Source organism: Sarcophilus harrisii, chromosome 5, assembly GCF_902635505.1.
Source record: "Sarcophilus harrisii chromosome 5, mSarHar1.11, whole genome shotgun sequence".
Taxonomy (NCBI): Eukaryota; Metazoa; Chordata; class Mammalia; order Dasyuromorphia; family Dasyuridae; genus Sarcophilus; species Sarcophilus harrisii.
In genome coordinates, this window is record NC_045430.1 from 13592142 (window position 1) to 13664230 (window position 72089).

The 72089-nt window shown below is 42.0% G+C and overlaps 2 protein-coding genes across 2 annotated transcripts; both read right to left on the minus strand.

The window, feature by feature from the left end:
* Positions 1–31235: 31235 nt before the first annotated feature.
* LOC105750776 (galectin-1-like) lies at positions 31236–33533 on the minus strand. The gene is made up of 4 exons (XM_031938604.1): positions 33371–33533; positions 32515–32594; positions 31937–32108; positions 31236–31453 (listed from the first exon to the last, which is right to left on the minus strand). The coding sequence occupies exons 2-4, from the start codon at positions 32574–32576 to the stop codon at positions 31307–31309; spliced, it is 381 nt and encodes a 126-aa protein (XP_031794464.1). The 5' UTR covers positions 32577–32594; positions 33371–33533; the 3' UTR covers positions 31236–31306.
* Positions 33534–40975: 7442 nt separating this feature from the next.
* Positions 40976–56483, minus strand: LOC105750777 (galectin-8-like). The gene is made up of 9 exons (XM_012551584.2): positions 56475–56483; positions 54913–54992; positions 54434–54605; positions 44551–44561; positions 43808–43993; positions 43500–43599; positions 42154–42233; positions 41596–41755; positions 40976–41122 (listed from the first exon to the last, which is right to left on the minus strand). Exons 1-9 carry the CDS (start codon positions 56481–56483, stop codon positions 40976–40978), a joined length of 945 nt encoding a protein of 314 aa, XP_012407038.2.
* Positions 56484–72089: the final 15606 nt, after the last annotated feature.

The window sequence follows — 72089 nt, forward strand, 5'->3', positions numbered from 1 at the left end:
GCTGCCAGAGAATGAGACCCAGGATAGAAGTTCTATGTAGTCTGTGATACAGCCTTTATCTCCAAGATCAGAAAAACAGACAATTTCAGCTGTTCTCTTCATCAGCATGTTTATTAGTCATAAGAGGGTCCCAAGAGTCAAGAATGGCCTGAAGTCCGCTTGATTGGAGGGCTCATTTGAAGGTCACCGATCTGACCAGGATATCATGACCAATTTCCAAGTAGTTGAGGGTTTGTAACTTAAGACGATTAGGGAAAGTGAACTCAAAACCATCAGGCAGCCTCACTTTAAAACCATTTGCTTCAAAGGTTATGGAAATCTGAATGAGGAGAGGGCAGAAGGAGGTGAACACAGAACCTTGGGCTTGGAGACAGGAAGACTTGGATCAAATTCCAGTCCAAGACACTCACTACAAGACACTGTGAAACCTTGGGCAAGGCATTTCTCCATTCCTAACCTCAGTTTCCTCCTCTGTAAAATGAGGGAATAAGACCAGATGGTGCATGAGGTTTTTTCCAGATCTAATTCTACGGTTCTGTTATGAGTCCTGTCATACCTCAGAGTCTCTTATCTCATTGGCACCATAGCCCTTCACAATTCCCTTCCATTCTCCCCAACCTCTTTTCAGCTCAAGGGATGCTGGGCTTCTTGCTATTGACCTTTGGGAACCCATTGACCCTTTTCCCCTTTAGCTTTTCATCTTCCCCCCCCCCATCAGCATTCACTTCCACGACTCTGCTCTCAAATACAAGTGTGAATGAGCTTATCTCTTGAGTTCTTCTGACATTCCATGCTCTGATTCTGGGGTCTTACCTCCGCCGTGGTCCCTGGTACAAAAGGGAAGTCATTTTCCTTTAATTCTTTGCCCCATATGCCATCACTTTTGGAGTTGCAGATGATCTTCTTGATATTATTTTGATAGTTGAAGCGTGGGTTGAAGTGCAGGGCAATATTAAATTCATCTTCACCCAGGTTAATCATATAGCTGGGAATGGGGAACATACTTCCATGATTAGAATGGATCCCAGGGCCTTGGAAATTCCCCATTAAAGGAATCTTTGAGCTAGAAGATCTCCAAAGGGAACCTCACCCATTCCTGGACCCATTCCTTCACTTCTCCCCATCCTATCTAACAAGGAACCATGGCACATACTGTACTCCTTCCAGAGACAGGGAATTCACTATCTACCCAAACGTTCCATGCCAGCTACTGGGGGAGCTTCTGTTGGCAAGTTTTTCCTGATCCTGAATCCTAGCCCAGCCTTCTGTGGCTGAAGCAAAAACAGCTTGGTGCTTCTAATCGAGGGTCAAATGCAAGCAACTTTTTAAAGGACTCAGTTCTCACCCAGGGTTAAATTTTGTCTCATCCTTCCCATGTCTGACTTACTGCTTGGCATCACGTGGAATATCTCCCACTATTTTTATGCAGGTTCCATATCGGAGGAACATCTTATAGGCAGCCATTTCCTGAAGAGACCAAGCACAGCAAGGTTAGGGCTGGCTGGGACCTGAGGGGGCCCAGAGCTTCCAGTTGGGGAAGTTCCACCCTCCATAGACATTCTACGAAATCAGATTGTCCAAAGGCTAATTAGTACTGGTGGGAGTGATTCCCAGCTCTTTGGCCTTGGAGAAGCCCCTTCATGTCCCTGAGCTTCAGTTTCTTTATCTGGTCAGTGAAGAAGTAGCCTAGATGATTGGGTTTTTTACACATTTTATACCTTGGGAAACAGAATCAAGAAGTAACCTGTGCCAGGTGATACATGTGAACAACACAATCTGAACTGAAATCAAAGTTTTTCCTGAGTGCCAGGTGGCTCATGCTCTGTGGGTCCCACTGGCTGCCCCAGTGCCATCTTAGGTTGGCATGCATCCTGGCAGTTGGACAAAGTGAAGAGGGAAGGGAGGAGAGTGGTTCTACCCTCAGGTTTGGAGATACAGTATATCTCAATGGGGAATCTTCTGGTAGCCAGGTCACCCATATCTTGCCTTCCCCATATACCCCAGCGACTTCCCTGCCCACGTCCTCATTCTCCCAGAGCTCTGCTCATTTCATTAAGTAGGGATGGAAATCCTCTCCAGGGAAGTTTTCAGGGATAATCCCCTGTTCTCGAGAACCAAGTCTTGGTCCCAAACAGGATCCAGCCATTCCCAGGAGCAAGGGAGTTGGCAAGGGAAGAATGGGGAACCAAAGGTGACCTTGGCACAAAGACTAAGGTCAAGAAACTTAGCTTGTCCTGCTCCCCCCGCCCTTTGGGAGAAGGGCAGCACCGCTGTGTGATCCCTTCATGTTCTAAATCAATGGAGAAGTAATTGGGGACAGGGTGAAGGGAATCTTAGGAGCTGGTTTCCTGGAATAAAGGTAAGAAGTTGATTGGTGAGATTAATTCGTTCTTATTTTTTTAAAGGGACCCGGGTTAGAAATAGGAAGAATCTGAGGAATCACGTGTGCCCTGCCCCAGCCCTTCTCTCATCTCTAGCATCCTTCCTTCCCCATGGAGCGTCTTCAGCCTGGGCTCTTTCCCTGCCACGGCTGGGTTGCGGTTAACTCACCTCGGACAGTCCGATCCCCGCTAGCAGTTTCGTCTCCTCCCATCCCACAATCCCACCTTGTCTTTTTTTCTTCCCTCAAGGAAAAGGATTCCTTCCCATCTTAATCCACGCCGATTGCCCCTTTCCCCTCGCTCACGTCTCCCCAGGATCTGCCTGGATTTACCAGCTTGTCAAAGACCAGTTCCAAGGGGGAGAGTATGGCAGGGGCAGCCCTTGGAGAGTCAGGGGGACAAGTTAGAGGAGGAGAAGAGCCGGGGGCCCCAGGCCCCCGGGGGAGGGATGCTTCGATCATTCCCAGCCCCCCTCCAACACCCCCTTTCCGACGATCCCCGATTCTTCCCAGCCCCGGAGACTCCCCCACTTCTAGCCCTTCAGCTCACACCCCGGATGGCCCTCAGCCCATACCCTAGCCATGCTGGAGGATGAGAAACGCTCCTGCGATTCTCCAGGTGCGCTGGGTCCCCCAAGTTCGACGTCCACCTCCAACCTCGAGAGCGTAACTCTGGGAGGTGTCGGACCTTCTAATAGACTGCTGGCCTCTGGGCTTCTGCTAAGTCCCCACCTCCACCTAGTCCAGCCCTCCCCTCTCGCCCTTTTCGCCAATCCAGGGGAGAGGGAGTGAGCCGGACGGAAAATGTGAAGTCTTTCTTGGAGGGGAGGCAATCAAGGAGGTCACGCCCCCTCCACAGCAGCTTTTCTTCCCACATCCAAACGCCAACACTGTCCTTTGGGGGAAGAGTCTGGGGAACGGTAGCAAGATTGGGGGAACCCGTGGAAAAGTACTTGGCGAATCAGCAAGAATCCGATGTTGGCGGGAAGGGGCCGGGGGTCAGACGCTAGAGGGAGAGCCATGATCTGCTCTGGCTGACAGTCGGTCCCCTGACCTGCAGAGAGTCCAGGGGGAAACCCTATCACAGGATGGCATAAGGTGGGAACTTTTGTATTCTTACCCACTGGGGAAAAGACAGACTTGGGTGGCTTGAGCTGAGCCAGAACTTGTACCCAGCTCCTCTGACCCCAAGGCCAGTGCTCTTTTCACCATATCACATGGTTAAATAGATATGTTTTATAAATAGGGAAACTGAGGTGCAGCATAGAGAGTAACTTACCTAAGATTGTGGCTTCCTGAGTATGTGGTGGTTCATTGAAAAAAAGATGTGGGTGGGAGGAGGCCATGGAGTCAGCTCACTCTCCATCTGGGATGAGGGATTCAGCCAGTCTTTCTATTGGTTTGGACAGCTCCCCAGGGGTCTGTAAGTATCTCCAGTTTTACTAAGCTCTATGGAGGTCCCCCTACCTTTAGTCATAAGGAGAGGAAATCTGGCAAGGGGCCCAATGCTGATCTTGCTGTCAGAAAGCCCTTCTTGCTCTGCTTGCATGATGAGACTGAAGGGAGGGAGGCTGAGGTTCTTCAGAATGCCCTTCCATGCCAGCCCAAGGAAGGGAGAGGCAGGCCCTCCTGGGTGCTGCCAGAGAAGGAGACCCACGATAGAGGTTCTATGTAGCCTGTGATACAGACTCCCTCAGACATTTCTCCTGACATTGAACTCCAGTGAAACAGAGATATGAGATCAGAGGTTAGAAACCCCGGAGCTTCCATGAAGCCAAAGGGGGATGGTTGAGGAAAGGAAAGAGGGAGTATGAGGCCCCCTAAGAGAAAAGAAGGGATCTGAGTTTCCCAGTTGCCTCCTCTTTCCCTTACTACTTGTTCTTCTGGATCTGAAGGCCAGGACCTACAGCTGCAAGTCATTTCTCTTCTCAGATGCTCTGTTTCTTCATCTGTAAATTGGGATCCTGATAGAAAGAAAAGTAAAGCATCTTAGTGGATAGAGATCCACTCCCTCAAAGTCAAGAAGTGCTGGCAAATCCTACATCCCTTAACTTCTCAGTTCTTGAGGTAATCCTCTAAAATAGAGATTTTTAATCTGGGGTTTACAGATCTGCTCAGTTTCCATGGATAGATTCCAAGGGATTTTGAATTTGAAGAGGAAAAAAAGAAATCACATCTTTATTTTCACTGAACTCTAATAGAAATTTCCTTTTCCTGCTCTAAAACATCAACAACACATTTTTCTCAGAAGGGCTTCGCCAGAATGCCAGAGTGGTGTCAATGACACAAATCAGTCAAAGAACTTCTGCTCTGAGACAAGATTGACTTGTTTTTGAGGGGGAGGAAGTTTGCTCATCTGAAGTTCCCTATACACAAAATGTCATCGCAGATTTGGTCCCTGTCCCCTAACAGATCATCAAATCACCATTTGGAAGGTATCTCATGCATCTCTTTAAATAAAATCTTGCTCTGAAATATTCCCCCAACATGGTCACTAAGGTCCCTTTGAGAATCTCCAACAATGAGAAACTTATTCCTTTCATTCCATCAATAGTTTCCACTTCTGTTCAGCTTCCATTAATGAACTGAATGGACAGTTCCTTCTGTACTTTTCTTAACTTCCTCCTGATTCTTTCTCGGGGACAAGGCTATCTTCTCCTGTAGGGCAGTCCCTCTGTATTGTCAGACAAGGCTCAAGTACCCAAGTCTAACACACCTGACTATTCCTTTTCCTACCATCTATCTCAAGGGCAAGGGAATGGATGACTCATTAAATCTTGGAGAGGTTGGAAAAACAAAAGCCATGATCACCAGGCAAAGGGAGCTCCCAGTAATGAGTGGGGCAGAACAGACATCACTGCTCTCTTCCCAAGCCCCTTAACAACCTCAGGTGCCTCATATCCTGAGCCTGATTCCAGTCCCTTCATCTCCCCTACAATCTTAGCACTTACCCTCTCATCTACTCTCTGTACTTCTAGCTATGGGACCCATGGGAAAGTCATATCTCCGGTCTGAATCTCAGTTTCCTTCTTTATTAAAAAGAGATAACAGTCTTTATACCAACCTCCTTCCTGGTTGTTATGGGTAAAAGAGCAAATGATGAAGAGACAAAGGCTTGGTCTCTCAAGCTTATCTATATATCAAGTAGTATTTGACTATTGTCCAACAAACCAGGACCAGACCCCTTTCTCATCTTGGGGCTGTACCTCAAATATAGGGGCAGAGAGATTTTTATACATGAAAATAATCAAATGAAGTCAATAAAAAGGAAAAAAAAAGTTAGGTAATACAATTTCTTATTGGAAGAAAAACTAGGAACTTTCCAGCTAGGAAGGGGGACAGTCAAAATTCCTGAATTTAAAAAAAGAGGTGTTCTTTTCCCCACAAGTGTCTTTATATAATAAAAGGAAGGTGGAAACAATAAGTGATAGAACAGTATATAGCTAATTTTCAGGAAAGATTTATAGGTAGCTTGAGAGGTATAATTATCTTCTCTTGGACATTCTGGAAGAGGTCTCATTCTGGGTGCAGTTCTGAAAGAGACTCTGCTTCTCTGATTCCAAATCCCCTGTTAAAGGCTCCTAGATAATGCTGTTAAAATTTACCAATAACAAAACTTCTTATAATTTAGTACAATGTTTTAATTTTTTCTCCAATTTTGAAAATTCAGATAATTTCAGTTTTTATATATCACTTGCTATTTCTTTCTTTACCTAAATTATGCACCTGATATAAAGATCTAAAATAAAATCACGAGGGTATGACATAAAACAATTTCTTCTGCATTTAAAAATAGTCAAAGAGATTTCAAAATGGGAAAATAGAGTGTTTTAGAGGGAAGCATTCTGTAGACTAGAATTCTCTCTAGAAATAGGACTTGGTCATGGATTACTTGTGCCTTCCAAGTTTCTTAGAATATATTCAGCCATATCTGGGCACAATGTACCTTGACCTCAACATAGTGATGTCATTTGGGCCCTCTTCAAGAAAGAAGGACCACAACTAACTGGGGAAGGAGGCACTTTTGGGAACCTGCCCCCCCCCGAAATGGGACATGATCCCCATTTTGCATTTTGAAGTGCTGTGGAATGATGTAACATCCCTAGGCCACATAGCTGGTAGAGCTGTGCCAGGTCTCTCCTACCTTGTCCTTCCTCTAAGGATGAGACAGGGCAACCCCAGTGGGTCTGGGAGGATACCCATTCTTCCGTGGTAGATGTTCCTCCCCAGTCTGGGCTCTCTGACTGGTTCTAGTCATCTCTTCTATCTAATCAAAGACATAAGCTCTCTCTGAAAAAGGGATTGGATGACCTGTCTGGGGGTCTGCCCAGCCTCCTTAGGATGGCCCCTTGAATTCCCCCTAATACTGAATCAATCTTCAGAATGTTTTGCAGACCTGAAATTTGGTGTCTCTGCCCACTGTCCCACCTTCACATAGGATTCTAATCAGTCCCATCTGATTCTCTCAAATTTCTCCCTTTCCAAGATTTTCCAATATTTGGAGTGAATGGAGTGAAAGGTGTAGGTTAGACATTGAGCAGCTGAATATGGTCAGGAAAATCCTGAGGAAAGCTTTCATTTCCAAGGATGCTTCAGCCCATGGATAAATACACAGACATTTAAACTTATTCAGTTTCAAGTCCAATGTTTTGTTTTTTAAATGTCCTTAATATTCATTTAAGAAATTCTGAGTATCAAATTCTGTCATCCCTCTCATTGCTCCCCTCCCCATTGAGAAGGCAACCAATGGAATATCAATTATAATGATGTTTTTAAATATATTTAAAAAACATTGAGGAATGCTCAGAAGATTAAATGTTACTGACAATGACGATGTGATTTTTTTTCCCCATTCAAAATCTATCTCATGTAGAGAACCACTGTCCTAGAAAGCCAGCAAAGGACCACTGAGGTAAAGGTACTTGTCCAGGATCACAAAGCCATCTTTCCAAATGCCAAACCCAGCCCTCTATCTCCAAGGTCAGAAAAACAGACAATGTCAGCTGTTCTCTTCATCAGCATATTTATTAGTCATAAGAGAGTCCCAAGAGTCATGAATGGCCTGAAGTCCGCTTGATTGGAGGGCTCATTTGAAGGTCACCGATCTGACCAGGATATCACGACCAATTTCCAGGTAGTTGAGGTTTTGTAACTTAAGACGATTAGGGAAAGTGAACTCAAAACCATCAGGCAGCCTCACTTTAAAACCATTTGCTTCAAAGGTTATGGAAATCTGAATGAGGAGAGGACAGAAGGAAGTGAACACAGAACCTTGGGCTTGGAGACAGGAAGACTTGGATCAAATTCCAGTTCAAGACACTCACTACAAGACACTGTGAAACCTTGGGCAAGGCATTTCTCCATTCCTAATCTCAGTTTCCTCCTCTGTAAAATGAGGGAGGAAGACCAGATGGTACATGAGGTTTTTTTTTCCAGATCTAATTCTACGGTTCTGTTATGTGTCCTGCCATACCCCAGAGTCTCTTCTTATCCCATTGGCACCACAGCCCTTCATAATTTCCTTCCATTCTCCCCAATCTCTCTTCAGCTCAAGGGATGCTGGGCTTCTTGCTATTGACCTTTGGGAACCCATTGACCCTTTTCCCCTTTAGCTTTTCATCTTTCCCCCCCTTCAGCATTCACTTCCACGACTCTGCTGTCAAATACAAGTGTGAATGAGCTTATCTCTTGAGTTCTTCTGACATTCCATGCTCTGATTCTGGGGTCTTACCTCCGCCGTGGTCCCTGGTACAAAAGGGAAGTCTTGTTCCCGTAATTCTTTGCCCCACATGCCATCACTCTTGGAGTTGCAGACGATCTTCTTGATAATATTTTCATGGTTGAAGCGTGGGTTGAAGTGCAGGCCAATATTAAATTCATCTTTGCCCAGGTTAATCATATACCTGGGAATGGGGAACATAGCTCCATGATTAGAATGGATCCCAGGGCCTTGGAAATTCCCCATTAATGGAATCCCTGAGCTAGAAGACCTCCAAAGGTTCCAAAGGGAACCTCACCCATTCCTGGACCTGAAGCACCATTCCTTCACCTCTCCCCATCCTGTCTAACAAGGAACCATGGCACATACTGTACTCCTTCCAGAGACAGGGAATTCACTACCTACCCAAACTTTCCATGCCAGCTACTGGGGAAGCTTCTGTTGGCAAGTTTTTCCTGATCCTGAATCCTAGCCCAGCCTTCTGTGGTTGAAACAATACCTTGGTGCTTCTAATCAAGGGTCAAGGACTCAGTTCTTACCCAGGGTTAAATTTTGTCTCATCCTTCCCATGTCTGACTTACTGCTTGGCATCACGTGGAATATCTCCCACTATTTTTATGCAGGTTCCATGTCGGAGGGACATCTTATAGGCAACCATTTCCTGAAGAGACCAAGCACAGCAAGGTTAGGGCTGGCTGGGACCTGAGGGGGCCCAGAGCTTCCAGTTGGGGAAGTTCCATCCTCCATGGACATTCTTGGAAATCAGATTATCCGAAGGCTAGTTAGTACTGAAGTGGGAATGATTCTGTGGCCTTGGAGAAGCCCCTTCATGTCCCTGAGCCAGTTTCTTTATCTGGTCAGTGAAGAAGTAGCCTAGATGATTGTTTTTTTTTTTTTTTTTTTTTTTTTAACACATTTTATACCTTGGGAAACAGAATCAAGAAGTGACCTGTGCCAGGTGATACACGTGAGCAACAGAATCTGAACTGAATCAAAGTTTTTCCTGAGTGCCAGGTGGCCCATGCTCTGTGGGTCCCACTGGCTGCCCCAGTGCCATCTCAGGTTGGCATGTATCCTGGCAGTTGGGCAAAGTGAAGAGGGAAGGGAGGAGAGTGGGTCTACCCTCAGGTTTGGAGATACAGTATATCTCAATGGGCAATCTGGTAGCTAGGTCACCCATACCTTGACTTCCCCATATACCCCAGCGACTGCCCTGCCCATGTCCTCATTCTCCCAGAGCTCTGCTCATTTCATTAAGTCGGGATGGAAATCTTCCCCAGGAAAGTTTTCAGGAACAATCCCCTGTTCTCTAGAGCCAAGTCTTGGTTCCAAACAAGATGCAGCCATTCCCAAGAGCAAGGGAGTTGGCAAGGGAAGACTGGGGAACCAAAGGTGACCTTGGCACAAAAACTAAGGTCAAGAAACTTAGCTTGTCCTGCTCCCCCCGCCCTTTGGGAGAAGGGCAGCACCGCTGTGTGGTCCCTTCATGTTCTAAATCAATGGAGAAGTAATTGGGGACAGGGTGAAGGGAATCTTAGGAGCTGGTTTCCTGGAATAAAGGAGAGAAGTTGATTGGTGAGATTAATTCGTTCTTATTTTTATAAAGGGACCCGGGCTAGAAATAGGAAGAATCTGAGGAATCACGTGTGCCCTGCCCCAGCCCTTCTCTCATCTCTAGCATCCTTCCTTCCCCATGGAGCGTCTTCAGCCCGGGCTCTTTGCCTAACTCACCTCGGACAGTCCGATCCTCGCTAGAAGCTTGTCCCCTCCCATCCCACAATCCCACCTTATCTTTTCTTCTTCCCTCAAGGAAAAGGATTCGCTCCCACCTCAGCTCCGCCCCTCAGTCCCCCGGAGAGATTGTCCCTCAGAGTCAGGGATCCACGCCGATTGCCCCTTTCCCCTCGCTCACGTCTCCCCAGGATCTGCCTGGATTTACCAGCTTGTCAAAGACCAGTTCCAAGGGAGAGGGCATGGCAGGGGCAGCCCTTGGAGAGTCAGGGGGACAAGTTAGAGGAGGAGAAGAGCCGGGGGTCCCAGGCCCCCGGGGGAGGGATGCTTCGATCATTCCCAGCCCCCCTCCAACACCCCCTTTCCGACGGTCCCCGATTCTTCCCGGCCCCGGAGAATCCCCCACTTCTAGCCCTTCAGCTCACACCCCGGATGGCCCTCAGCCCATACCCTAGCCATGCTGGAGGATGAGAAACGCTCCTGCGATTCTCCAGGTGCGCTGGGTCCCCCAAGTTCGACGTCCACCTCCAACCTCGAGAGCGTAACTCTGGGAGGTGTCGGACCTTCTAATAGACTGCTGGCCTCTGGGCTTCTGCTGAGTCCCCACCCCACCTGTATTCCAGCCCTCCTCTCTAACAGTCTTCGCCAATCCGGGGCCACTAAAGGGGAGACACCGCATCTCCAGGGCGGGGCCAGATGGAAATTTTGAAGTCTTTCTCTGAGGTTAGCAATCAAGGAGGTTACGCCTCCTCCACATCACGCTCAGCTTTTCTTCCCACATCCAAACCCTGAATGCTGTCCTCTGGGAAAGGGGCCGGGGGCCTCCCTCTGGATGGATGGCCCTGCTCTGGTCTGGCTGAGAGTCGGCTCCTTGGCCCCCAAAGAGACCATCGGAAGGGGGAAATCCTCATCAGAGGATGGCCCAACGTGGAATCTATTGGTTTCTTAAGCACTAGGGAGACAGACCCTGGGTCACCTGGGCAGCGAGGAGCTGAGCCACGCCTTGTACCCAGGTCCTCTGACCCCAAGGCCAGGTTAAATGGCATGGTTAAATGGTCCTGTTTTACAAGTCGGGAAACTGAGATGCAGAGATGAGAATGATTTACCCAAGATCACCTGTTAATGAGTTAGGTTTAAGGAAGTTCATGGGTGGGAGGAGGGCATGGAATCAGCATGGAATCTGGGATGCGGGATCGATGAGTCTCTCCAATATCTTTGGACAGCTCCCCGGGAGTCTCTGAGTATCTCCAGCCTCACTGAGCCCCTGTGGAGATCTCCCATGTCTCTAAGTATATAAGGAGAGAAAGTCCGGTAAGTGGTATAAGGCTGAGCCTGGTTTTCTGACCTGCTCCCAGAAACCACTCCCTGCTTGCCTGTATCATGAAGCTGCAGGGAGGCAGACTGAGGTTTTCAGAAAGCTGTCATGCCAGCTCAAGACAGGGAGAGGTTATATACCCCACCGGGCCCTCAGGTGCTGCCAGAGAATGGGATCCAGGATAGGGGTGATCCTAGGACTGTGCCACAGCCTCTCCTTAGATACCTGCGACCTTTCCCCTTATGGAAACCAGTGAAAAAAAAATACAAGGTCAGAGCTTTCATGAAGCCAAAGAAGGATGGTTGAGAAAGGGGAAGAGAGAAAATGAAAATTCGCGCTTCTGAGGCAAAGGAAAGAATATGATTTTCTTCATCCTCCCTCTTCTTTCCTTTTCTTCTTTTTCCTCTCCTGAAGACCAGGATCTACAGCTACAAGTCACTTCCATTCTCTGATTCTATTTATTTCCTCATCTGTAAATTGGGATCCTAATGGAAATAAAAGAGAACATTCTAATGGATAGAGATCCATTCCCTCAAAGTTAAGAAGTGCTGGCAAATCCCACCTCCCAAGTCCCTTAACTTCTCAGTTTTTGAGGTCCCTGTATAAGAATGAGGTCTTATGTATACTTATTTTGTATTTAATTTATCCTCTAATATATTTGACATGTATTGGTCATCCTGCCATTTAAGGGAGGGGGTGGGGGGAAGGAGGGGAAAAATTGGAACAAAAGGTTTGGCAATTGTCAATGCTGTAAAATTACCCATGCATATCACTTGTAAATAAAAAGCTATTAAAATTAAAAACAAAAACAAAAACAAACAAACAAAAAAGAATGAGTCCTTAACCTGGAGTTTACAGGTCTCCCCAGAGTCCATGGATTCGTTCCAAAGGATATGTGAACTTGAAGAGGAAAAAAAGAAGTTTAATTTTTATTTTCCCTGAACCCTAACTGAAATGTACAATTTCTTTTATTGTTTTTTTTTTTTTTTAACACAACGCATTTTTTCTCAGAAGGGCTTCACCAGACTGTCTGACTGGGTCAGTGACACGAACCAGTCAAAGGACCTCTGCTCTAAGACTCTAAGTTTCAGAAACGATTTATGTTTTGCACACGGGAAGGATTTGCTCACCTGGGAGTTCCTTATACATACTATATTTAACATAGATCAGGTCCCTGTCACCATTCCTTAACAGAATCCTAAATCTGCACTTGGAACAGACCTCATCCATCTATTTAAATGAAATCTTTCCCCAGAACATTCCCACCCCCACTCCCACATGGTCCCTGCTCCTTTTGAAGATTTCCAACAATGGGAAACACCACTTCTGTTCATCTCCCATTGTTGGATTGGATAAACAGGTCCCTCTGCACTTTTCCCAAATTCCTTCTGATTTTTCTTCTGGGGCTGAGCAGGACCAGGCTAAATCCTCTCTTGTGGGACAGCCCCTCTGTATTTGCAAGCCCAACACCCCTGACTATTCCTTCTCCCACCATCTATCTCAATAGAATCATTCATTAAACTTTGGAGAGGTTGAAGGAACAAAGACCATGCTCACCGGACAGAGGGAGCTCCCAGCAGTTAAGTGGGGGCAGTACAGACATAGCTCCCCTCTTCCCAACCCCCCCAACCTGAGCTGCCTCAAATTCTGAGCTTGATTTCAGCCCCTTCTTTCTCCTCCGCAATCCTGCCATCTCCATACTTCCTCACCTTCTGTAACACCAGGTCTGTGACCCATGGGTAAGTCATATCTCCACTTTGAATCTGTTTCCTCCTCTATTAAAAGGAGATAACAATCCTTATACCCACCCCTTCGTAGTTGTTAGGGGTGAGAGATCAAATGACTGAGGACACAAAGGCTAGGTCTTCCAAGATTATAGATGTGTTAAGCAATGCCTAGCAATTACTCAACAAACCTGGACCACAGACCCCTTCCTCATCTTAGGGTTGCACCCCAAGAAGAGTGAGAGACAGATTTTTTAGATGTGAAAAATAATTAATCAAATGAAGCTAATTAATGAAAAGAATCAATACAACATTAAATAATCTGATTTCTAATTAGAGAAAAGATGAACAACTTTCCAAATTGGGAGGAGAGAGTCAACAGATGCAATTACCTGAATTCAAAAAATAAGATGTTCCAGCGTCATTATACAATTAAAGTCATTTGGAAACAATAACTAAATGATCAGTACAGGACCATTTTTCTGATAAGACATATAGATAGCTTGAAATGTCTAATTATGGGAAAACTCCTCGAATTAATCTTTAGATCTGACCAGGTTTCAGGTTAGTCCAACTTAGGAATTTAGTTAAGGGTCTGTAAGTGATTAGAAGAGGTGATTTAATATCCCAGGACTAGGTTCAAACAATGCATTTAGGCTTTCTTCCAATTTTTTTAACTGAAAAAAGTTTTCTCCCAAGAGAGTTTGTATTAGACCCATAGTTGAGTAGAAAGAAAAATGGCCTTGCTGCAGAAATGAGTACCAAGAGAGTTACCATCTTTCAGTCAATTCCCAGAATTAATCACTTGTTGGCCCAATCTTCTCAGTTTTCTCTGATTGATGGTGGAGCAGCAAATCCAATCCTCCCCTTGAGTACTTATTTACAAATGAAATCCATAAGAGTTTTTGTAAATTCATAATATGAATCTAAATCTAGCTATAGATTGAATTACTTAGAGAGAATACAAAGGATTAATTTTGAGAAGGAGATATAGATGTCACCAAGGTAATCAAGAAAATTTCAACATAAACACAAACTCAGTGAAACAAAATGCCAAATCGAATCAATAATGATCATCAATATTAACAAAGTTTACCAAGTCTCCTTGAATACTAGTAAGGCAGACCCAATTCTATTTTCTGTTGCCAGGAAATATCTTCTCTAGGTCATTTTGGAAGAGGGCTATTCTCAGTGCAGCTCTGAAGGAGGCTCTGCTTTTCTGATTCCAAATCATTTATTTTTAAAAAAAAAAACAATAACTTTTTATTTTCAAAATACATGCAAAGATAGTTTTCAACATTCACCCTTGCAAAACCTTGTGTTCCAAATTTTTTCTCCCTCTCTTCCCCCCTTCTCTTCCCTAGACAAAGAAGTAATCCAATATATTCCAAACATGTGCAACTTTTCTATATTTCCACATTTATCATACTGAACAAGAACAAATAAATCAACAAGAAAAAAAATGAGAAAGAAAACAAAAAGCAAGCAAACAACAAAAAAGGCAAAAATACTATGTTGTGATCCACATTCATTTTCCATAATCTTCTCTCTGGATGCAGAGGCCTCTCTCCATTCCAAATCTATTGGAACTGGCCTGAATCACCTCATTGTTGAAAAGAGCCAAGTCCATCACAGCTGATCATCATATAATCTTGTTGTTGCTGTGTACAATGTTCTCTTGGTTCTATTCACTTCACTCAGCATCAGGTCATGGAAGTCTCTCCAGGTCTCTCTGAAATGAGCCTGCTGGTCGTTTCTTACAGAACAATAATATTCCATAACATCCATATACCATATTTTATCCAGCCATTCTCCAACTGATGGGCATCCACGCAATTTCTACCTCCCTGCCACCACAAAAAGGGCTGCTATAAACATTTTTTGCATATGTAGGTTCTTTTCCCCTTTTTATAATTTCTTTGGGATGCAGGCCCAGTAGAGACACTGCTGAATCAAAGAGTATGCACAGTTTGATAGCCCTTTGCGTATAGTTCCACATTGTTCTCCAGAATGGTTAGATAAGTTCACAATTCCACCAACAATGTATCAGTGTCCCAGTTTTCTCACATTCCCTCCAACATTTATTATCATTATTTTTTCTTGTTATCTTAGGCAATCTCAGAGGTCTGTAGTGGTATCTCAGAGTTGTCTTAATCTTTGATCAATAGTGATTTAGAATATTTTAAAAATATAACTAGAAATGGTTTCATTTTTTTTTTTTCATCTAAATACTGTCCATATCCTTTGACCATTTATCAATGGAAGAATGGCTTGTTTTCTTATAAATGTATTTTAGAAATGAGGCCTTTATGAGACCCTTTTGACATAAAAATTTCTCCTCAATTGTCTAATATTGTCTTCATTGGATTTGTTTGAACACAAATTTTTTAACTTAATATAATCAAAATTTTCCATTCCACATTTCATGATGTACTCCAGTCTTCTTTGGCCATAAATTCCTTCCTTCTCCATGGGTCTGAGAAGTAAACTATCCTTTATTGTTCTAATTTGCTTATAGTATCACTCTTTATGTCTGTCATGAACTAATTTTTGACCTTATCTTGGTATAGGACCAAATCACTTGTAGAAGATTCCTAGATAATGGTGTTAAAATTTGCCAGTAACAAAACTTCATACAATTTAGTACAGAATCTTAAATTTTTTTCTCCAACTTTTGAAACTTCAGAGAATTTCAGCGTTTATTATATAGCACTTGCTGTTTCTTTGTTTATTTCAATTCTGTACCTAATATAAGAATCTTTAAAAAAAATTCAGGAGTAAAGTCCTTGTAAATCACTTGTAAATCAACTGTTTTGCATTTTAAGATTATCAAAGGGACAATATAAAAATGGGGAAATAGGGTTTTTAGAGGGAATTATTTTGCAAATTTTCTCTCTTGGGCCTGCCTTGTGGTAGAACCTTCTATGAATAAGTTCACCATAGTTGGCTGAATATCCAGCCACACTGCACCTTGATCTCAGCATAGGGATATCACTATGTGTCTTCAAGAAAGAAGGCTTATGACCAACCAGGAAGGGAATGACCTTTGGGATTCCAGTGCCTTGAATGTGAGACTTCTGTCCCCCCAATTGGATCATTTTACAGAAATCTCATATTCATGGGATGATTGATGTACGCCAGACCCTGGATAGTTGAGTATGAGCAGGTCAACCCTGAGAAAAGCTTCCATCCCCAAGTACACTTCAGCCCACGGACAGATAAACAGAAATTTAAATTTATTCCGTTCCAAGTTCCTGTGGTGCTGTGGGTTAGAGAAGAGTTGGGTATATTTAGAGGGGCCCCTCCATAAGCATTCTGTCATCTTAATATTAGACTAGTAAATAAAAATTTCTGGGTCCCCAAAGTGGCCCCAAAGGTCCAGTCACGGCCTTCTGCTGTGGGGAGTCTAGATGTGGTGAGAGCAGCCGACAGGGCTGGCCCTCTTCCAGCCAGCTAGCCCTATAGTCAAACCCAGATCCAGGAGGAGTAAGCTCATCTCTGAGCTCGGGCAGTGGAGGGCCCTGGACTCTATATCGGAGCACATACAGTGTCCTTGACCACTGCTTCTGGACTCATTCCATGGTGATAATACAGAGTCCCTGGGAGTTGATCTCTTGCTTTCTTCCCTGCCTGGTGGGAAATAATACTGGAATTTATTGTGCATCAGAGGAGAAGAGCAGAGATTAGAAGCTCAGAGAAAGGATGTCAGAGACCAGAGTTCAACTTCTTCATGTTACAGAGGAGGAAACTGAGGCAGGGGAGTGAATTGGGCTCATAGGAGCATAGATATAGAGATCCGGAAGGACTTGGATGCCAAGCTCTTCATTTTGTCCCTGAGAAAACTGAGGGACCAGGGCTTCTCCAAGGGGTCATCTAGGCAGGGAGTGTCAGAAGCCAAATTTAAACCCAATATCTCGGACTCCAGAGCCAGGGAACGTCTTTCCACTCTCCTCCCATCTGACCTGCAGATCTCTCTGAGCTTCTTTGGCTGGTCCTCAAAGGGACACAGGATTTCACTGGTTTGGATTTCGCAGCTTTCCAGCAGATGGGCCTGCCCAGAGAGTGTGGTCCCTAATACACAGAGGTTGCCACTCTTGGTAATCCTTTCCACATTACTAATCACAGGTGGAGACTTCTAAGAGCTTGTCACCTTTGTTTGGATTATGGCCTGGACTCTTTTTTTTTATTATTATTTTTTATTTAATAGCCTTTTATTTACAGGTTATATGTATGGGTAACTTTACAGCATTGACAATTGCCAAACCTCTTGTTCCAATTTCTCCCCCCCTTCTCCCCACCCCCTCCCCCAGATGGAAGGATGACCAGTAGATGTTAAATATATTAAAATATAAATTAGATACACAATAAGTATACATGACCAAACCGTTATTTTGCTGTACAAAAAGAATCGGACTCTGAAATAGTGTGAAGGAAATCCAAAATGCAGGTGGGCAAAAATATAGGGATTGGGAATTCAATGTAATGGTTTTTAGTCATCTCCCAGAGTTCTTTCTCTGGGCGTAGCTGGTTCAGTTCATTATACTGTTCCATTGGAAATGATTTGGTTGATCTCCTTGCTGAGGATGGCCAGGTCCATCAGAACTGGTCATCATATAGTATTGTTGTTGAAGTATATAATGATCTCCTGGTCCTGCTCGTTTCACTCAACATCAGTTCGTGTAAGTCTCTCCAGGCCTTTCTGAAATCATCCTGTTGGTCATTTCTTATAGAACAATAATATTCCATAATATTCATATACCACAGTTTATTCAGCCATTCTCCAACTGATGGGCATCCACTCAGTTTCCAATTTCTGGCCACTACAAAGAGGGCTATGGCCTGGACGCTTAACAAGCTGGCAAACCCAGAGACCTCTTCTCATAAAAATGTATTATTGTGCTTTCATCTTGTGAAAACTTTATTTAATTTTTTTTAACATTTAAAAAAGATTTCTAAGTTCCAAATTTTCTCTCTCCTTCTGACCCTTCCCTTACTCATTTAAAAGGTAAGCAGTATTGTATAACGTAGAATATTTTTTCATTTTTATTTGTATTATGATCTGACAGTCTGGGCAAGTCCAGGTATTCATTCTCAAAATAAGGTGTGGATGTTTGATGTTATTTTTCATTTTCTGAATGTTTTGTTTTTTAAAGTTTATTTTTATTATTTTTCTATTAAAGCTTTTTATTTTCAAAACATCTGCACGGATAATTTTTCAACATTGACCCTTGCATAGCCTTGTGTTCCAGATTTTCCTCTCCTTCCCCCACCACCCCTGGATGGCAAGCAATCCAATATATGTTATCCATGACATTCTTCTTAGAAAACCGAATAAGTTATTTTCTTTCCTTTGACCCTTCCTTTACTCTTTTAAAAGGCAAGCAAGACAATTGAATACAATTTTAAAATGTATAAAAATGCATAGTAATACCTGGAAAACAAACATTAGTTACATTAAAGATTGCTTTTTTCCCCTTTGAAAATGACCAATGGACACCAGGTGGAGTATCCTTCTCTTAGTCACCATAGGGCCTTTGAGGAGAGGGGGATTATCCAAGGTCACTTAGCCATCCTTCCCAACTCCAGAGCAGAATAACATGGACATCTCTGTTGTTAACATCACCAGCACTTTTATTAGTGAGAGCCCCAAGAGACAAGCATTGTCTGTAGCCTGCTTGATTGGAGGGCTCAATCAACGGCCAACTTGTGGACTTTGAAGTCACCAGAAACTTGAAAAAAGTTGAGTTCATGTAAGAAAAGGTAATTGAAGAAATTCAATTCAACATTTTCAGGCAGAGTTGTGGTAAAATAATTCCCAACAAAGTTGATGCAAATCTGAATGGAAAGAAGATAGAAAGAGATGAACCCAGAGTCCTGGGTTTGGAAAAAGAGGGACTTACAAATCGAGATGCTCCCTACAAGACACAGTATGACTTTGGATAAATATTTTCTTTATTCTGAACCTCAGTTTCCTTCTCCATACAATGAGGGGGTCAGATCAGATGGCTCCTGAGAGTCTTTCCAGCTTGAAATCTAGAGTCTTATTATGTGTCATGGGACAGCCCAGTTTTCTCTAATTCCATTGAGATCACAGCCTTTCACAATCCTCTCCCCTACCAACCCACCCAACTCAAGGGCTGCTGGGCTTCTTGGCAAACCCATTGACCCCTCTCCCCTCTAGCTTTTTCTCTTTTCCCCATCAGAGTTTGCTTCCAAACCTCTTCTGTCAAATGTAAGGGGTATCGAAGATCATTTTTTGGGTCGTCCTCAGGTGGAACATTCTATGTTCTGATTCTGGGGTCTTACCTCCACCATGCTCCCTGGCACAAAGGGGAACTTGTTGATCTTCTTTTCTTCTCTCCACATGCTTTCAGTCATGTAGTTGTAGAGGATAACTTTTTCCTCCCCTTCATTGTTGAAGATTGGATTGATTTGCATGGCAATGTTAAAGTAGTCCTTGCCCAATTTCAGTTTAAATCTGGTAATTGAGTACATATCTCCATCACGGACATGCAGCACAGCATCTTGGGAAATCCCACTCAGAGAATTCCTGAAGTAATCTTCTACTACTTGAGAGTCCTGACAGTTTGGGCAAGTCCAGGTACTCCCAAAGGGACAAGCACCCAATCCTGACCCAAAGCACCAGAACTTCACTTCTCTAGGCACCCTCCCACCCCATCTAACAAGTAACCATGTTCATGTTTTACTACCTTCAGAGACAGAGAACTCACCACCTATCTGAACTGTCCATTCTAGCTACTGGATATCTTCTGTCGGGAAGTTTCACCTGATGCTGAGTTCTAGCTCTGCTACCTGGGGACAAGGCAAAGCAGGTTGGTGTTTCTGATCAAGGGTGAAGCGCAAGCAGGTGGCTCACATATTCAGCTTTCATTCATGATTAATTGTGTCCCATCTCCCACTTACTGCTTGGCGTCAGGTGGTATCTCTCCTTCTATTTTTATGATCCCTCTAGGTATTAAGCTGAAGTTACAGGCAAACATGTCCTAAAACAGATCAAATAGACTAAGGTTAGAACTGGCTGGAACCTGAGGGGACCCAGAGCACCAACTGGGAAGGAGCCATATTTCAGGAAGGTTCTAGGAAACCTCCAGGCTAGTTTACATGGGGAAGAATGGGGAATCAAGGGTGACTTTGGCAGAAACTCGAAAGTAAAAGGACTTGGCTTTTGGAGAAAGTTAAGGGGACCAGGGCTGCACAGATGTGGGATCCCTTCATGTTCTAAAACAACAGAGAATAATTGGGGGGAAGGGTGAGGGGAGTCTTCTGAGTTGGCTTCCTAGATAGCAGGCAAGAAGGTTATTTGTGAGGTTAGTGAGGTTTTATTTTTAAAGGGGAGGTGGGGGTTAGATTTTGGAAGGACCTAGTGAGTCACTTGGCCTTCTGTTCCAGCCAATCTGCAGTCTACAGCCTTTCTACTGGATCCCCTTCAGCCAGGACACTTTCTGTGCCTTCAGGGTAGGCCGGAGTTAACTCTGTAAGACAGTCATTCATTCTAGAAAGTCTAAAGATCGAGCTCTACCTGTCTCACCCTTTTTCTTTCTCTCTTTACTCCAGGAAGGGAATCCTCCTACATCCTACTTACCAAGCCCGACTCATGTGCAGCCTCTGAGAGTCAGGGGGACACCTTAATTTTAATCCATGTCAACTTCCACTTTCCCTTTGTTCCCCTCTCCTCAGGATCTGTCTGGATTTAGCAGCTTGGGAAAGATCTTGGGATCAGTAGGCATGGATAGCTCATAGATGCAGGATGAAGCTGGGAATAGTTTTTTCAAGGGTCAGTAAGATCAGGATGGGGGGATAGGGAAGGAGAGAGAAAGGAAGCCTTAGTCATACAGACAGGAAGGGTAGAGCATCCTGACTCGTTCCAGGATGCTCCCTTCTCCTATCTCCCAGCTTCTTCCCAAGCCCTCACTTCAGATGATACACCTGGACCATCAGCCCGTACCCTGTAGGTACAAAGACACTCTTAGTCTATATACTCTGGCACATCCACCTTGGCCATGATGAAGGATGAGAAATACTCCTGGGATTCTTATGGCTACGCTCGGTCCCTGAAGGACAAGGTCCAACTCCACTGCAGAGATGGTGAGTCCAGGAAATATCGGTCCCTTCTAATATGTGGTCCAGTCTAGGGCTTCAGCTGAGCCCTCCCCCTACTCTGCCCTGTCACACCAGTCACCCCCACCCCATCCTCAGCCCTATTCAGGCACTTGGAGTCCACACAGAGCACAAAAGGCCTTATCTCGGGGCTGGGCCAGCAGAATTTCCTCGGATTAGTATTGCCTTAGTAAGGCAGCCAATCCACATAGAGACAACCCCTTGGCCACTCCTCCACATCAAGCTCCATTCTTTTCTAATCATTTCCCCCACATCCAAACCTCCTCCACCCCCAATATCCTTTGAAGGATGTGGTTAGAGAGAGTAGTGGAGAGACTGAGGGAGGCTATGGAAAACTAATTTTAGAGAGAAATGGATTCTGTTATTGTCTGGAAGAGAGGGGGTCCGTTGGAAAGAAGGCTGTGCTCTGATCTGGGTGAGAGTCAGCCCCCGGTCTCCAAAGTGTCCATCTGAAGGCAGAAATCCTCATCAGACAACATTATAATTCTGAGGGACCAAAGAAACCATTTGGTTTCTTAACCATTGGGGAAAGTGAGACCTGGGGTGGTCACGGGTAGTGAGGAGCTGGGCCAGGACTTGTACCAGGGCCTCTGACCCCATGGTCAGTGTTCTTTGCCCTCTATCGCATGATTAAACAATGCAAGTTTTACAAATAGGAAACCCTAGTTGCCAAGATAAGAGTAACTTACCCAGGTTATTACTGAGTTTGAGGAGATTCATTGAAGGATGAGGTGGGAGGAAGGAGGACATGAACGCAAATTGGTCTCCATCTGGGATGAGGGATCAGGGAGAGTCTCTCCAATGTCTTTGGACAGCTCCCCAGGGCTTTGTGGCTGTCTCCAGCCATACAGAAGCAACTTGAATGTCCTCCATATCTCTAAATACAAAAATAGAAAGTCTGAAAATGTACCTGAAGCTGAGGTTGTGATCTTCTGGTCCATTGTCAGAAATCACTCTCTTCCCTGTTTGTATCATGAGGTTGAAGGAAGGCAAATTGAGGTAACTCAGACAGCCCTGCCATGCCAGCTCAAGGAAAGGAGTACTAAGTAACCCAATGAGGTCCCCGAGTGCTGCCAGAGAATGGGACCCAGGCTAGGGGCATCACGTAGCCTGTTCTCTTAGACATCCATAGACCCATTTCTTGTCATTGAGATCCAGTGAAAGAGAGGTACAGAGTCAGAACTTAAAGGCCTCTGGAATTCCATTAAGCCAAATGGGGATGGTCGAGGAAGGGAAAGAAGGAGTACAAGACCCCTTTCCCTACTTGCCTCTTGTTTCTTTCTTGAGGTAAACCTGAAAGCCAGAATTTACAGCTGCAAATTTTAACCTGAAGCCGAGGCTCACAACACTTCCCAGCATTCATCAATAGCTTACAAGGAATTTGTGAACTTGGAAAAGAAAAAGAAACTACAAATTTATTTTCACTGAAATGTTCCATTTCCTTTTACTATTTAAAACCTAAAATTTTTCTCAGAAGGACTTCACCAGGCTGCCCTGGAGGTCGATGATACAAAGTAGTCAAAAGATTTCTGCTCTAAGACTTTAAGTTTCAGTGTAGGTGCTGACTTGTATTGGATAAGGCAGAGAAAAGGAGAGTTTCCTTACTTGGCAGTTCCTTATACATACCATGTATGGATCCCTGTCCTTATCCTTTTGCAGAAGCATCAAATCTGCACTTGGAAGGGATCTCATATATATTTACATAAATATATACCTTTGAAACCTTCCTTCCCCGCTGTTTGTTAGGTTTCCCATGAATATCTCTAATAATGGGAAACTCATTCCCTTTGGCATCAACTAGTTCCATTTCTGGCCAGTTCCTATTATCTAACTGAATGGACTGGTCCCTCTCTGCACCTTTCCCAAATTCCTCCTGGTTCTGTCTGTGAGGATGAGCAAGACCAAGGTAAATCATGTTCTGAAGGACAGTCCCTCTGAATTTGCAACCAAGGGTCAACTACCAAAGCCCAACACCCTTCTCCCACCATTTATTTCAAGGTCAAGAGAAGCACTACATAAACCTTGGAGAAATTGGAGAAACAAAAACCATAATCACCAGTCAGAGGGTTAGCAGCAGAGAGCAGAGAAACAGACACAGCTCCCCTCCTCCCAGGACTCCCACCAACTCCACATACCTCACATCCTGAGCCTGATTCCACCCCATTCACCTCCCCCCTCAGTCCTGGCATCTCCATACTCCCTCACCTCTTACCCTGCCAGTTGTGTGACCCATGGGGATATCATATCTCCACTCTGAATCTCAGTTTCCTTCTCTATAAAAAGGAGATAAAAATCCTTGCACTATCCTCCTTCCTAGTTGTTATGGGTGAATGATTATATGACTGAGGACACAAAGGCTCAATTTTTCAAGACTATAGATATATTAAGCAATGTCTCGCAATCATTCAATAAACCTGGACCAGACTGATTCCTCACATTAGGGCTGTACCTTAAATACAGGGGGAGACACATTTTTAAACATGGAAACTTATCAATCAAATGAAGCCAATTGATTTTTTTTTCATTATAACTTTTTATTCACAGAACACATGCCTGGGTAATTTTTACAACATTGACCCTTGCAATCACTTCTGTTCCAACTTTTCCCTTCCCTCCCTCCACCCCTTCCCCTAGATGGCAGGCAGTCTCATACATGTTAAACGTGTTAAAATATATCTTAGATACAATATATGTGTGCAGATCCATACAGTTCTCTTGTTGCACAAGAAAAAATGGATTCAAAAGGTAAAAATAACCTGGGAAGAAAAACAAAAATGCAAGTAGTCCACATTCATTTCTCAGCGTTCCTTCTCTGAGTGTAGCTGATTCTGTCCATCATTGATCAATTGGAACTGAATTGAATCTTCTCTTTGTCGAAGAAATCCACTTCCATCAGAATACATCCTCACACAGTATTGTTGTTGAAGTGTATAATGACCTCCTGGTTCTGCTCATTTCATTCAGCATCAGTTCATGTAAGTCTCTCCAAGCCTCTCTGTATTCATCCTGCTGGTCATTTCTTACAGAACAGTAATATTCCATAGCATTCATATATCACAATTTACCCAACCATTCTCCAATTGATGGGCATCCAGTTTCTAGCCACTACAAACAGGGCTGCCACAGACATTTTGGCACATACAGGTCCCTTTCCCTTCTTTAGTATCTCTTTGGGGTATAAGCCCAGTAGTAGCACTGCTGAATCAAAGGGTATGCACATTTTTATAACTTTTTGGGCATAATTCCAGATTGCTCTCCAGAATGGTTGGATTCGTTCACAACTCCACCAATAATGCATCAGTGTCCCAGTTTTCCCATATCCCCTCCAAATGGGGATGAATGTTGATTCATCACTATTTTTTCTTGTCATCTTAGCCAATCTGACAGTGTGTAGTGGTATCTCAGAGTTGTCTTAATTTGCATTTCTCTGATCAATAGTGATTTGGAACACCCTTTCATATGAGTAGAAATAGTTTCAATTTCATTTTCTGAAAATTGTCTGTTCATATCCTTTGACCATTTATCAATTGGAGAATGGCTTGATATCTTATAAATTAGAGTCAATTCTCTATATATTTTGGAAATGAGGCCTTTATCAGAACCTTTGACTGTAAAAATGTTTTCCCAGTTTATTGCTTCCCTTCTAATCTTGTTTGCATTAGTTTTGTTTGTACAAAAGTTTTTTAATTTGATATAATCAAAATTTTCTATTTTGTGATCAATAATGATGTCTAGTTCTTCTTTGGTCACAAATTCCTTCCTCCTCCACAAGTCTGAGAGGTAAACTATCCTATGTTCCTCTAATTTATTTATAATCTTGTTCTTTATGCCTAGGTCATGAACCCATTTTGATCTTATCTTGGTGTATGGTGTTATGTGTGGATCCAGGCCTAGTTTCTGCCATATTAATTTCCAGTTTTCCCAGTAGTTTTTGTCAAATAGTGAATTCTTATCCCCAAAGTTGAGATCTTTGGGTTTGTCAAACACTCAATTGCTATAGTTATTGACTATTTTGTCCTGTGAACCTACCCTATTCTACTGATTAACTAGTCTATTTCTTAGCCAATACCAAATGGTTTTGGTGACTGCTGCTTTATAATATAGTTTTAGACCAGGTACAGCTAGGTCGCCTTCATTTGATTTTGTTTTCATTAATTCTCTTTAAATTCTTGACCTTTTGTTCTTCCAGATGAATTTTATTGTTATTTTTTCTAGGTCATTAAAATAGTTTCTTGGGAGCCTGATTGGCATAACACTAAATAAATAGATTAGTTTAGGTAGTGTTGTCATCTTTATAATATTTCTTTGGCATATCCAAGAGCATTTAATATTTTTCCAATTGTTTAAATCTGACTTTATTTGTATGGGAAGAGTTTTGTAGTTTTGCTTGTATAATTCCTGACTTTCCTTTGTCAGATAGATTTCCAAATATTTTATGCTATCGACAGTTATTTTGAATCGAATTTCTCATTGTATCTCTTGCTGTTGGATTTTGTTGGTGAAGTATGAAAATGCTGAGGATTTATGTGGATTTATTTTGTATCCTGCAACTTTGCTAAAGTTGTGGATTATTATAATAGCTTTTTAGTAGAATCTCTGGGGTTCTCTAAGTATACCATCATACCATCTTCAAAGAGTGATAATTTGGTTTCCTCATTACCTACTCTAATTCCTTTAATCTCTTTCTCAACTCTTATTGCCGAAGCTAGCATTTCTAATGCAATATTGAATAGTAATGGTGATGGTGGGCAGCCTTGTTTCACTCCTTATTGGGGATGGTTCCAGTTTATCCCCATTACATATGATGCTTACTGATAGTTTTAAATAGATGCTCCTGACTATTTTAAGGAAAAGTCATTTATTCCTATACTCTCAAGTGTTTTTATTAGGAATGGATGTTGGATTTTATCAAATGCTTTTCCTGTATATATTGAGATGATCATATGGTTTTTGTTAATTTGGTTATTGATATAGTCAATTATGCTAATAGTTTTCCTAATATTGAACCAGCCCTGTATTCCTGGTATAAATCCTACTTGGTCATGGAGTATTATCCTGGGGATAATTCTCTATAATCTTTTTGCCAACATTTTATTTAAGATTTTAGCATCAATATTCATTAGGGAGATTGGTCTATAATTTTCTTTCTCTGTTTTCAACCTACCTGGTTTAGATATCAGTATCATGGCTGTGTCATAAAAGGAATTTGGTAGGATTCCTTCAGTCCCTATTTTTAAAAATAATTTATATAGCATTGGAGTTAATAGTTCTTTAAACATTTGGTAGAATTCACATGTAACATGAGCTCTGAATCAGCTAGCACTGTAGCATTGATATGTGGGAAACCATTGGTTACAGCAAATGGAGCATTTTGGAATGCTGTGGATAAGTTCACTTATTTTGGCAGTATACTTTCAAAGGATATGCACATTGATAAAAAGGTTGATGAATGCATTGTCAGAACTGGCTCAGTGTTTGGGAACCTCTGAAGGAAAGTGTGGGAGAGAAGAGGTATTGACTGACTGAGGTCTCCAGAGCTGTTGTGCTTACCTCATTGTTGTATGTCCCTGAAAGCTGGACAGTACCAATGCCATGACAGGAAACTGAATGGCTTCCATTTGAATTATCTTAGGAAGATTCTAAAGATCAACTGGCAGTAACAGGATGATTTCAGAAAGACCTGGAGAGACTTACATGAACTGATGCTGAGTGAAATGAGCAGGACCAGGAGATCATTATATATTTCAACAACAATACTATATGATGATCAATTGTGATGGACCTGGCCATCTCCATCAATAAAATGAAACAAATCAGTTCCAATACAGCAGTAATGAATTGAACCAGCTACATCCAGTGAAAGAACTCTGGGAGATGACTATGAACCACTACATAGAATTCCCAATCCCTCTGTTTTTGTCCACCTGCATTTTTTGATTTCCTTCACAGGCTAATTGTACACTATTTCAAAGTCTGATTCTTTTTGTACAGCAAAATAACTGTTTGGACATGTATGCATATATTGTATTTAATTTATACTTTAACATATTTAACATGTATTGGTCAACCTGCCATCTGGGGGAGGGGGTGGGGGGAAGGAGGGGAAAAGTTGGAACAAGAGGTTTGGCAATTGTCAATGCTGTAAAATTGCCCATGCATATAACTTGTAAATAAAAAGCTGTAATAATAATAATAATAATAATAATAAAAGATCAATTGGCAGGGTAAGATAGAAGACACTGAGATGATTTTTTCAACTAAATTGCCAAACATTCAAACTCTACTAAAGTTTACTTTATTTTACAAACCTTACTAAAGTAAAGAGGGCAGCTCTGATGGGCTGACCATGTTTAAATGAGAATTGTTGGTTTTGTTCTTTCTTTATTGTAAATGTCTGAGGCAGGATCCCAGCTTTCCACCTCTAGATTCAATGATTACACAAATGAATTTACTTACAAGAGGAAGCCTTACTTTAATTGTAACAAAAAACTTAGGATGTGATATATAGTTACATTTATATAAATGATTTTCAATTGTATAAGAGAAGAGTATATCAACTAAATTACTTGTGGTAGACCACACACAACAGTTAAAACTCAAGTTTAAATAGAACAATTGTTAGACAAACATCACATTAAGATGACCGACAGTACTGAAATTCTATTTTTTTAAATTTAATAGCCTTTTATTTACAGGTTATATGTATGGGTAACTTTAGAGCATTAACAATTGCCAAACCTCTTGTTCCAATTTTTCACCTCTTACCTCCCACCCCCTCCCCCAGATGGCAGGATGACCAGTAGATGTTAAATATATTAAAAATAAATTAGATACACAATGAGTATACATGACCAAACCGTTATTTTGCTGTACAAAAAGAATCAGACTCTGAAATATTGTACAATCAGCTTGTGAAGGAAATCCAAAATGCAAGTGGGCATAGATATAGGTATTGGGAATTCAATGTAATGGTTTTTAGTCATTTCCCAGAGTTCTTTCTCTGGGCGTAGCTGGTTCAGTTCATTACTGCTCCATTGGAGATGATTTGGTTGATCTCATTGCTGAGGATGGCCAGGTCCATCAGAACTGGTCATCATATAGTATTGTTGTTGAAGTATATAATGATCTCCTGGTCCTGCTCATGAAATTCTATTTCTTAAAATGAAGCAAGTTGCAGACTTCTTCTTTGGCATGAAGGGAGAGCCATAACATTTTGCTCAGATTTTCTAGGTCATGGGAATGCTGCCATGTGGAGGGGATAACTATATTGGGGAACAAATGACAAGCCAAGGTATAAATTTATTTGTGTTTTAGACTATGCAATGACTATACATTCAGATTAAAAACAGTAAGATCTTACTTATGTACCATACTCATATCTTCAATTGACCACTTGCTCTGCTTCTTGAAATTTGCTATAAAAGAAACAAGCATGGACATGATTATAACAGCATCCAAAGTAGTCTTTCAGATCTTGACATCAGGACACAGTATGACTTCACATGTATGGAGAATAAAGCTCCTTATTCAATTGACTAACGACTTAGGTTGATGGTTTGTCAGCCAATCATGCAGTAATGATTCCACATTATAGTCAAGGAATAACCAGATGGGAAATATTCCTGGTCAGTGTGGAGCAGCTGAGCTGAAAGGATTCCTTTGACTTTCCCCCAGATACAGATCTTCACCTATAACAATTCAGGAAGACATTCCCTCTTAAGAGATTATAACATTTCTGTTGAATGGTGGATTTCGGACTTAATTATCCATCAGACAATTATGCCTGAATTCGAAACTCAAGACAATATCGATTATAGTGGCAAGGGCTTTGACCTCAAATGATGTTTCACTAATCATAGTTTAGTGCTAGATACGATTATTTTTTTCTCTCATGAAGGTACGATAAGCCACAAAAGTTTACCAGGCAAAGACCTGGAAATTGAGGGGATGGTCATCAATTAGGGAATGGCTGAACAAGTTGTGGCGTATGATTGTGATGGAAAACTTCTGTGCTATAAGAAATGATGTGCAGGATGCTCTCAGAAAAACCTGAGATGTTTTACATAAATTAATACTGTGGACATCTTGAATCAAAAGAGAGCTATCAGGGGCCACTGTCAGCTACAACTGCCTCATTTCCCTCCTCAATCTTTTGTCTTTTTTGTGTTTACCTTTTGCAGATTTAAACAAAGAAGTGTAGGGGGAATAAAATGGACCTTGTTATCATCTCATGAACTTAAAAAAGAGACAAGAGCCATCTGAGGTCTCATCATTGACCAGAGTTGCTAGCAGTGTTAGTTGAATCTGGTGAGGACCCAAGAGTCACCTGTTTGACTCAGTTCAGTGGAGCAAGGGGGCAATCAGTCCAGTGATAGTGGGAGCAACACATCTGATGGGGGCTCAAACCTTCAACCTCTCACAAGTACCTTTAGAATCCTGAAGGGAGAAAGAGTAGCTACCACGTGGACCTAATCTGCTGCTCTGAGAGTGGAAAGAGGGAGCCCTAAACCTGGGCTGCACCTGTCATGTGGAAAAGGGATTAGCTTCATTGCTCATGGTCTCAGAAGGAAAGCCAAGAGGTGGGACACACAAGGAGACTGGATCTGCCATAAAATAAGGAAGAAGTTGTTCAAAATCAAAGCTGCCTGATGGTGGAACTGCTTGGGACCTGCATCATTAAGGACAATCAAGAAATGAATTCTCATACATATTACAGAGAACATTGTTGTCCTGGGAGGGATCTCTGCAGAAAGTACAGGGCAGAGCCAGAATTTGAAACCAGCACTCCTGACTTTCAAGTATAAGAGCTCCCCTAGCTCTAGTGTTTCTATATCACTGTCTCAGAATAATCTTAATTTGATAGGTAGCCAGAAAATATTATTTCCTCCATTAGATGGATGAGGAAATTGAAGATCAGAAAGGTTGAATGAATAGTCTGTGGCCACACAACTACAATGTTTGGGAGGTGGGATTCATAACCAGGTTTTCTGATTCATATTGGACAGGCTGTGGGGCTTGAAATCTGGAAGGTCTGGGTTCAAATCCCATTCCAGGCACTTGCTGGGTGGGGGAATCACTTCTCTGCTGGAAGTGTAGATTCCTCAGTGATCGAATGAGGGATTTAGACTATGACTTCCAGTCCTAAATCTAGGGTCTAGTACTTTTAAAGGATCAAAATATGTGAAGGGCATGGGGCTAAGAGATTAGGGGGGGGACACATGAATGTATGAGACACTCATGGAATTTATTATACTTCAGCAGATAAGAGGAGAGATCATAGGCTCAAAGAAGGCATCTTGGAGGCCAGAGTCCAACTAACTCATGTTACAGGGGAGGAAATAGATAAGGGAATGACTTAGACCCATGGGATCATAGGTATAGAGAACTGGAAGGACCTTGGAGGCCAAGCTTTTCATTTACTCCTGAGGAAATAGACCCAGGGAATTCTCCAAGGTCAGCTAGGCAGTGAGTGTCAGAAGCCAAAGTCAAATTCAATTCCTGTGACTCCAGAATCAGGGAATAGCTTCCCACTTTCCTCCCATCTTGCCTGAAGATTTCTCTCAGTCTCCTTTGCTAATCCTCAAAGGGACACAGGGCTTTGATGGCTTGGATTCAGCAGCTGCCTAGCAGGTGGGGCTTGCCCTGAGTCTGTGGTCTAGTCCCTCCCTTCCCTAACACACAGAGGTTCCCCTGAGGTTTATGACTCCGAGAAATCCTTTCCCCGTTGTTAATCAGGTAGGGCGGATGTTCCTAGGTGATTGTCATCTTTGTTTGTGTTGTATCCTGGGCTCCTGACAGTCTGGACAAGCCTTGGTGTCCCTTCTCACAATAATGTGGTGATGGTGTTATTATTCATTTTGTGAAAGTTTTATTTTTTTCAATTATCTTTAACATTCATTTTTAAACATTGAGTTCCAAATTCTCTCCCTCACTTTGACTTTTTCCCTAACTATCTGAAAGGCAAATAATATGGTATGAAGTAGAATAATGTTTTAAATATAAAGACCGAATAATGTTCGGCAAACCAGAAGTTAATGACAATCAAGATCAAAATTTTCCTCTCTGAAAATTAACCATGGATCCCAAGGGGAGAACACCTGTTCTAGGGAGTTAGCAAAGGCCATTCAAGTGAAGGGACTTATCTAGACTCATTCAGCCATCCTCCCCAACTCCAAACCCAGCCTTATATCTCTCAGACCAGAACAACAATTTCAGCTCATATCATGATCAGCAATTTTATTAGGAATAAGAGAGCTTCAAGAATCAGGAGTGGTCTGAATCTGGCTTGATTGAAGAGCTCATTCGAAATCCACCTTTTTAACATTGAAATCACCATAAATTCCCAGGAAGTCAATCTCTTCTAAGTTAAGGCGATTGGGGAAAGTCATCTGATTGTTATTAGGCATATTTACCAAAAACTGCTTCCCATCAAAGATGAAGGAAACCTGAATGGAGAGAAAGGAGAAGGAGATGAACACAGAACCCTGGGCTTGGAGACAGGAAGACCTCAAGACTCTTAGTAGATGACACTGTATATTCTTAGGGAAATGATTTCCCCATTCTGAACCTCAGTTTCCTTCTCTGTAAAATGAAGGGGCAAGACAAGATATCCCCTGAAGTTCTCTCCAGCTCTAAATCTAGGGTTTATTATGGGGTCTGGTACACTCCAGAGTCTCCTTATCCCATTGCCATCACTGCCCTTTCCAACTCCCTCCCTCCCATTCTCCCTAACCTCTCCTCAGTTCAAGAGATGCTGAGATTCTGGCCACTGACCTTTGCAAACCCACTGACCCCTTTCTCCTCTAGTATTTTGTCTTTCCCCCACCATAATTCCTTTCCAGGTCTCTTCTGTCAAATGAAAGGGGGGAGGTTGGGAACATCTCGTGCATCCTTCCCAGACATTCCATGATATGATTCCGGGTTCTTACCGATATTGTCTGCCCTGGCACAAACTGGGGATTCTTCTCCCTTATTTCTTGGCACCATCTACCTTGCTTGGAGTTGTTGCAGACAATGACATTGTCTGGGTAGTGGGGCTTGAAGCGTGGGTTGAAGTGTAGGCCGATATTAAGTTCATCCTTGCCCAGGTTAATTCGAAATCTGGGATTGGGGAACACACCGTTATCATCGGCATGGACTCTCTGAGCCTTGGAAATCCCCATTCAGAAATCCCTGAGCTGGAAGACCCCCCGAGGGAACTCTTACCCCATTTTGACCTGAAGCACTAAGAATGCTCTTCTGCAGTACTCCCTCTCCACCCACCCTAACATGGTATATATTGTACTCCTTTCAGAGACAGGGAGCTCACTAGTTGTTGAAACTGTCCATTCTAGCTACTGAGAAACTGCTATTAGCAAGTTTTTCCTGATGCAGAGTCCTAGCTCTGTCATGTAATGCTAAGGAAAAACCACCTTGGTTTTTAAGGATCAAGTGCAACCGGGTGTTTTAAGGATTCAGCTCTCACCCATCATTAACATTTATCTCATCCTTCCCATCTGTCACTTACAGCTTGGCATTAGGTAGTATATCTCCCAGCACTTTTATACACGATCCAGGTGGAAGTTTCATATTTTCAATAAAAATTTCCTGAAAAGACCAGATACAACAAAGTTAGGGTTGACTGGGAGCTGAGGGGACCTGCAGCTTCTGATTGATGAGAGGCTACCCTCCAGAAAGGTTCTAAGAAAGCAGACTCTCTCCAGACTAATTAGTGCTGAAGTGGCAATCAGTCCCAGCTCTGTGACCTTGAGGAAGTCTCTCTGGGCCTCAGTTTTACTATTTGTTAAATGAGGAACTAGCCTAATAGAGTGATCTGTTCATTCCTCTTTTTACACATCAGGATTCTGAGGCTCAAATTAGGAAGAACTGACTCCTCCTAGATCACACAAGTGAGGAACAGAATCAGAAGTGGAACCTACACTTTCCCCTGGTCCTATACCCAGGCTCTTGGTGTAACACAGGCTTCCCCGGTGCCATCTTTGGCTGGCATCATATGTATCTGGCACTTGGGTCATGATGAAACTCAATAGGGAAATTTCCTGATAGCTAGCTCAGCTTCCTCCCACCCCGCCCCATTCTTCCATTCTCCCAAAATTACTTTCATCTAAGGAGGTAAAGAAATCCTTTCTAGGAAAATTTTCGGGAAGAATATCTCTCATTCTCTAGTCAAGTCTTAGTCCCAATCTAGGTCACTTCATCTTTTCCTCTTCCTTCTCAACTCAACAAAGGGCATTTCTCCACACCCCAACTGTCCTCTGCCATGTGAGATGTAGACCCTTACAGCCAAGGGACACCCTAACTCTCACCCATGCCAGGTCTCACTTTCCCCACCTGCCTTCTCTCCAGGATTTTTCTAGACTCACTTGCTTGTCAAAACTTCGGACCAGTAGCCAGGGATAACGAACAGTTACAAGTTGGGAATGGTGGTGGTGGTTGGTATAGGAGGGGCTGGGAAGGTCAGGATGGGGCGACAGAGAAGGAGAAGAGGTAAGTTCCCCAGTACATATAGAGAAGAAGGGGAACGGATCCCCATCCGCTCCGGAACAGAACCCTCCCGAGTTTCTATGGTTCTCCCCAAGCACCAACTCCAGAGGATTCCTCAGCCCTGGCCCCTAAGTCTATACCGTGGGCAAGGACACCGCAGCCTAGACCCTAGCGCACTCACTTGAGTCATTATGGAGGATGAGAAATGCTCCTGTGATTCTCCTGGTTGCTCTGGGCCGGTAGGATAAGGTTCAACTTCAAGCCAGAAAACGTTAACTCAGGGAGATATCGGAGCCCTTCAAACAGATGGAGTGGTTCCAAGCTTCCGCCGAGTACTGAACAACCCCAGTCCTCCACTGATGCACTTTTCGCCCAAAGAGAGCATAAAAAGGGAGAGGGAGTATTTGAGGGGCGGGGCCGGCGGCACTTTTGAAGTCTTTCTGGAAGAGTCAGCCAATCAAGAAAGAGATTGCTCTTTAGTCACACCTCCGCATCATTTTTTGTCCTTTTCTAACCTTTCTTCCCTCAATCCAGACAGACCCCTAATCTCTTCTCTAGAGGATGCCGAGACTGGGAGAGAGATGGGGGAAGGCGAGGGAAACCTACTTTTAGAATGAACAAGAATCTGACATTGTCAGGGAGGGGCAGGGGGCCATATTCTGGAGGGAAGGCTCTCCTCTGAGAGTCATTCTCTTGGACTCCATCTGGAGGAGAAATCCTAAACAAAGGAGGGCACAGTATAGAGATAACTATCTGGTTTCTTATGGAAACAGGATTTCGGGTCACTTGAACTTTGAGGACCTTTGCCAGGACCCTCTAACTCCAAGTACGGTGTTTTTTCCACTAGGTTCAAGGATAGGGCCCCAGGAAGCCTGTGACACAGCTTCTCCTTAGATATCCAAAGACCCTTCCCCTGCCAATGAGAGGAAATGAAAGCAGAGGTACAGGGTCAGAGGAAACAGGGTCTTGTGATTCCTTTAACCAAAGGGGATGTTTGGCAGAGGGGATTAGGGGGAATAAGCTCCTTGACTGAAAATAAGCCATCTGATTTTCCCCATCATCCCTCCTCTTTCACCCTTAACTCTGTTCCTCTCACAAAGGATACCTGAAGGGCAGGATCTCTGATCCTGTGTTTCCTCTTCTGCAAACTGGGATCCTAATAGAATTAAAATTAGGGCATCATAGTGGATAGAGATCCACTCCCTCAAAATCAGGAATTCCCGGGTCAAATCCCACTTGCCAAGTCTCTTAACTTCTCAGTGCTTGAGATAGTTCCCTAAAATAATAGTTCTTAAACTGAAGTTCACAGATCTTATTGGAGCCAGCTGGAGGAAAGACCACCCTCCCCTCTGTATTTGATGGTAAAGTTCAGATACCCAAGCCAAGACCAACATGCCTGACTATTCTTCTCTCATCATCTTTCTCATGGGCAGGAAAATAATTCTATAAATATCAGAGAGGTTGAAGAAACAAAACTATGATTAACAGGCAGAGGGAGCTTCCAGCAGTCAGTAGGCAACACAGATGTGGGCTTCCACTGAAATAGCATTTTATTAATTGGAATAATGCTTTGAAATATGTAATAAAACATAGAAGAGTACTAGGAAAATAACTTAGTGAAAATAAAGATTTTTTCCCATCTAAAATCTATTGAAGACTTCCAACAATAGAAAACACACTCCTTATAGTTTCCACTGGACAGCCATTATTGTTGGATTAGATGGATAGGTCCCTCTGCACTTTTTTCAAATTCTTCTTTGTTCTCCCTCTAGGACTGAGCAGGACCAGGCTAAATCCTCTCCTGCAGGACAGCCCCTTTGTATTTGCAGGCAATGTTCAGGTACCCTAAGCCCAGCACCTCTAATTATTCCTTCTACCATATATTTCCATTTTTTTAATTATAGCTTTTTATTTACAAGATATGTGCATCAGTAATTTTTCAGGATTGACAATTGCCAAACCTTTTGTTCCAACTTTTCCCCTCCTTCCTCCCACCCCTTCTCCCAGATGGCAGCTTGACCAATACATGTTAAATATATTAAAGTATAAGTTAAATACAATATGTGTATATGTGTCCAAACAGTTATTTTGCTGCACAAAAAGAATCAGACTTTGAAATAGTGTACAATTAGCCTGTGAAGGAAATCAAAAATATGGGTGGACAAAAATAGAGGGATTGGGAATTCTATGTAGTGGTTCATAGTCATCTCCCAGAGTTCTTTTGCTCTGCCATCTATTTCCAAAGCAAGACAACCATTCATTAAACTTTGGAGAAACTAAAACCTTGATTACCTGGCAAAGATTACTTGGAGCAGAATAGGCATAGCTCCCTTCCTCCCAAGCCCCTCACCAACCCCAAGTAACTCCCATCCTGAACCTGATTTCAGCCCCTTCATTTCCACCACAGTCCTGGAACCATCCCCCTCATTCATCATTCCCTTCCCCCACCTTGATAGCTGTGTGACCCACTGGCATGTCATATGTACACTCTGAATCTGTTTCCTTCTCTATTAAAAAAAAAGAGATAACAATTTTTGCATCAACTGCTTTCCTAGTTGTTATGGGTGAATGATTAAATGATTGAGGACACAATGTACCATCTTCACATCTTATCAATGTATTATACAATGTTTGACAATCGTCCAATCAACCAGAGCCAGGCCCTTTCCTCGCTATAGAAATCCACCCCAAATACAGGGTGAGTCAGATTTTTATACATGACAAATAATTAGTAAAATGAAGCCAATTCATAAAAAGAAATCTGATTTCCCATTGAAGGAAAGATTAGGAGCTTTCCAAGTTGGTAAGGTGAGAGTCAAAAAGGCACAATTTCCTGAATCCAGAGAAACAGGTGTCTCCCCTCTCCCTCTCTTTGTATAGTCTCCAAGATGTGAAAACAATAACTGATTGATCAATGCAGGGCCAGTTTTCAGGTGAGACATATAGGTTTCTTGAGATGTATAATTGCTGGAGAACTCATTCAGGTTTTCAGTCAGCATAACTTTGGTCCTCAGTTAAACAGTCTCTAAACACTGGCTCCAGTTTCCAGACTCTGCAAAGTTAAGTCCAAAAAATACAAGAAGCTTTTCCCCAAATTACATGATTAAAAAAAGTTTTTTCCCCAAGAAAGAGTTTTGATTAGACCCCTAATGGAATAGAAAGGGAACTGAGCTAGCACCAAAATTGAGTACTAATATGGAGTCAGTGTCGGTTGATAATTCCCAGAATTAATCACTTACAGTTCTAATCCTCTCAATTCCCTCAATTTCCTCTTTTTGATTGATGGTGGAATGGAAAACTCACTTCTCCTCTAAATCCTTTACCTATAAATTTATACGTAAGAATTTTTGTAACTTTTGAATTGTAAATTTATAAATTCCTAATCAGAATTAACTAAATGAGATTACAGATCCAACTTTTTAGAGGGTATAGAATGGACTAATTTTGAGAAGGGAGATACACATCTCACCAAGGTAACCAAGAAAACTCCAACATAAATACAAACTCCATGAAATAAAATGCCAAAACAAAATAATAATAATCACAAATGATAACTAAGATCAAGTCTCCTTGTATGCTAGTAACCCCCTCCCAATATCCAGTTTAACAACATATTTTGAATCCCAGCTGCTTCATGTAGTCCTCTCGTGGCAGAAAATATTTTCTTTTGTATATTCTGGAATAGGTCTCAGTCTTGGGACAGCTCTGAAGTTCTGTTTTTCTGGTGACAAATCACTTGTAGAAGTTTCCTAGATAATGCTGCTAAAATCTGTTAGTAACAAAACTCAGTATTGTCTCTTGAATTTGGGTCTCCTATTCTGAAACTTCATCCTACAAATCACATAAGAATCTTAAAAAAATTCATGAGTGTCTGACTGGTAAAATGGACTCTTCTGTCTTTTAAAATGATCAGCTATTTATTTATTTTTATTTTTATTTTTTTGTCAGTTTTTTTAAAATAACTTTTTGTTGACAGAACCCATGCTAGGGTAATTTTTTACAACATTATCCCTTGCACTCACTTCTGTTCCAACTTTTCCCCTCCCTCTCTCCACCCCCTCTCCCAGATGGCAAGCAGTCCTATACATGTTAAATAGTAGTAGATCTTGGATATAATATATGTGTGCAGAACCGAACGGTTCTCTTGTTGCTCAGGGAGAGATCAGCTATTTAAAAAATGGGAAAACAGAGAGTAGTTTGGAGAGAAGTACTTTTGCAAATTTTAAGTGCCTCTAGAACTAGGAGTTGGTTACAGGGATATTTTATGTCCGAACTGTGATGGAGCCTTCCAAGTTTTTTTGAATTTATTCAGTCAAATTTGGAAATACTGTACCTTGATCTCAACAGAGTGATATGATTTTGGTTCTCTTGAAGAAGAAAGGGCCAAAAGCAACCACGACAGGAGGTACCTTTGGGATTCCAGAGTCTAGATTTAGCCCCACTGCCTGGGTCATGATGACTATTTTGAAGAAAAGAAAGCTGGGTCAACTAGGTGATACAGCGGATAAAGCACCAGCCCTGAAGTCAGGAGGACCTGAATTCGAATCTGGCCTCGGACGCTTAACATTTCCTAGTTGGGTGACCCTGGGCAAGTCACTTCACACCAATTGCCTTAGGAAAAAAATTCTACAAAAAAATAAATCTTTATTTTCACTCAGCTCTAACTTAAAAATACCATTTGCTTATAGTTTTTACAAGGAAACATTTTCCTCACAAGGGCTTCACCAGAATGCCCAGGGATCAATTGGAGAGGAAAAAAGAAATTGGATCTTTATTTTCACTCAATTCTAACTTAAAAATACCATTTACTTCTACTATTTACAAGGAAACATTTCCTCACAGAATTCCCAGGGGATCAATGACACAACTCTGGCCATGTCCTCTAAGACTAGACGTTTCAGAGAAGATGTTGACTTATATTGGGGGGAAGGGGGCTGCATGGTGTTTTCCCACTTAGGATCACCTGATCCCATCTTAGAGACTCCAGTAGAGGTGAGCATGGTCACAGCAGTAATGGAAAAGGATGTCTGTTTCCTGGTGGTCCCCCACAGTGCTCTGTGATACCCTCGACCATGTAGGTGCTGGGTTTGCTTGGTGCCCTGAAGCCATCTCCACTTCTACTCTCAGGCTTCCTCTCCCTCTGGGATGGAGAAAAAAGGGATAGTGAACCAAGGATGGGTTAGGAGAAATGGAAGCCTGGACCTGGGGATACTCAACTCAAATGATTAGTGTTGAAGCTGGGAGAAGTCTTAGAACATAGAAGGTTAGAACTGGTGCCTAGAACATAGGACTTTAGCAAAGGGATCTTAGAGAGCAGCAGCATAGTCTCCTGACCTGAGAACTGCCCTTAAAGAAGCCCTGGGTTCCAGTTCAAACACATACTGGCAGTGCCACCCTGGCTGAGCTGAAAACCCTCTGGGCTCTCCATATCTCTCCTGGGGCCAAGAGTGTAAACTTGCATTGGTAGAGGGAACTCTCTCATTTGGGAACTCCTAGATGCATTCCCTGTTCCTAATATACTCCTGAGAGGCAGTGTGGTACAATGGATAGATATCTCGGCTCACAGGAAGTCACTGAGTGCCCAGGCAGCTATTGATAAAAGAAGGAAGGGGGAATTTTTTTTTTAATTTTATTATTGCATCTTTGTACATGCCCTACTGCCCCCAGACCATGAGCTCTAGTAGTGTTACTGAACATTTACCTCCTAACTAGAGATAGTGGGGTGAGCCAGTGGGACCCCGATTCAAATACTACATTTCACACTTACTGTCCAAATGACTAGTTTGAAGAAGTTATCGAACCTCCATGAGGTCTTGGCAAGGAAGCTGTTGACCAACATTGGTAGAAGGCCCAAATCAAAATCCCACCTCCATCCCTCTTTGTCTCTTTCCCAGTGCTGGACTCTGCTCAGGGAGAGGGAGTCAGTGTTCTCTGAGTGCATGTCATAACCTCAGGCCATCTTCTGACCCAAGAAACCAGACTCAGAGAGATAATAAAGTTGCCCTCAGCCACACAGCCAATTCCTGGCTCAGACAGTACTGGAACCTGGCTCTAACCTTTGGCTCTCCAGGCACCTTGAAGCTCTTTCCACCTAGGGCTGGGAGCCCCATCTATTCCTCTCTTTGATATTGGGTCTGGTGTCCCCAAAAGTCTATAGACTGGTCACTCCCTTCTGCTGTGGGGAGACTAGATGTGTGGAGGGCAGCCGACAGGGCTGGCCTTCTTCCAGCCAACCAGCCCTATAGTCGAGCTGGCATCTAGGAGCAGTAAGCCCATCTCTGAGCTCGGGCAGTGGAGGGCCCTGGACTCTACATCAGAGCACACACACTGTCTTTGGCCACTGCTGGGAGCTCATCCATGGTGATAAAAAGCTTTTGAGTTTGAGGCTGAGCCAGAAGCAGCCACGAATACAGAGTCCTTGAGAGTTGATCTCTTGCTTTCTTCCCTGCCCGGTGGTAAGAAATATAGGAATTTATTGTACTTCAGAGGAGGAGAGCAGAGATCAGAGACTCAGACAAGGAACTTCAGAAGCCACTGAGTCCAACTTCCTCACGTTACAGAGGAGGAAACTGAGACAGGGGAGTGACTTGAGACCGTAGGAGCATAAGTGTAGAAAGCTGGAAGGATCTGAGAGACCAAGCTCTTCATTCTATCCCTGAGGAAACTGAAGCTCAGGGGTTTCTCCAAGGTCAGTGAATATTAGAGGCCAAATTTAAACCCAGTATCTCTGATTTCAGAGCTAGGAAATGACTTCCCACTCTTCTCCCAACATGCCTGTAGATCTCTCTGAGCTTCCTTGGTTGGTTCTCAAAGGGACACAGGGCTCCTTTGGTTTGGGTCCCGCAGGTAGGCTTGCCCAGGGTCTGTGATCTGATCCCCTTCCTTTCCTAACATACAGAGGTTCCCCCTGCAGTTACAACTCTGGGAAACCCCTTCCCCATTGCTTATCAGGGAGTATCACCTTGTTTGTGTCATAGCCTGGGCTCCTGACAGTCTGGACAAGCCCAGGGACCCCTTCTCACAATAATGTGATGGTGTTGTCATTCTTGTTATTCATTTTGTGAATGTTTTCTTTATTATATATTTAATAACTTTATTTTAAATTTCTCTTCCCCCTCTCATTCTTCCTCTCCTATTGAAAGGACAAAAATGTGATATGAATCTGAATAATATTTTTGCAACTATAAAAATCACAGAGTATTACTACAGAGGCTAATGCTAGTGAAGATGATTTTTTTTTTCCAATCTGAAAATTACCCATGGACCATAGGGTGAGAACTCCTGTCTTAGAGAGTCAGCAAAGGCCATTTGGGTGAAGGGACTTGTCCAGGCTCACTCAGCCATTCTCCCCAATTTCAAACCCAGCCCTAAATCCCAGAGCAGAACAAAAAACAATATCAGCTGTTATCATCATCAACAATTTTATTAGGAATAAGAGAACTTCAAGAATCAGGAGTGGTCTGATTCTGGCTTGATTGGAAGGCTCACTCGAAATCCACCCTTTTGACATGGAAATCACCATAAACTGACATGTAGTCAATCTCTTCTAAGTTATGGCGATTGGGGAAAGTGAACTGATGACCATCAGGCAGCTTTATCAAAAACTTCCTCCCATCAAAGATAATGGAAATCTGAATGGACAGAAGGCAGAAGGAATTGAACACAGAACCCTGGGCTTGGAGACAGGAAGGCCTCAAGACTAGATGGCACTGAATAATCTTGGGGAAATCATTTTTCTATTCTGAGACTCAGTTTCTTCCTCTGTAAAATGAGTGGGTGAGACTAGATGGCCCCTGAGGTTCTCTCCAGCTCTAAATCTAAGATCCTGTCATGTGTCCTGGCACACTTCAGAATCTCTTCTTATCCCATTGCCACCACTGCCTTTGCCAATTCCCTCCCATTCTCCCCAATCTCCCTTCAGTTCAAGGGATGCTGAGATTCTTGCCACTGACCTTTGCAAACCCCTTTCCCCTCTAGCAATTTTGTCTTTCCCTTCCAGGTCTCTTCTGTCAAATAAAAGGGGGAGATTGGGAACATCTCTTGCATTCTTCCCAGACATTCTTGGTTCCTTTGGATACTCCATGCTCTGATTCTGGGTTCTTACCTCTGTGGTTGTCCCTGGCCTAAAGGGGAATCTATTCTCCCTTTGTTCTTTGCCCCATGATCCATATGTAGAGTTATTGCAGACGATGGTTTTCTCTTGGAAGCGTGGGTTGAAGTGTAGGCCGATATTAAATTCATCCTTGCCCAAGTTAATTTGAAATCTGGAAATGGGGAATGGAAATCGTTATCATCAGCGTGGACCCTTTGAGCCTTGGAAATCCCCATTCAGAAATCCCTGAGCTGGAAGACCCCCAAAGGGACTCTTACCCCATTTTGACCTGAAGCACTAAGAATGCTCTTCTGCAGTACTCCCCCTCCACCCACCCTAACATGGTATATATTGCACTCCTTTCAGAGACAGGGAACTCACTACTTGTTGAAACTGTCCATTTTAGCTACTGGGAAACTCCTATTAGCAAGTTTTTCCAGATGCAGAGTCCTAACTCTATCATCTAATGCTAAGGGAAAACCACCTTGGTTTTCAAGCAACTGGGTGTTTTAAGGATTCAGCTCTCACCCATCATTAATATTTATTTCATCCTTCCCATCTGTCACTTACAGGGTGGGATTAGGTAGTATATCGCCCAGTAGTTTTATACACACTTCAGGTTGGAGGTTCATATTTTCAATAAAAATTTCCTGAAAAGACCAGATACAGCAAAGTTAGGGCTGACTGGGAGCTGAGGGGACCTGCAGCTTCTGATTGGTGAGAGGCCACCTTCCAGAAAGGTTCTAAGAAAGCAGACTCTCTCCAGACTAATTAGTGCTGAAATGGCAGTCAGTCCCAGCTCTGTGACCTTGAGGAAGTCTCTCTGGGCCTCAGTTTTACCATATATTAAAGGAGGAACTAAACTTCGATAACTGATCCAGTCAACTCCTCATTTTACATATCAAGGAACTGAGGCTCAAATAAGGAAGTACTGACATCTTCTAGGAATCACACAAGTGAGCAACAGAATCAAATGTGGAATCCAAATTTTTTCCTGGGTCCCAAGCTCATGCTTTCTATGTCCCACAGGCTTCCCCAGTGCCAGCTTTGGCTGGTGTCATATGTATCTGGCATTTGGGCCATGATGAAGCCCAATGGGGAGCTCCCTAGTAAGGAGGTCAGCTTTCCCCTAACCTTCCCATTCTCCCAGAGCTGCCCTCATTTGACTATGGAGGGAAGGAAATCCTCTCTGGTAAAATTTTCAGGAAGAGCATCTCCCATTCTCATCCCAATTTAGGACAGGAGCCAGTCTTGCCCAGAGGAAGGGGAATTGGCAAGAGAGGAGGAGGTGTAGAATGAAAGGGGAATCAAGGATGACCCTGGGAGAATCATTAAGATCAAGGAACTTAGTTTCTCCTGTCCCCCAAACATTGGGGAGAAGGATAAGGGAACTAGGGCAGCATGGATATGAGGTCCATTCCTGTACGTCAATGGAAGAGTAATGGCAGTAAGTAGGAAGACATGGGTAATCTTATGAGTTGGTTTCCAAGAGAAGAAGTAAGAAGTATATTTGTGAAGTTAATTTGGTATTGATTGTAAAGGGGGCAGGAGGAGAATTTGGAAGGACCTGAGGAATCCTTTGCCTCCTGCCCCACCCAAGCTGCCATCTCCAGCCTCTTCCTTTTCCAATGGAGCTTCCTTAACCTTGACTCTTTCTGTACCATCAGGTTGGGTTGGAATTAACTCTGCAAGACAGTCATTCACTTCAGAAAGTGATACTCTGGCAAAAAATTCATCTCTTTCCACTTCATCTTGTCCTCTTCCTTCTCAATTCAACAAAGTGCATTTCCCCACACCCCAACTCTCCTCTGCCATTTGAGATGTAAGTCCTTACAGCCAAGGGACACCCCAACTCTCATCCATGCCAAATCCCACTTCCCCCAACTGCCCTTTCTCCAGGATCTCTCTGGACTTACCTGCTTGCCAAGACTTCGGACCGGGCAGCCAGAAATAACGAACAGCTTCAGGTTGGAGGGAATGGTGATGGTGGTATAGGAGGAATTGCCCTTGTCAGAGCTGGGAAAGTCAGGGTGGGGCGATAGAGAAGGAAAAGAGATAGGTGCCCTAGCACATACAGAGAGGAAGGAGAGAGCATCCAGAATAGACCCCGTCCCGAGGATCCAAGATTCTTTCCAAGCACCAACTCCAGAGGATCCCTCAGCCCTAGCCCCTAATCCTATACCGTGGGCAAGGACACGCGCAGCCTAGACCCTACTGCACTTACTTGGGGCATGTCAGAGAATGAGAAATGCTCCTGTGATTCTTTTGGTCGCGCTGGTTCCTCGAAAGATAACGCTCTCTCCAAGCGGGAGAGAAGATACCCCAGGGAGATTTCAAACCCTTCAAATAGAGCTTATGGTTCCGGGCTTCCGCCGAGTACTGAGCCGCTCCGGTCTTCCACTGTTGTAGTCTGCCGAAACAGAGCACAAAAAGGAAGAGGGCGTAATTGAGAGGGCAGGACCGGCGGCATTTTTAAAGTCTTTCTAGGAGGAGGGGCAGCTAATTAAGGAGGAGATAGCTCTTTGGTCCCACCTCCTTCACATCAAGCTCTGTCCTTTTCTAATCTTTCCCCCTCAACCCCGATAGACCCCTAATGTCTTTTTTAGAGGATGTAATTGGAGGGACTGGTAGAGAGATGGGAGAAGGCAATGGAAACCCACTTTAAGAATGAACAAGCATCTGACATTGGCGGGAAGGGGCTAGAGACCGTATTTTGAGCTGGGTGAGAGTAACTCCCCGTGGTCTCTAAAGAGCCCATCTGAAGGGGAAATCCTAATCAGAGCATGGCATAGTATGGAGAGACCTAAGCAACCATCTGGTTTCTTAGGGAAACTGAGGCTCTAGAGTCTCTTGAGCTTTGAAGAGCTGAGCCAGAATCCTCTGACAACAAGGAGAGAGCTTTTTTCCACTAGGTTCAAGAATGGGGCCTCAGGAAGCCGGTGATACAGCTTCCCTTTAGACACCCACAGAGCCTTCCACTGCCAATGAAGGAAAATGAAAACAGAGGTGCAGGGTCAGAGCAAAGAGGGTCCTGTGATTCCATTAACCAGAGGGGAGACTTTACAGAAGGGATAAGGTGGCATGAGCTCCCTGAGTGAAAAGAAGCTCTTGTCCCTCTCATAAAAGGAATCTGAAGGCCAGGACCTACCTATAAGTCACTTCCATTCTCTGATCCTGGGTTTCTTCATTTGTAAATTGGAATCCTAAAAGAATTAAAATCAGGACATCATAGTGGATAGTGGATGCACTCCCTCAAAATTAGGAATTCCTGGTTCAAATATCACTTCCCAAGTGCCTTAACTTCTCAGTGCTTGAGGTAACTCTCTAAGATAAGGGATTCTTAAGCTGGGGTTCACAGATCTTTCTGGGGCCAGGTGGAAGAGAGGCCATCCTTCCTTCTGCATTTGAAGATAAGCCTCCGGTATCTAAGGCCAACACCCCTGACTATTCCTTCTCCCACCATCTATCTCAAGGGAGAGAAAATCACTCTGTTAGAGAGGTTAAAGAAACAAAACCATGATTAACAGGGAGAAGAAACTCCTAGCAATGAGTGGGACAGAACAGACATACTTCCCCTCCCCACAAGTCTCTCATCAATCCCAGGTATGTCACACCCTGAGCCTGGTTCCAGAAATTCATTTTCCACAATCCTGGTACCACCCCCCCCAATCTACCTTTTGCATTGTCAGCCATAAATAAGTCAGATACGTATTCCTAATCTCAGTTTCTTCCTTTATAAAAAGGACATAACAATCCTTGTACCTATCCCTTTCCTGGTAGTTATGGTGAAAAATTAAAAGACTGAGGAGAGAAGAGCTCTGTCTTACTGGTTGTAAGGCTTACTGATGCATTAAGTAATGTCTGGAAATTTTCCAAAAAACTCGGGGCATCTTTCCAGCAGCTGGACTTACCCACAGTCCCCCCTTCCCTAATAAAAAAAAGGTTCCCCTACAATTACTTCTATGGGAAATCCCACATTGCTAATCAAAAACTATTTAGGCTTCTAAGTGTCGCTATTTTTGTCATATTATGAGATTTTATTTAAAGTTAAAAAAAACTTTGAGTTCTAAATTCTCTCAAAGCAAGTAACATGGTAGTAACTGGAATAATGTTTTGAAATATATATTTAAAAACACAGAGGAGTGCTAGGAAAAGGAGAAGTTAGTAAAGATAAAGATATTATTTTTTCCCATCTGAAGTCTATTACAGCAAAGGTGATTCCCTCACATCATACCTGTACTCTCAGTGAGACTTTGCCCCTCAAAGCCAGAGGACACTATAGTACTGATCCATGTCAAGTAATACTTCTGTCCCACTCACTTTTCTCTAGGATCTCCCTAGACTTACCAGCTTGTTTTTTTTTTTAAATACACATTTTGTATGAATGATGTTGGGAAAGAAAAATCAGTATAATGGGGAAAAACCACAAGAGAAAAAAAAACAGGAAAAAGGAGGGAACATAACGTGTTGATTTACGTTCAATCTTTATAATTCTCTTTCTGGATGCAGATGGCATTTTCTGTCCAAAGTTTATTGGGATTGCTGTAGATCACTTAACCACTGGGAAGAACCAAGTCTTTTATAGCTGATTATTGCACAATCTTGCTGTTACTGTGTACAATGTATTCCTTGTTCCGCTTGTTTTGCTCAGCACTAGTTTGTGTAAATCTTTCCAGGCCTTTCTAAAATCCACCTGTTCATTGTTTTCTATAGAACAATAATATTCCATTACCTTCATGTACCACAACTTGTTCAGCCATTTCTCAATTGATGGGCATCTACTCATTTTTCAATTCTTTGCTACCACAAAAAAGCTGCTACAAACATTTTTGCATGTGTGTATTGTTTTCTCTTCTCTATGAATTCTTTGGGATAGAAGCCCAGTACAGACACTACTGGGTTAAAGGGTATGCACATTTTGATAGCTCTTTGGGCATAATTCCAAATTGTGCTCCAGAATGGCTGGATCATTGCACAACTCCACCAACAATGCATCAGTGTCCCAGTTTTCCCACATCCTCTGCAACAAGTACAATCAAGAAAGAGACAGACTTTTGGCCATTCCCCCTCCTCATCAAGCTCCATACTTTTCTAGCCTTTCCCTTTATATCCAAATCCTTAATTCTGTCCTTTGATATATGGGGTTGTGGTAAGTTGTAGAATGATTAGGGGAAATGATGGAAAAGTATTGGTGGGAAGGGGCTGGGGCCAGCTGGAAGGAAGACCATGCTCTGGTCTGGGTGAGGGTCAGCCCCTTGGCTTCCAAAAAGTTCATCTGATGGGAGAAATCTAAATCAAAAGATGGCATAGGGTGGAAGGATCAAAGAACCCATCTGATTTCTTAACTCTGGGGAAAATGAGACCCTGGGGTCACTGAGCCAGTAAAAAGCTGAACCAGGCCTTGTCCATAACTCCTCTTTACCCAAGGCCAGTGCTCTTTCCACCATATCTCATGTTTGCCCAATTCTATTTTACAGATAGGGAAACTGAGATGCAGGGATGAGAGCACATCTGTTACTGAGTTTGTGGTGATTCAGTGAAGAATGAGGCAGGTAGTAGAAGGAAATGGAAGCAGCTTGGTCTCCATCTAGGATGAATGATCTGTGAGTTTCTCTGATGTTCTGTGGATGTCTCCAATCTCCACCCTTACTGAATCCTGTGGAAGCCCCTGATGCCTCTAATTATAAGGAACGGAAGTCTGACAAAGGGCTCAGTGCTGAGCCTGAACTTTTCTCATCTGCTATCAGAAAGCACTCTTCTCTGCCTGTATCATGAGGCTGGAGGGAGGCAGGCTGAAGATCCTCAGAAAACCCTACCATGCTAGCTCAAGGAAAGGAGGGACAGAGATCCCAGTGGGGTCCTGGGTACTGCTAGGGAATAGAACTCAGGCTAAGGCACCTTTCCTTCAGAATACTTAGGAGTACTAAGCTTATTCCTTCTCTTACCATCTATTTCCAAAGCAAGAAAATCACTCATTAAACCTTGGAGAGATTGGAGAAACTAAAATCATGGTTACCAGGCAGGGGAAGCTCCCAGGTGTGAGTGGAACAGAACAGACACAGCTCCCCTCTTCAAAGCTTTCCACTAACCCCAAGTGACTCCCATCTTCATTTCCATCACAGGTCCAGAACCATCCCACTCACTCACACACATAACCTCCTGCAATCTGTGTGACCCATTACCATGTCATACATACTCTCTGAATCTCAGTTTCCTTCTCTATAAAAAAAGATAACAATCTTTGTACCAACCCCTATCTTAGTTGTTATGGGTGAAAGATTAAATGACTGAAGACACAATGCTCCATCTTCACATCTTATCAATGTATTAAGCAATGCTTGACAACTATCCAACTAACTAGAACCAGGCCCCTTCCTACCCACAGAACTGGACCCCAAATACAGGGCAAGACGGATTTTTATACATAAAAAATAATTTATCAAATGAAGTCGTTACATAAAAGGAAACTATATAACATTAGGCATTCTGATTTTTAATTGAAAGAAAGATTAGGAACTTTTCATGTTGGTAGGGTAGAAGTCAACAGGTGCAATTTCCTGAATTCAGAAAAACAGGTATCCTCCTCCAAGTATCTTTGTATAATCAAAAGAATGTGGAAACAATAATAGATCAATAATTTGATGAAACAATAATTGATCAATCCAGGGCCAATTTTCAGATAAGGAAAACAGGCTTCTTGAGATGTATAATTGCAGGATTTCTCAATCATGGAATCTGACCAGGTTTATTTTTTAAAATTATTTTTAAATAAAACCTTTTATTTTCAAAATATGTGCAAAGATAATTTTCAACATTCATCCTTCAAAAACCTTGTGTTTCAAATTTGTCGCTCTCCCTTTCTCCCACATCCCTCACCTAGACAACTAGTATTCAATGTAGGTTAACTGTGTGCAACTTTTCTAAATATATTTCTATATTTATCATGCTGCTACACAAGAAAAATCAGTTAAAAAAGAAAAAAAGGAAAAGGTTAATTATTTGATTTGAAAAGGCAATAAGACAAGAGAGCTGGTCTGTGACTTCTTGTTCACAGATGAGTGTACATTCAATGCAATTCTACATATAGATTGTTTGATGCAGGCTGATGGAACACTTGTGTTTTCTTGGTATTAAGTCAAAATAAGTACAAGTGACAAAGAACTGATCTCTACTCTGTTACATTTCAGTCTGCTTGGTTGCATTGAATGCACACACTAAAAATTCAGAATCTCATTGGATAGTAGACCTTGTCCTTGACTCTTCAAGAAACTCTTCACACAGTACAGAATTTCGTTGGTTAACAGCAAGGCTAATGAATAGACCTTGACTACATTGATCATACTGTAGACCAAGATTTATCTTGATTTTTCAAGAGGTCCTATGAAGCTGATGATCAGAACCATGGACATGGACAGATGTCAAAACATTTACATGGTGTGATGGGTCAATAGAAACACAGAGTACTAGGAAACAGGACCACTTGTTGGTCTAGTGCTCGTGGTCATCTCAAAATGTTGTATGTTAGAAGGATGACAATGAATAGAGGGGCAACAAAAATAACCGGGGCACTTTCTATGCAATTGAGTCACCTCCACCATCCTGGGCTTGGTCCCAATAACAAAGAAAACCAAGGATGAAGATCCTTTAGTTAGCTTCCCATGACAAAGCAATGAACTTAAAATCTGTAGTTCATAGATATGGGTTTTAACCCCTGGGAGAATCATATCAAATTGATTGATACTGACTACAATGAAATGGGGATCTCCTAAAATAGGAGTCTAATCAATTATCTATCACAAGGCATAGAGACCTGCTTCACTCCATTATTGTCTGGGAAAGGACAAGAGCATTGTCTATTATCCAGAACCAAGGCAAGCATGTCTTCATGGAAATGGCATAAAATACTAATGAACTTCTTCAGGCAACCATATCTTGCCAGGATCTTCCACAAGCCCTCAAGACTGACAGCATCAAAGTCTTGGGTCAGATCAATGAGTGTTGTGTCTGGACTTTTCTTCTGAACCTATTATTTCTCTTAGAATTATTGGGTAGCAAACACCATATAGAATATTCTTTGGCCCTTTCTGAAGCTACACTGTCTCTGAAGTAAATGGCTATCTTTTCAGTCTTTTAGAAGGACTCTGGAAAGAATTTTTTTAACATTTTATTTTAGCTTTTGATTTCAAAATATATGCACAGTTTTTCAATTCACTTCTGCAAAACCTTGTGTCCCCAGTTTTTTTCTCCTCCCTTCCCCCTACCCTCTCCTTTAGACAGCAAGTAATCCAATATATGTTAAACATGTGCAATTCTTCTATACATATTTCCCTAATTATCATGCTGCACAAGAAAAATCAGATCAAAAAGGGAAAAAATGAGAAAGAAAGCAAAAAGCAAACAAGTAACAAAAAAGGATGAAAATACTTTGTTGTGATTCACTTTCAGTCCCCATAATCCTCTTTCTGGGTACAGATGACTCTCTCCATCACAAGTCTATTGTCCTGAATCACCTCATTGTTGTAAAGAGTCTGGCAAGAATCTTGTTTATAATGAATAAGAGAGAGATCATCTTGTGATTGTCACTGGACAACCTATTTCTTTTACCTTTATAGAGATGGACAATAGAGGTATCCTTGGGGCTATCTTGGGGGATAACCTCTTATCAAATGACATGGGATATTTCGGCCATCACTTTTATAAACGTTGGACCCCTTGCCTCCTAAATCTCAATTGGAGTAGAATCAGCACCAGGTCCTTTGCCCCCAAAGATGATCCTAATGGCAATATAAATTTCTTCATTTGGAAGTTCAGCTAGAGAGGGATTAACTTCAACTTGAGATATAAAGTCAATAACTTCAGCATTGATTGATGAGGGTCCATTGAGAACACTATGGGAATGTTCAGCCTTTCTCTCCAGGTCCATATCTTTATTACTAATCAATGTGATCCTATCAGCATTGCACAGTTAAAATGAACCATAAGTTTTTGACCCCTCATTAGCCTGCAGGGCATAATAAAAAACATTTTGGATTGTTACTATCTGTAAAACTTAGAGAAAGTGGAAGAAAGAAAAGAAGTTAAGGAAACATTAGCCAAGTCAGAGCTGAGAGAAGGGGGAAGTCAGAGTTGATCCCAAGTGTGACAGGGGAAGGTATGTTGCTATAGAAACAAGGCATCCAGGCCTAGCAGGATCAGACCTAAAACTCTATTATAAAGTAGCAATCATCAGAACCATCTGGTTCTGGCTAAGAAATAGAGTGGTGGAACAATGAAATAGATTATATCCCTATGACATAATAATCAATGATTATAGTAATCTCGTATTTGATAAACCCCCAAACTCCAGCTTCTGTGATTAGAACTCACTAATTCACAAAAGTTCCTGGGAAAACTGGAAAATATGTCAGAAACTTGGCATTAACTTACATCTCACACCCCATACCAGAATAAGGCCAAAATGGGTATGTGATTTGGGTGTAAAGGGTGCCACCATAAGCAAATTAGGAGAGCAAGAGAAAGTTTACCTATCAGATCTTTGAAAAAGGGAGGACCTAAGAAGGACTAGAAAACATTATGAAATGCAAAATGGACAACTCTGATTACATTAAATTAAAAAGTTTTGCAGAAATAAAACCAATGCAAACAAGATTAAAAGATAAGTACAAAGCTGGAAAAAAATTTTTATAGCCAGTGTTTCTGATAAAGGCCTAATTTCTAAAATATATAAAGAACGGTGTCAAATTTAAAAGAATACTAACCATTCCCCAATTGATAAATGGTCAAAGGATATGATTAGACAATTTTCAAATGATGAAATTAAAAGCCATCTATCATCATATGAAAAAATGCTCTAAATCACTATTGATTAGAGACATGCAAATTAAACAAGTCTGAGGTACCACCTCATACCTTTCAGATTGGCTAAGATGACAGGAAAAGATAATGATAAATATTAGAGGAATTGTGACAAAATTGGGACACTCATGCATTGTTAGTGGAATTGTGAACTGATCCAACCATTCTGAAGCGCAATTTGGAACTCTGATCAAAGGACTATAAAACTGTGCAGTGCCCCTAGTGGGTCTGTATCCTAAGGAAATAATAAAGGAAGGAAAAGGAGCCACAAGTACAAAAATTTTTGTAGCAGTTCTTTTGTGGTGGCAAAGAATTGGAAAATGGCTGAATAAATTATGATATATGAAAGTAATGGAATATTATTATTCTATAAAAATGAGGAACAAGCTGATTTTGGACAGGCCTGGAAAGATTTATCAAAATTGATGCTGAGGGAAACAAGCAGATCCAGGAATACATTGTACATAGTAACAGCAAGATTGAGTGATGATTAACAATGAAAGACTTGGTTCTTCTCAGTGGTTCAATGATCCAAGGCAATTCCAACAAACTTTGGAAAGAAAACACTGTCTGTATCCTGAGAGAGAACTATGAAGACTGAATGTAAATCAAAACATGCTATGTTCACCTTTCCCTCTTTTTATTCTATTTTTTTCCTCTTGTGGTTTTCCCTTTTCTTCTGATTTTTCTCTCCCAATATGATTCATAAAGTTTATCTTAAAAAATATAAATGTGTAGCCAGAAAAATAAAACAATAAATTTTTTAAAAAAGAAAAAAGGCATCTAGTAGAGGAAAGCAGGAGGTAGGGGGGAAGAGGACACCTAAAGAAGTGATAACTATGTCCCCTGGGGAGCCAGGAGGATAGTCCTAACCTATTGCTCCCAAAAGATGGAGAACCCGTGTGTGTGTGTGTGTGTGTGTGTGTGTATGTGTATTATGGTAGGGTTGGGGGCAGAAAACATCCAAACTGGATCAAGACATGGGGATTGGGGAAGAGATCCTCTCATGACCAGAGTGTCAAAGACCAGGGAAAAGAAATGAAAGTAAGATGACAATTGGTTCTCTCAGCTGCCCTGCTATTGACTCAGTCTCTCAGGTTGACTCAGTCTCTTCCCCTGCTACCAAGTCTTTCACACTTTCCATGGGGCAGTGGAGCGCTTCCTGTCCCTCTCTGTCTCTCTCCTAATGCTGGGCTCTGCTCAGGGAATGGGAGTCAATGTTTTCTGAATGAATGTCATGACTTCAGATCATCTTCTGACCCAAGAAGCCAGACTCAGAGAGCTAGTCAGGCCTGCCCTCAGCCACACAACCAATCTCTGGCACTGCCTGCCACGGGAACAAGGGTATCTTTGGCAGACAGACTAAGATAATTGAATTAAGCTTTTCTTGCCCTTCCCTTTGGAGAAGAGTAACAGACAGACTCCGGGCAGTACAGATATGTGATCCTTTTTTAAGTCATTGGAGAAGCAATTGGGAAACAGGGTGAGGGGAGCCTTAAGAGCTTCCTAGAGTGTCTTCCCATCCTCCTCCCATTTGACTTACAGATCTCTCCGAGATTCCTTGGATGGTCCTCAAAGGGAGATAAGGTTTCACCTGGTTTGGATTCAGCAGCTTTCCATTAGGTAGGCTTGCCCAGAGTGTGGTCTGGTCCCCTCTCTTCTCTAATAATAATACAGGTCCTTCTGTAATCACTACTCTGGGAACTCCCTTCCCCATTGCTAATCAGGGATTGTGGAGATTTCTAAATGTTTGTTATTCTGTTTTGTGTTACAGCCTCGCCTCTAATAGTCTGGGAAGTCCATGGACTCCTATTTGGAATAATGAGGTAGTGTTATGTTTTTTCATTTTGTGAAGATGTTTTTACTTTTTGTTTATTTTTAACATTCATTTTTTTAAATTTTGGGTTTCACATTCTCTCCTTTCCTCTCATTCTTCCTGTGCCCACTGAAAGGATAAACAATGTGATATGAATTAAAATCATGTTTTTACACATATAAAAACAGTAATACTAGGAAAATCAGAAGTTTTAAACATTAAAGACTGCAATCTTTTCTCATCTGAACATTATCCAGGGAATCTACGTGGAGAAGTGCTGGCTTAAATAATTATCAAAGGGCCATTGAGGGGAAGGGACATGTCCTGGGTCATTCAACCATCCTTCCCAACTCTAAACCCAGTCCTCTATCCCCCAGACCAGAATTACAGAGAAAAATGTTATCTCGTTATATTAGTTATTATTTTTTAGTTTTATTAGTTATTAGCTCTTTTATTAGTAATGAACCTCAAGATCAAGAATTCTCTGAATCTTGCTTATTTGGAGAAATTGATGGCAATTCCAATGTCGTCATTTTGATGTCATCATAAACTGCCACAGTGTCCATTGTTGTTAAGGTAGTGCGATTCGGGAAACTCAAATGAAACCCATCAGGCAACTTGACCTCAAAGGAAGTCCCTTTAAACGCTATGAAAATCTGAATGGAGAGAGGGTAGAATGAGATGAATGGAAAATGACGATGGTCTTGGAGACAGGAAGACCTAGATTCCAATTCCATTTTAAGACTCTCACTATAAGACAATGTGTGACCTTAGACAAATCATTTTTCCATTCTGAACCTCATTCTGTGAAATGAGAGGGTGACGGTGGGTGCCCCTGATGTTCTCTCCAACTCTAAATCGAAAACACTATTATGTGTTCTATCCCAAATGTATCCCAAAGTCTTCTCTTATCATTTTGGGACCATGGCCCTTCACAGCTCCCTCTGTTTTCTGCCCTTCACCCACCCACCCAAAGACATACTTCAGCTGAAGCAACAAACACTGGGGTTTTTACCATTGACCTTTGGAAATCCACTGACTCATTTTCCCTCTAATTTTTTAATCTTTTGTCCATTAGAGTTCATTTCTAGGATTCTTCTATCAAATGCGAGAAGTGGATGAGATCATCTGTTGGGCTTTCTTAGATGGAACATTCCATGCTCTGATCTGGGATCTTACCTCCATGGTGGTCCCTTGCACAAAGGGGAAATAGGCATGCCTTATTTCTGCATCCCATGCACCATCCTGCATGCTGTTGCACAGGATGTTTTTGTAGTCCCTTTCATAGTCGAAGTTTGGGCTGAAGCGGAGACCAATGTTGCTTCCATCTTTGTCCAAATCTATTACAAATCTGGGAATTGAGGACATAGCATTGACACAGAACCTTGGAAACCTCCACTCAGAGGATTCCTGAGCTAGAAGATCCCCAAAGGGACACTCACACCATCCTGACTTGAAGCACCATGAGTACTCTTCTGCAGTACCTATTCCACCTCAACCCCATCCAACAAGTCCCCATTGCATACATTTTACTGCCTCCAGAAAGGAGCAAAACCAATTTTGGTGCTTCTAATAAAGGGACAAGTACAAACAGGTAAGTAAAAGATTCAGTTATCACCCATGGTAAAATTGTCTCACCCATCCCATGTCCCACTTGCCTTCTGGCATCAGGCAATATGTCTCCCACCAATCTTATGGAATCTCCTGGTTTCAGGTTCAAGCGACTGGCAAATATTGGCTGAAGAGAACAAACACAGTGAAGTTAGGGCTGAGTGGGAGTTTAGGGAGCCACAGCTTCCATTTGGGGAGAGACCCTCTTTGAGGAAGGTTCTAGGAAAGAAGACTCCAGATTAGTTAGTGCTGAAGTGGGAGTCAGTCCCAGATCTGTGACCTTGAGGAAACCCCTTCATGTCTCTGGGCCTCAGTTTCCCCATTTGTTAAATGAGGTACAGGCCCAGATGAGTGATCAGTCCACTCTTCATTTTGCACCTCAGGTAACTGAGGTTTAAAGAAATAAAAAAAACTGGTATCCCAGGTCTTTCTGTCCTATTGTCTGTACTAGTGCCATTACATGTATCTTAGCATTTTGTCAAGGGGAAAGTGAAGACCATGGTTCTACCCCAAGGGTAGGAGATTGGCTGTAACTCAATGGGGAAATTCCTTGGTAGCTAGGTCAACTTTACTTTGCCTCTAACATCTTCATCAATTGTCCAGGATGGTCTGTATTTCATTAGCATGAATCGAAATCCTCAGAAAAGTTTTCAGGAAGAGCTTCCCACTTTCTCCAGGGCCAAGTCTTGGTCCTAATCAAGAGCAGAAGTCAGCATATTCAAGAGAAGGGGAGTTGGCAAGTAAGGAAGAGTCTCAGAAAGATTTGGGAATAAAGGGTAACCTTGAGAAAAACACTAAAGTTAAGCTTCTCCGTCCTAAAGGAAAAGGGGTCAGGGAACCAAGGCAGCAGTGCTATATTGTCCCTTCTTGTTCTAAATCAATGGAAAAGTGATGGGGAACAAAAGTGGTGAGAGGAATTTTATGAATTAGTTTCCCAGAGAAGAGAAAAGTCATATATTTATGAAATCAAATGGAAATACCTAAGAAATCATTTGTTCCATTTGTTTTTGTCACCTGCCCCATTTGTTCTCCCATCTTCAGGCTTTTCCTTTTCCACTAGAGTCTAATCAGTCTGGCTCTTTCTATACTATCAGCCTAGGGTGGAGTTAACTCTCTAAGACAGTAATTAATTCCAGAAGGTCTGATCTTGTGACAGAATACTTATCTCTGCTTACTTCTGTCCCTTTCCCTTCCTTCTCAGCTCAAGGAAAGGTATTCCCTCACATTCTACTCCTTCACCTCCATGTAGATATAGCCCCTTTCAGCCAAGTGACACACTTCCTCCTGGCTCACCCGTCCCCAAAATCTCTCTGACTTATCAGGTTGTTAAAGACCTTGGACCAGCAACCAGAGACAGAAGACAGCTTCAAGGTGAAGGGGGTGGACTCCCTATGGGAAGGACAGACCTTGCTAGGACTAGGACTAGGAAGATCAAGGTGGGGGAATAGAGGAGAGTAAAAGAAACCCTAACTCAAAAAGACAGGAAGGACAGATCATTCCCTCTCGATCGGAAATATCCCATTCTTGAGTCTCCGGGATCGTTTTTGAGCCCCAATCCCCGGGGATTTCCCCATCGTCGAACCCCAAGTCTGTGTCCTAGCTCACTCACTCGGGCCATAACGGAGGGAGGAGGGAAATGGTCCTGCGATTCTCTTGGCTGCGCTGGATCCCCAAAGGATAACGTCCAACTCCAAGCCCAAGAAGGTAACTCAGGGAGGTGTCAAGACCCTTTAAAAAGAAGATCGAGCTCGGGGTTCCTCTGAATCCAGAGCAACCCCCCCTCCACCAGTCAGGTCCTCAAGAACGTTAAGCCAAGTTAGAGTACCAAAGGGGAGGGTCCCTATATCAGGGGAGAGAACGGTGGAACTGTGAGCTCTATGTCTTGGAAAGTGAACCAATCAATGTGGTGATACCTGTGGCCACACCCTCTCGATATCAAGCTCTTCCCTTTTCCAAACTCCTTCCCACAACCAAATCCTAAAACCATCCTTTAAAGCAAAGGTTCTTAAATTGTGAGTTTCGACGCCATTTGGGATCGCCTTGCTGAATATGGGGGATGTGAATAATATGGCTAGAGGAAAAGGTATCAAACATTTGCCCAAGATTTAATTCTTCATGTAAAAATAAAAAAGGACACCCATCATTAGTATGCAAATTTGTTTAAAATCTTTAATAAATGGTAAAATTATACGAATACCAAAAAATGATTTCAAAACAACTTCTTTATTTATTGTTAGCAAATACTTGATTTGTATCCTATTTGATATACTCGGGTCACATAAAAATTTCTCTGGTGAAAAGGAGTCACAAATGGGTAAAAAGTTGAGAAAGCCTGCTTTAGGGGATGAGGTTGGAGCAACTTTTAGAGAGAAAATTAGTTTTAGAATAAAGATGAATATGATATTGGAGGGAAAAGACTGGGAGCCAGGCTCTAGAGGGAAAACCATATTCTAATCCAAGTGAGAGTCTCTCCAAAAAAAATCCACCTGAAGGTGGCAATCTTAATCAGAAGTTGGCATAGCATGGAGGGACCTCAGAATCCATCTGGTTTCTTAACAAATGTGGAAACTGAGGCCCTGGGGTCACTTGGGCCTTGAAGAACTGAGCTGAGATCTCTATCTAGGCCCTCTGACCCCAAGAATAGGCATCTCAGGAAGTCTGTGACACAACTTTTCCTTGGATGCCCACAGATCCTTCCCTTGACAGTGAGACACAATGAAAACAGAAGTGCAGGGTCATAGGTTAGAGGGTCCTGGGGTTACATTAGTTAAATGGAAATGAGCTCCCTGAGTGAAAAGAAGGAATCTGGCTTTCCCTATCATCCCTTTCCTTTTCCCTCTTGCCTTTTGTTTTTCTCTTGAGGGGGACCTGAAGGCCAGGATCCATAGCAACAAGTCACTTCCACTCTTTGTTCTTCAATTTTCTCATTTGGGCTGGAGTAGGCTAAATCCCCTGCCGTAGGACAGCCCCTCTGTATTTCCAGGCCAGGCTCAGATATCCAAACCCAGTAATCCTGACCATTCCTTCTCCCACTATCTCTTTCAAGGACAAGAGAAGGACTTTATGAACCTTGCAGAGGTTGGAGATACAAAAGCCATGATCATTAAGCAGAGGGAACTCCTAGCAGTGAATGGAACAGAACAAACAAAGCTCCCACTAACTTCAGGTGCCTCATATCCTAAGTTTGATTCCAGCTCCTTCACCACCCCTCTTGACTGGCACTACCCCAACTCCGTGCATTGTCAGTTGTGTAACTCAGGGGCAAATCATATTACCAGTATGTATCTCAGATTCCTCCTCTATAAAAAGGAGATAAAATCCTTGCACCAACCCCTTTCTTGGTTGTTATGGGTGAATGAGGACATAAAAATTTAGTTTTCCAATCTTATGTTAGGCAATGCCTGACAATTGTTAAAGGAAAAAAATGGGAGCAGGCCCTTTCCTCACTTTAGGACTGCGTCCCAAATATGCTAAAAGACATTTTTATACATAAAAAACAAATGAGCCCAATAAATCAAAAGGAAGCATTGCAACATTGGGCAATCTGATTTCTAATAGGAAGAAAGATTAGGAACTTTCCAGGGGGAGTCAACAGGTGCAGTTTCCTAAATTCAACAAAAAAGGATATTTCTCTCCCCAAAAATGTCTTTATATAGTCAAAAGAACTCAGAAACAATAACTGATGAATCAATACAGGACCACTTTTCAGATAAAACATTGGTTGCTTGAAGTATATGATTGTGGGAAAACTCTCTCTATATACACAGAATAGTGTTCCATTACTTTCATATATCACAATTTATTCAGCCATTCCTCAATTGACTGACATCTGCTCATTTACCAATTCTTTGCCACCACAAAAAGAGCTGCTCCAAACATTTTGGCACATGTGAGTCCTTTTTCCTCCTTTATGATTTCCCCTCAAAGAGTATGCATAGTTTTATAAGTCTCTGGGCACAGTTCCAAATTGTTCTCCAGAAAGGCTGGATCAACAACTCCACCAACAATGTGTATGTGTCCCAGTTTCCCCACATCCCTTCCAACATTTATCATGAGCCTTTCCCGTCATTTTAATCAATCTGAGAGGTGTTCAGTGGTACCTCAGAGTTGTTTTAATTTGCATTTCTCTAATCAATAGTGATTTAGAGCATTTTTATATGACTATAAATGGCTTTAATTTCATCATCTGTTCATATTCTTTGACTATTGATTGAAAAATGACTTGTATTCTTATAAATTTGACACAGTTCTTTATATATTTTAGAAATGAGGCTTTAACAGAAACACTGGCTGTACAAATTTCCTCCCAGCTTTGTAATTCCCTTTTAATCCTGTTTGTATTGGCTTTGTTTCTACAAAACCTTTTTAATTTGATGTCATCAAAGTTATTCATTTTTCATTTCACAATGTTCTCTAGTTCTTCTTTGGTCATAAATCCCTCCCTTCTCCAAAGATTTGTGATATCATCCCCAAATCATGTACCCATTTTGATCTTATTTTGGTATGGGATATGAAATGTTTCTGACATATTTTCCTGTTTTCTCAGCAATTTTTGTGAAATAATAAGTTTTTATTGCAGAAGCTGGAGTTTTGGGGTTGATCAAATATTAGAACAGCATAGTTATTGATTACTGTGTCATGTGTATCTAACTCTTCCACTGATCCACCATTCTATTTCTTAGCCAGTATCAGATGGTTTTGAAGACCACTGTTTCATAATAGAGTTTTAGATATGGAATTGTTAGGCCATCATACTTTGTATTTTTTTTTCATTAATTCCCTTGATATTCTTGTCCTCTTGTTCTTCCAACACCCTCATTTTTACAGAGAAAGAAACTGGGGCACTGTTTGTTCCCAGAGCTGTAACTCCTGGGTCTGGAAGAGGAAAAGGGAGAAAGAAAGCAAGTTAAGGCAGCATTGATAGAGTGTAAGGACTCGGGGAAAGGAGGCTGAACTGAGAGTGATAGGGGAGGGGAAGTTAACATTATGTAAACACATCCAGTAGAGGGAAGCAGGAGGTGATGGGAAGAGAGGACACCTAGTCCAATCTAAAGGGAAAAAACTGCCCTTTATCTCATCAGGTTGCCTCAGTCTCTCCCTCTGGCTATCAGTTTGCCATATTGTTGGAGTAGTGGGATCTCTTCAGTCCTTCTCTGTGTCTCTCCCAGGGCTGGCATCCAGTATTCTCTGAGTGAATGTCATGATCCCAGACCATTATATGACCCAGGAAACCAGACTCAGAGGAGTTGACAAGCCTGCCTCTGTCAAATAGCCAATTTTCAGGCCAGACTGCACAGGAACCTGGCTCTAACCTTTGGACATCCAGGCACGTAAAGGCCTTTCCATCCAGGACTGGGAGCTCCGTCTCAAGTCTCTCTCTGACATGGGGCCCAGCCTACAGTGAGTGTTCTCCAAAGGTCTGTAAACTGGTCATCTCCCTTCTGCTGTGAGGAGTCTGGATGTGGTGAGAGCAGCTGACAGGGCTGGCTGTCTTTCAGCCAAGCCCAGATCCAGGAGCCGTAAGCCTATCTCTGAGCTTGGGAGCAGAGGGCCCTGGACTCTACATCAGAGCCCCTCCAGCATCCTTGGTCACTGCTTGTGGGCTTATTCTATGGTGATTTAAAAAAAACCCTTTGAATTTGAGGCTGAACCAGAACTGGTTACACATACAAGGTCTCTGGGAATGGATCTCTTGCTTTCTTCCCTTTCTGGTGGGAAGAAATACGGGAATTTATTGTACTTCAGAGGAGTAGAGGAGAGATCAGAAGCTCAGAGAAGGGATCTTAGAGGCCATGGAGTCCAATTTCCTCATGTTACAGAGGAAGAAACTGAGGTTGGGGGATGACTTGGGCCCATTTGAGTATAGATGTAGAGAGCTGGAAGGACCTGGGAGGCCAAGATCTTGATTTTACCCCAAGGAAACTGAGGCCCAGAGGCTTCTCCAACATGGTCTAGACAGTGAGTATCAGAGGTCAAAGTCAAATCCAATCCCTGTGACCCTAAAGCCAGGGAATATCTTCCTCCATCTGACCTGCAGATCTGAATTTCCTTGGCTGGTCCTCAAGGGATACTGGGCTTAACTGGTTTGGATTCAGCAGCTTTCCAGCAGGTGGGCTTGCCCACAATCACAATCTGTGGTCTGGTCTTCTCCCTTCCCTACTACACAGAGGTTCACCTGCGGTCACTACTCCCTTCCCCACTGGAAATCAGGGAGTGTAGAGGCTCCTGAGTGATTATTACCCTTTTTGTGTTATAAGTCTGGACTTCTGACAATCTGGGAAAGCCCATGGAACCCTTCTTACAATAAGGTGTTGATGTTGTATTTTTTATTTTGTGAAGGTTTTATTTTGTTTTTATTTTTTTTAATTTTGAGTTCCAAATTTTCTCCCTCTCTCTCGTTCTTCCTCTCCCCACTGAAAGGACAAACAATATGATATGAATTGGAATAATGTTTTTCTTTATATGTGGAAACCGCAAAGTAATTCTAGTAAAAATAAAGGTTAGTAACAAAAAAAGATGACATTTTTTCATACCAAAAATCACATGTGGAGAACACCTCTCTTAGTGTCATCAAAGGGCTTTCAAGCTTGTCCAAGCCCACTCAACCATCCTTCTCGACCCGAACCCAGACTTCTATCCCCCAGATCAGAATAACAGACGCCAGATGTTATCATCAGCAGTACTTTTATTAGTAGTAAGAGAACTCCAAAAGTGAACATTGATCTAAAACTGGCATGAAGGGAAAATTCATTGGCAATTTCAATGTTCTCATTTTGATGTCACCTTGAGCTGCCACAGAATCCATTGATGTTAAATTAGTGCAATTTGGGAAACTCAAATGAAACCCATCTAGCAGCTTCTCTACCAAACTGCCTTTAATTCTATGCAAACCCAAATGGGGAGAGGACAGACCGAGATGAACACACAACCCTAGGCTTGGAGACAGGAAGATCTGGATTCCAATTCCAACTCAAGATACTCATTAGACATAGTGTGAACTGGGCAAATTTCTAAGTTTCTTCCTCTGTAAAATGAGGGAGTCAGATTAGATAGTTCTAAGGTTCTTTCTAGCTCTAAATCTAGAGTCCTTTATGTACCCTGGCATACCCCAGAGCCTTACTGGGATCACAGCCCATCACAACTCTCTCACTTTCTCTCCCCACTTCAGCCCAAGGGATGCTGGGTTTCTTGTCATTGACCTTTGGAAGTCCACTGAATCATTTTTCCTCAATCTTTTTGTCTTTTTCACATCAGAATTTGCTTCCAGTACTTTTTTTGTCAAATGCAAAGGGTGGAAGAGATCATTTCTTGGATCTTTCCCAGGTGGAATATTCCTTGCTCTGATTCTGGTAATTTAGTCTGGGAGGGGATGACCCTGAAGATTTCTGTCCAAAACAGAAACAATTATTAAATACATTCATTCTGAACCAAACCCTGCTGAAATAATGACCAACTGGGGTTTGTCCTAGTTCCTACTGTTGACCAATCAGTGAGAGCTAGTACGATTTAGGTTTAAGACATGGTCCTTAAGAAAGACAACTCCCTTTGTTGGATTGAATAGACAAGTCTCTCTGTAACTGTCCCAAATTCCTCCTGGTTCTGCCTCTTGGGCTGAGCAGGACCAGACTAAATCCTCTCCTGTAGCAGAGCTCCTCTGTATTTTTAGACAAGGCTCAAACACTCAAATCCAACACCTCTGATTATTCCTTCTCCCACCATTTATCTCAAGGACAAAAAAGGATTCCATAAACTTTGGAAAAGTTGGAGAAACCAAAAAAAAACCATCATTACCAGGGAAAGAGAGCCCCCAACAGTAATCAGGACAGACTAGACACAACTCCTGTCCTCTCAAGCCTCCCACCATCCCCAAATACCTCACATCCTGAGCCTTGATTCTAACCTCTAGGGGGATTCTTCCCCCTGTACAGCTCCTCCCTACTCCCTCACCATTTGCCCTGCTATGTGACCCATGGACAAATAATATCCTGATCGAATCTCAGTTTCCTTCTCTATAAAAAGGAGATAAAATCCTTGTACCAACTCCCTTTCTGGTTGTTATGGGTGAAAGATTAAATAACTGAAGACAGAAAGACTCAGACTAACAAGTTATTTGATGTATTAAGCAATGTCTGACAATTGTCCAACAAAGCCAGAGAAGCTCCCTTAATCACCTTAGGACTGCACCTTCCCCAATACAGGAAGAGACAGGTTTTTATGATAAACAATTAAACAAATGAAGCCAATTAATTAAAAGATAGTCAATACAAAAATAGGTAATCTGATTTTTAATAGAAGGAAAGATTAGGAACTTTCAAAGTTGGGAAAAGAAGAGTCAATGGGGGGGGTAATTTCCTGAATTAAGAAAAATGGCATTCCCCCCAAGTATCTTTATACAATCCCAGGAATGTGGAAACAATAACTGCTTGAGCATTACAGAGTCACTTTTCAGATAAGTAATATAGATTGCTTAAAATGTATAATTGTAAGAAAACTTCTTGCATCAATTTTTGGATTTGATCAGGTTTCAGGTCAACCCAATTTAGATCTTTAGGTAAGGGTTTCTAAGTAGGAGGGAAATGAAGTCCAGCTTCCAGGCTATTCGGGGCCAGAGTCAAAAATACTATAAAATTTTCTCCCAAGAAGGAATATGGATTAAACCTACAATTGCATAGAAAGGGAGCTGGACTAACTGTATAATTGAGTACCAAAACAGAGTCAGCATAATTTATTCAGTTCCCCAAATCGATCACTTGCTATCCTAATCCCCTCAATTTCCCATTTTGACTGATGATGGAGTGGAAATATCTTCTCTTGGACATTTTGGAATAGGTCTCATTGTCAGGGCGTCTGAAGAGACTGCTTCTCTAATTCCATATCACTTATAAAAGGGTTGAAGATAATTCTGCTAAAATCTGCCAGTAACAAAATTTTACACAATTTAGTATAGGGTCTTAAAGTTGGTTCTATAATTCTGAAACTTCAGAGAATTTAAGTTTTTATATAACACTTGATTTTTTTTTTAAACCTCAATCTTGTACCTCACATAAGAACCTAAAGAATTTCATGAGGTTCTGATTTGTAAATGAATTGTGTCTTTTAAAGTTAGCAAAGAGGGATGATTTGTGAAAATGGCAGAATAGATCAAAAATTCAAAGCACTTTAGATTTCCCTCATAAACAAAATAAAATTGAGCCTTAGGACAAAGATAGATTGGTGAAAAATAAACAAGATTTGGGACAAAACAGGGATTCTTTTAGGACTACTGCAGAAGCCCAGAAGAAAGTCGCTTGGGTAGAAGATTAACCAGTATAAAGTGTAAATACCTCCAGGTGAGCTTTGTTGAAAGGATAGCAGGGAGCCCTGGTGTTAGCTGGGTTTGAAGGTAGCTTCAGTCAGAATTACAGAACTTTCACCTCCCACAGGCAGCAAGGGAAGTTGGGGCATTTGAGTCCAGATTATTAAGGGAATGGCAAGTGCAGAAGTGCAGCTGAGTCAAGGCCTTGGGTGAGAAGAAACCCAGCATATCTGGTGAATGCTGAAGCAGTGGGGCAGGTTAGCTGTTGGCTAGGGCCCTTGGAGGAGGCTGGATTTCTTGGTTTTAGGTTCAAGGTCAGAGAACTGAAATTAATCCAAAGGCATCATTTCCCCCATCCTCAACACCAGAAGAGATTACACTATTAAATTCTTTTTTTTTTTAAATGAGCAGGCAAAGGAGAAAGAATCCAACCCACAGAAAATTACTACACAAATAGGAAACGCTCTGGTTTATCTTCAGAGGAGGGTACTGAAGTAAAAGAAAAAGCCTCCCTTACCCTAAAGAGTAATTAATGTTAAATGGATACTTTCCAAAAGGAATTTAGAGAACTCAAAAAGACATTAGAAATTAAATGAGAGAAATTGAGGGAAAAAAATAAGAACAACCCAAGAAAAACACAGAGATTATGAAAAGAAAGTCAACCAATTAGAAAAGGAGATCCAGTCTTTTTCTTAAAAATAATAGCTTTTTATTTTCAAAATACATGCAAAGATAGTTTTCAACATTCACCCTTGCAAAAACTTGTGTTCCAAATTTTTCTCCCTCCCTTTTCCCTCTAGACATCAAGTAACTCACTATATATTAAATACGTACAATTGTTGTATATGTTTCCACATTTATCATGCTGCACAAGAAAAATCAGATCAGAAAGGAGAAAAATGAGAAAGAAAGCAAAAAACCAAGCAAACAACAACAAAAAAGATGAAAATACTATGTTATGATTCACATTCAGTCCCCACAGTACTCTTTCTGGGTGCAAATGGCTCTCTCCATCAAAAGTCCATTGGAATTGGTCTGGTCCATTTCATTGCTGAAAAGAGCCAAGTCCATCATAGTTGAGATCCGGAGTCTTAAAGAAGAAAATGACTCTTTGAAATTTGGAATTGAGCTAAGGGGAGCCAGTGAAGTTATAAAAGATAAGAAGTAATAAAATAAATATAAAGAATGGCAAAATAAAAAAAGAATGTGAAATATCTTATGAGAAAAACAACAAATCTGGAGAACAGATCAAGAAAAGAAAATGTAAGAATAACTGAATAAATGAAAGCTATGACAAAAAAAAGAACTTTGACAATAATACAAGAAATAAGCAAAAACAATCATCCTGAAATGATAGAACAAGAAGAAAAAAGTAGAATTAGGAAAAATCTACTGATCTCCATCTCAAAGAGATACTACAAGGAAACATGAAAATTTCATTGTTAAATTTCAAAACCCTCAGACTAAAGAGAAAATTTTACAAGCAACAACAACAAATTCAAATATGCTGAAGCTATAAGAAGAAATACACAGGATTTATCAGCAGCTTCTATAAAAGACCAATCAAAAGAACCAAGGTTGGGGCCAAAAATATTATATACAGCAAAATTAAGTATGCTATTGAATGGAGAAAATGGACATTCGATGAATTCTCAGATTTTCAGGATTTTGTCTTAAGCAAACTTGAACTCAATAGAAAATTTAACATAGAAGAGCCAACATCAAAGACTAATTTCAAGGGACTCAATAACAACAAATTGTATATGTTTTAAATGTCAAAATGTAAACCAGATGTAATCATAACTGTTAATGTGAATAGGATGAATTGTCCCATAAAACAAAAGCAAATAACAGAGTGGATTAAAAAAACAGACTCCTATAATATGTTGTTTACAAGTAACTAATTCTTTGTAACTTTCCACATTGAGAGGGGGAGAACCCACAAGATGTACTTTCCTGAATTCAGAAAAACAGGTGTCCCATTCCCTTATCTCAAGAACCTTCATATAATCAAAAGATGTTCAATCAATTGATTAGTACATGCTGCTTTTCAGATAAAACATACAGGTTGTATAGATGTATAATATATATAATATGTATGTCATATATTATTATATATTATATATAATATATATAAAGATGTATAGATGTATTATATATAATATAGATATATTAATCTTTTCATAAATTGATCATGAGTTTTCATAAATTGATCATCAGAATTATAATAATAATATATAATGTATATAATATAGAAAGATGTGTAATTGTGATAGCAATTGGATCTGATCTGTTTTCAGGTCAGCATAACTTAGGTCCTTAGGTAAGGAGTTCTAAAATAAAGTAAATCTTTCCCCCAATCAAAAGAATTTTCTCAAAGAAAGAAGTTGTATTAGACTCAGTGAGATGCAGCTTCTAGGGGAAATGGCACAATAATCCTGAGGCCCCCTAGCCTTAGAAACGTGATTGTTCTAACAATCTGTCAATAGTCCTAAATTCCTCTGACCTTCGAAATACTATAGTAATTTAGTTATATATTTCTTCCCCTAGCTTTTTAGGGAAGAAAAAACAATAACTCTGAGGTTCCCTGGCTTTAGGAGTACCATAATCCTACCAACATTGCTGACTGTCAGATTTGCAATCTGTTGGTCAGTGATAACAAATTTCCTGAGACAACAGTGAATAGACCACTCCTCAGATCTACCTGTAAGCCATAAAATCAGCAAATAAGTAACATGAAACTCCTGATCTCTCTAACTTTTTCTTAGGTCTTCTTGCTCCTGCTTCTCCACTAAATTCTTTGAACTTAACCTGCTTCAATTGGTTTTACAATTATAATAAACTTTACCCCTTGGATGGGTTCGAGATGGAAGACCCTGCTTTGAGATGGGTTCAAACCTGCAAATTCTTTTGAGACACTTTATGACACTGGTCCGAAACCCCAACCTTTTGCGATCTCCTTTGAACCTCAATGGACCCAAAATTGAATATAAAGGGAACTGGACTAGTTCCAGAATTCCCTCAGTTTCCCCTTCAAATTGATCATGGGCCCAAAAACTCACTTCTGTTATGGATTACATTTATAAATGAAATCCATAAGAGTTTTCATAAATTGATCATCAGAATTACCGAAATTAGGTTGCAATTCAAACTATTTAGAGGACAAACAATGGACTAATTTTGAGAAGGGAGATTTACATCTCATTAACTTAACCAAGATAAATTTAACATAAAAATCAGCATACTTTCAACCCCAGCATGGTGTGTGCTTCTACTCTGTGGCCAGGAAATAGCTTCTCTTGGACATTCTGAAACAAGTCTCATTCTTGAGACTGTTCTGAAGGAGGTCCTCTCTCTCTGGTTCCATATCACTTGTAGAAGGTACCTAGATAGCTCTACTAAAATCTGCCAGTAATAAAACTTCATGCAATTTAGTACAGTGTCTTAAAGTTAATTCTACAGTTCTCAAACTTCAAAGAATTTAAATTTTTTTATACCACTTACTATTTTTCCTTTAACTCAATCATGAATCTGATGTGAGAATCTTAAAAATACTTCATGAGGATATGACTTATAAATTTAATACTTCTGTATTCAATTAAGGTTAACTAAGAGATACTTAAAAATGAGAAAATAAATTGTTGCTTGGAAGGCAGTACCTTGAAAACTTTAACTACCTGTAGAAATAGGAGTTGGTCCTATGGAAGATTTGTCCAGCCCTGTGGTAGAACATTCTGAGCTACTATTGACTGGATCAGTAACAAGCAGACGAACTGTACTTTCACCTCAACATAGAGATGCTGTCACTTTAAGATTGAAGGTTCAGGACCCAGCAGAGTAGGGTATGTATGAAAGAAGGGAAATCCCTGACTCAAGCAGAATAAAGGAATTTGGGAATTAATGACAGAGTGTTCCAAGAAATGGTCCATTGGGATCATCAGTTCAGAACTGGAATGGCCTTAGAGGTCATATGATCTCTTATATTCTTCCCCTCCAAGGTGGGAAGAAATTCTGGAATTTATTGTACTTCAAAAGAGCGCAGAGCTCAGAGGCTCAGGGAAGGGACCTCAGAGGCCATGGAGTCCAACTTCTTTAGGTTACAGATGAGGAAACTGAGGCTGGGGAATGACTTGGACTCATGGGAGCGCAGGTGTATAGAGCTGGAAGGAGCTGGGAGCTCTTCATTTTTATCCTTGAGGAACCTGAGGCTCAGAGACTTCTCCAAGGTCGTTTAGATAGTGAGTGTCAGAGGCCAAATTTGAACTCAATATGTCTGAATACAGAGCCAGGGAGTTCCAGAACCTGCCATCATGTCTGCAGATTTCTCTGAGCTTTCCGAGGCTGGTCTTCAAAGGGACACAGGGTCTCACTGGTTTGGATTCAGCAACTTTCCAGCAAGTGGGCTAGGTCAGAGTCTGTGGTCAAGTCCCCTCCCTTCCCTAATACAGAGATACCCCCAGGTTATTACTCTGGAGGTACTCTTCCCCATTGGTTAATCAGGGAGTATGGACTCTTCTAAGTGCTTATCACCTTTGTGTTATGGCCTGGACTCCTGAGAGTCTGGCCAAGCCCAGACTTCTCATAATAAGATGGTGATGGTGATGTTGTGTTTTTTTATTTTGTCAAGATTTTATTTTGTATTTATTTTTATCATTCATTTTTTAAAATTTTGAGCTCCAAATTCTGTCCTTCCCTCTCATTTTCCTTCTATCTATCAAAAGGGCAAACAATTGGGATATGAATTAGAATCATGTTTTTACATATATAAATACCACAGAGATATACTAGGAAAACTGAAAGTTAGTCAAAATAAATATGGGATTTTTTCCATCTGAAAATTACTTATGGATCACAGTGGAGAGTTCTTTTTCTAAAGAGGCACCAAAGGGCCATTGAATAAAGGGACTTTGTCCGGCTCGCTCCACCATCCTGCTCAACTCCAAACCCAACCCTCTATCCCCCCACTAGAATAACAGACAATGTCAACTGTTATCATCATCAGGATTTTTATTACTAATAAAAACACTCAAGCCTCCAGAATGGTCTGAAGCTGGCTTGATTGCAGGGCTCACACGAAGGACACTGCTCTTATTCTGATGTCTCCACTAACTCCCAGAGTATCGATTAGTGTTATCTCATGGCGATTGGGGACACTAAACTCATGTCCATCAGGCAGCTTTACTGTAAAGTGAGTCCCTTGAAATGCTATGAGAATCTGAATGGAAAGAGGGCAGAAGTAGATAAACACAGAATCCTGGGCTTGGACACAAGAAGATCTGGATTCAAATTCCAGCTCAAGACACTGACTACAAGACACTATGAGTCTTGGGTATGGCATTTCTCCATTCTAAGCCTCCCTTTCCTCCTCTGTAAAATGAGTGGGTCAGAGTAGATGGCTCCTGAAGTCCCCTTCCACTTTAAACCTAGGGTCCTGTATACCCCAAGTCTTCTCTTATCCTGTTGGGAGCTGTGGTCCTTCACAACTAACTCTCCCACTTCATCTCAAGGGATTCTGGGCTTCTTGCTATTGGCTTTTGTTAACCCACTGACCCTTTTCACCCTCTAGCTTTTCATCATTCCCCCAATCCCAGTTTGCTTCCCAGGCCTCCTCTGTCAAATGCAAGGGATGAATGAGATCATGTCTTGGGGCCTTCCCTAGGATATATACCATGCTCTGATTTTGGGATCTTACCTCCACCCTGACCCCTTTCGCAAAGGGGAAATAGTCCTGTTTTATTTCCTGGCCCCATTTCCCATCATTCATGGTATTGTAGACTATTTTGCTGCGATCATGTAGATAGTTGAAGCGTATATTCAAGTGAAATGCAATGCTATTGCTAAGTTCGTTCAATGAAATTCTAAATCTGGGAATAGAAAATACATCTCCATCATTAGCATAGGTCTCAGAGCCTGGAAAATCCCCACTCAGAGAATTCCCCCCCAAAGGGACTCTCACTCCATCCTGACCTGAAGCACCATGGTCTCTCTTAATCAGTATCCCTCTTTCCCCAACCCTGTCCAACAAGTCACCATTGCCCACATTTCGCTACCTCCAGACACAAGGAATTCACTACCTATCCAGATAGTTCATTTGGGACTGGGAAGTTTCTGTTGGAAAGATTTCCCTGATTCTGTGTCCAAGACCAGTCATCTAGAGCTGAGACCAAACAAGTTTGGTGCTTCTAATTAAGGGTCAAGTGCAAGTAGATGTGTGAAGGATTCAGCTCTCACCCATGTTTAAATTGTGTCATCCATCCTATTTTATACTTACTGGTCGGCATTAGGTGATATGTCTCCCACTAGTCTTAGGATCGATCCAGGTTTCAGGTTCAACTTAATGGCATTCAATGGCTGAAGAAACCAAGCACAGCAAGGTTAGGACTGGCTGGGAGCTGAGGGGAGTCAGAGCTGCCAGAAGGGAAGAGCTCCTCTCCAGGAAGGTTCTAGGAAAGCAGACTATCCTCCCAATTAGTTACTGCTGAAGTGGGAATCAGTCCTAGCTTTGTGACCTTGAGGAAGCCTCTCTTCATGTCGCTAAGCCTCAGTTTCCCCATATCTTAAATGAGGACCTAGCCTAAGTGACTGACCCAGTCAACTTCTCATTTTACCTACCAGGAAACTGAGATTCAAAGAAGCAAATTGGGACCTTCCCCAGATCACACAAGTCAGCAACAGAATTAGAAATGGAATCCACATTTTTGCTCAGCCTCAGGTTTATGTTCTTTCTGTTCCACTGGCTGTCCCAAACCCTTCTTTGATTGCCATCATATGGATCCTGGCCCTTGCTCAAGGACAAGGGGGGATGGGAAGGAGGAGAAGGATTGTGGATACATAGGGGTAGGGGATAAACTGCAACTTAATGGGGAAACTCCTTGGTAGCTAGATTAGCCTTCCCTCACCTTCCCCATATTCCCCAGTCTTTGTCCTTCCCTTTTCCTCATTCTTCCAGAGCGTAAGTAGGGATTATTAAGGATGGGAAATGGTCCCAATAAAAGTATCCAGAAGAGCTTTGCCCATTCTCCAGGGCCAAGTCTGGATGCTAATCAAAGACAGGAGCCAATCATACCCAGAAGAAGGGGAATTGGCAAGGGAAGGAGGAGGAGGTTCAGAAAGAAGGATCAAGGATCACCCCTGGGAGAAACACTAAAAACAAACTTCTCTTTAAAAGGATTAGGCCATCGAGGCAGCACAGATGTGTGGTCCTTCCTGTTCTAAATCTTTAGAGAAGTAATTGAGAACAAGATGAGAGGTATCTTATAAAGTGGTTTCCTAGAGAAGAGGAAATAGTAATTTTGTGAGATCAATTGGGTATTATTTTTAAAGGTGGGAGAGGGAGGGCTAGAATAGGGAATCACTTGCCCCCTGTCCCACACCTTCTTTGGTCTCCACCTTCTTCCTTTTCTAATGGAGCCTCTTCAGCCTGAACTCTTTCTGTACCAGAAGGCTGTAGAGGAGTTGACTCTAAAACCATTGTTTATTCCAGAAAAATCTGATTCTCTGGTAAAAGATTCATTTCTGTCCCATTCCCCTTTCCAGCCACCTCTTCTCTTTTCCTTCCTTCTCAACTGAAGGAAGGAGATTCCTCCACATCGTACTTCCTCCTCAGCATCTCCACACAAATGGAATTTCTCCGAGGAAGGGACCCCCTAACCTTAATCCTACTTTCCCCTTGCTCCCCTCTCCCTAGGATCTCTCTGGATTTGCCAGCTTGCTGAAGACTAGCTGCAAAGAAGAGGCCATGGAAGAGGCATCCCTTGAAGGGAAGGTCAGGGTTGGGGTTAGAGAAGAGAAAGAAGTCCCAGCCTATGGGGGTAGGATGGGAGGTTATAACATCGCCAGCCCTTCCTGAACACCTTCTTTAGTCTCTGAGCTCATTTCCAAGCATCAAGCCCAGAGGATGCCCACTTCTGGAGTCTCCGTTGGACCATA

Excerpts from the sequence above, each read along its gene's own strand:
- LOC105750777 (XM_012551584.2), bottom strand. Across the intron at positions 42,234-43,499 it reads TCCGAAGTCTTGGCAAGCAG|GAAATTTTTATTGAAAATAT; the intron begins GTAAGTCCAGAG and ends TGGTCTTTTCAG. Across the intron at positions 41,123-41,595 it reads GGCCAGGGACAACCACAGAG|ATTTCCATTATCTTTGATGG; the intron begins GTAAGAACCCAG and ends CTGTCCATTCAG.
- LOC105750776 (XM_031938604.1), bottom strand. The coding sequence starts at position 32,576 with ATGAAACTTCCACCTGGATCGTGTATAAAAGTGCTGGGAGATATACTA. Across the intron at positions 32,109-32,514 it reads ATACTACCTAATGCCAAGCT|ATTTCGAATTAACCTGGGCA; the intron begins GTAAGTGACAGA and ends CCCCAATCCCAG. Across the intron at positions 31,454-31,936 it reads TGCCAGGGCAGACAATATCG|GTTTCCTTCATCTTTGATGG; the intron begins GTAAGAACCCGG and ends CTCTCCATTCAG.